The following is a 60948-nucleotide window of genomic DNA, read 5'->3' as shown; positions in this document are numbered from 1 at the left end:
CAAGGGGACTTCGTTTCTAGCAAATACAAACTAAACTGCTGGAACACAGTAAATGGAAATTTTATTTTAAGTACAGATTGGGTACAAAAGAATAATGCAGAAAATGGAAAGAAGGTAGAAGTAATAAAGGTTAGGAGAATGATGTGAACACTTTCTGAGAAAGAGATAAGTAAAGACTTTCTATTCAGGGATAAAAAGTTCCATTTAGAAGAGCAAGCATTGGCCTGAGTTGTTTAAATCTTGGCATTGACCTGGGATAGCAGTATATCACTTTAAAAAAAAAAAAGTTATAGTTTTGGGGCTGAGGCTGTAGCTCAATGGTAAAGCACCTGCTTTGCATGTGTGAAGCCCTGGGTTTGATCCTCAGCACCACATAGAAATAAATAAATATACTGTGTGTCAATCACAACTAAAAAAATTTTTTTAAGTTATGGTTTTAAAAAAGGAACACATGGTAAATTATCAATTTAACAGATATAAATTTCAATTAAAATATTTAAATTATGCTTCCAGGGTCAGCTAGAATTAACAAGCAGAAAACCTTCCTAGCAGGTTACTGATAAAAAGCTTTACATCAACTACCCATCTCCACTTCAGCTCTTTTGTTTTCACTTCAGATTTTTAACACTGGAAAATTATGTGATATTTTATTTGAAAAGAAAACTTTGTGATGGGAAGAAAGAACTGCAATAATATTCAAATATACATCACAATATTTATACTGGACAAAACTGTGTACCCTATTGCAAGAGTTACCATGATACAGAGAATAGAATTGTCTTCTTACAAAAGACTCTTCTTAGGGCTCCCTTCATGTCTCTGTTCCTCAGGCTATAGATGAAGGGGTTCAGCATGGGAGTCACCACTGTGTACATCAGAGCCATGACAGTGTCTTTCACAGTAGAATTATTAGCTGATGGACATAAATAGAGACCAATAATTGTCCCATAGAACAGTGACACCACAGAGAGATGGGAGCCACAAGTGGAGAAGGCCTTGTGGATACCACGAGCAGAAGGGACTTTGAGGATGGAGGAAAAAATTTGTACATAGGACCCAAGGATGAGTAGAAATGGGGTGACAATAACAAGTCCTCCCATGATAAATATCACCAGTTCATTGACATGAGTGTTGGAGCAGGCCAGCTTCAGTAAAGCAGATATTTCACAGAAAAAGTGGGGGATCACATTGCCCGAACAGAAAGACAATCTGACCACAAGCAGGGTGTGCAATAGGGCATGGAGCATGGTCAGCACCCAGGATAGCACCACCAGGGAGAGACAGAGCTTGGGGCTCATGATGGTGGTGTAGTGCAGGGGGAAGCAGATGGCCACATAGCGGTCATAAGCCATGGCCACAAGGAGGAAGCTCTCTAGGTCTGCAAAGCACAGGAAGAAGTACATTTGAGTCATGCAGCCTGCATAGGGGATGGAGGGAACTTGACTCTGCATGTTCTGCAACAGTTTAGGAATGGTCACAGAGGAAAAGCAGAGGTCAGAGAAGGACAAATTGCCGAGAAACAAATACATGGGTGTGTGCAGATGGGAGTCCAGGTGAATGAGGATGATGATGAGGAGGTTCCCCAGGACGGTGGTAAGATACATGGCCAGGAACAGGGCATAGAACAGGTTCTGGTGCTCTGGTTGGATGGGCAGGCCCAGGAGGAGGAACTCTGAGACGGGAGTTTGGTTCCTTCCTGTCATGCTTTGTCTACTGTATCTTTTTTAAAAAAAGAAAGACTTGGGTCCCTTAACAATTCAAATAAATGAACATTTTTCTCTTATATGTGATCTGGTACTCATTCTACAATAACTGATCCCACCTTGATTACAATAATTATTATCTTTAAAATCCAATTGTCCATCATCTTTATAATCATTAATGCCTTTTTCTTAACTTCTTTGTAACATGTTTGAATATTCCATCCTTTCCTAAACACTTACCTATTGGTTTCTGAGACAAAAAGCATTACTTTTTTACATACATGCCTGTCTGGTAATCCTAGGGAACCATAATTGGCTCCTGTTCTATCAGTAACTTGTATGTTGATATTCCTCATGGATTTTGCTAAACCCTATCTTATCATAACTCTATATGGAACTCTCCTAATAAACCTGACGTGCTCTAATGGCTTATATCAGTATTTAAAACTCAGACATGAAAGCTGGGGATATAGCACAGTGGTGAAATGCTCATCCAACATGCACAGGGCCCTAATGCAATCTTCAGCACCTCAAAAAAAATAATCAATTAAATAAAAATAATAATCAGTAAATAAAACTCAGGTATAGACGTCCCTAACCTATAAATTTCTATATTCCATAACAATTGTCTTCCATTCAATGAATCATAGGCTCCTTAAGCTCAACAGGTCCCTAATGAAATTCATCAGATTGTACTTCCTCTGTACCTCTCTCTTCCTCCTCTACTCTCATATTTTAAAAAAGGAATGCAGCATCAGATCAGAAGTCGTGAATTGTTTCATTCATCTTTTCTCTTACCGTCAACTCAAACACACCACGTCATGTATATTCTACACTTTGTTCTCCTGCTACTTCATCCACTTCTTATCACAAGGCCAAGTTCCTCATCTACAATGGCATCTCATCTCACCTGGATTATGGAAGCAGTTTCTCAAGTCTTGTCCCTCATAGGGAAAATTGTGCACCTGGTTTCTCAGAATGCTGAGTCCCTTCTGAGTGAGTAGGATGATCTCTTGAGTCAGGAGTACATGCTGGGATCACAAATTGGAGACATCACCTGGTAGTGTCACTGCTGACCCATCAAGTCTGATCTTCTCCTGTGGTAAAATCCATCATTCACATCCTGCACTGACATAAGAATCACATATGGCAGTGCTTATAAACCTTAATAGATGTGCAAATACCTGGGGATTTCTTTTAAAAAAATTCATTCTGGTTCTATAGCTCAATTTCTACATATTAAATGAGCATCCAGGTAATGGCAATTCTGTGGTCAATAAACTGCATGTAAGTAGCAAGTACATACACTGCCATGAAAATACATATTACTGCCAAGTTCAGATAAAGTTAAATAATTATCTCTAAGAAGGGCTTGTGAAAAGATTTTTAAATCTCTGAAAGAAAATACAAAGAAGAAAGAGAAGAAGGAGGAGGAGAAGGGGCAGAAGGAGAATCAAAAATTACAACTTTCAACCCAAAATTTAAAAGCTGTTATTATTTTGAACTGACAGAATTGTCGATATTATTGCACAATAAATTATACCAATGAACATTATTATTAATAACACATAAAAATGTTGAACATTAGTCAAAGTATTAAAACCATGTGAGAAAGTCTTGGGAGGCAGAAAGATGGAAACTTAACAGACCTGAAAAATTATTCTGCAGAACACCACACAACCTGGGAGTTCAAGACAATCACGTTTGAAAGACAAGAATTCATTCACTCTGCTACCAATTCATCCAGGGTGGCTGAGGGTGACTCCAGAGCCCAACTCAGGATCCTTTCCCCTTTATTCACCAGAGACACAGGAAGTAACAGTCTCCATAGTCTTCACCTAACTGCACCATCCCTTCTCATTCTTCCCCTTCTACTCACAGAAGTCAGAGGAGCTCTGCATCCCATAGGAGTACCAAGGCTAGAACTCATTAAAGACAAAATAATTAGCCAGGACCTCTCAGAAACTAATTCTCCCAGAGTCCTGTAGTGGTGACTCATGACAGCCTCTATTCACACCAGACCATCCTTTGGGGAAAAGTGAAGATGCTGAGCAGCTCAGGACAGATGCTTTCTCATTGCCTGTGTGGGGAAGGGGCAGGAGACTTGTGTGACTGCAGCCTACAATTCAGGAGGTGAAGGTGGATGGCTGCAGAAACTATGAAGTAATCAGGGACCACATTATGAATTAATCTTAGGAGTTTAAGAGTTTAGGTTTTATCCTATGAATAACAGGGATCCATACACCATATAGTGGTCTTTGAGTAGAGTACTGCCATGAAACTCGTGTTTCAGAAACATTGCAAGGATGGCAGAACCTGTTATTTCTCCACAGTCCCTAGGATAGAAAGAAATGGATTTAACAAGGATCAGACTTCTATGATTAAAGAACATGCAGATATAAAGAAATCACAAGAGTAAGAAAAAATAAACTTACCTGAACATGTTCAATCCTTCCTCATGCAGATTTGAAAAATGGACCTTTGCATCACATTTGGCTCATTTTTATGAAAATCTTTAAGAAGCCCCAGCATGACCATCATCCCTTCCTCCATCTATGCCATGTCACTTCCCACTGCCAAGATTATTCTGGCCCTGTATTTGAATGTGAAGCCAGGTTTGGCATATATAATTCACTTTCCCACCATCCACTAGTTTTTAGCCATCATTTGCTGCAGGATCTTTACATAGTGGCACATTGCAACTTTCCATTGTAGGGACCTGAATCTTTATTGGTGCTCCTTTATTGGGATTTATACTTTTCATTAACATTTGTCATGAACTTTGAATTATAAAGTGGTACCCAAACAATTCTGCAAGATTTCAGATGTCACCTTCTCTATTCCAGTTGTGTAGAGTAACAAAGTTTCCCCTTGGTGACCAATATCAACTACCCCACGAACAATAGCAACCCGCTGTTTGCACATTAGCTCACACCTGAAACAGAAAATAGTCAAATGATAGTCTAAAGGATGTTATGTCCCTTGGCAGAACATCATGTCCCTTCTACAAACTTCTAATGCACTGTTCTAAGTTTTCTCAGCCACTTATTTCAGTCAGTGTTGCAATGATCTCAACTGACTTCAGTGGCTACCATGTGAAAGCACTGCACATCTATCCTGCTCCATCTTACCACAACCTTTGCTTTGAGACATCTCTGGCTCCACAGAGCAGGATGTCATGGGGAATCTCCTCAGAACTCATATAAACATTAAAAATCTACCATCCATTTTCTGTAAGCTGTTGTACAGAATGTGAGGTGTAGATTAAAATTAATTTTTTAAATATGGAAATCCAATTTTTCCAGCACCAAATATTAAAAAGACTCCCGTACCAGCTTTCCACCAGTACAATGAAATATCTAGCATAGTCAACTTATAAACAGGTTCATTTAGCTCACAGTTTGAGGAGTTAGAATGGCAAATGGCCTAGTGCAGCCTTGGTCAGGACAACCTTTGCATGATCACCTCATGGGATAGGGATGGAAGAGCACATGCAGCCGAAGAATAGCATCTCAAACTAGAATGGAGATTCCATGATCCATTTCAAATCATCCACAATGACCTGAGAACTTTTCACAAGTTCCTTCCACTTAACCACAGCAACTCCTAAACTGCAATACTGAGTCTAGGCCTTTATGTATGAGCCTTTGGCAGACAGCCAACATTAAAACATGGTAAATTAGCAAAGAAAAGGATTAACAACAATATCTAATCGTAATTTAGAACAATTAAAACAATATACTGTAACAAAACTTTCTTAGTGATCTCTCTCTCTATCCCTATCTCCCTAAAATATTTTTTTTTACTTTTAGTTGCATATTGACACAATAACTTTATTTTATTTCTTTATTATTTTTTTATGTGGTTCTGAGGATCGAACCCAGTGCCTCACATGTGATAGGCAAGCACTCTACCAATGAGACACAACCCCAGTCTCTCCCCCTAAAATTTTATTGTACTATATTTATTCTTCTTCTACCTGTCACACTGTATCATGATAAAGTGCCTACAGGGTAAGATAAAGTGAGGTTAATGACCTAGACTTTGTTCTGTAGCATTAGCTCCATAATATAATGCTCACCTGAAGGTTCACTTGAACCTTATCAAGTAAGTTTCATTATGTGAGGTTTACTTATTGCACAACAATGCAAAAAAGGGCAATCAGATGCCACTTGTATAAACTGCTATGCTCCTAAGATATTTCAAATCATTCACAGTCTAGTACTTGATTTATTTTTATGGATTATCCAACTATTTTTCTTCAAGTCCCCAATGTAGGCTCCAACAGCACAGGATTCAGGATTCCTATCCATTCCCTAAATGGGCAATGACTGATCATACATCCCTGGGCTCTCTATCCCCACCTTTCCCCAAAGTACAGTAGGGTGTGATCACTGGCTTTAATCAGTCACCATACAGGACTCTGAGGATTTGTCTTGAAGAGGTCCTGGATAATTACTTTGTGCCTAATGAGTTAGGCCTGAATCTGGACTCCCCTGGGATGTAGAGCCTTCGGGCCCGTGGATGGCTAGAAGGTGAGAAATGAGAAGGGATGGCAGAGAAGAGATGGCAGACACGTGATGACTACAGAGGACGTTACTTCATATGCTTGTAATGATTAAAGGGGAGCAAGATCTTGGGTCAGGGCCCCAGAGTCACCCTCAGACACCCTGGGTAAGTTGTCAATATGCCAGGTTGTATGATGTTCTGCCAGGTAAGTTTTCAGGTGTGACAACTTCCCTCTTTTCCATCAAGCTGCCTTCCAAGACTTTGCCACAGTATAAAAATATTTTGACTAAAGTTCATCACTTATAACACTTTTTATTAATAACACTGCTCATTAATGTTACTTACTGTGCAGTGAATCCTCAAAGATCACAGCATTTTGACATACCAGGCCTGTAAGACAGGGTTCAGTGCAGTAACAGTTCTTAAACTTTCTTTTATTTTATATTCACCTAAGGTGCTTTAAAAAGCTTTGCACAAGCCACTTCACAGAGATTCCAATTAAGTTATCTGAAGGTGCTCAGTAATCTGAGTTAAACGGCAATGTGTGTATTTGCTACTCAAGTGCAGTCCGGTGATCACAGTATTGACACCACTACTTGGGTGTTCATTTAAAATGTAGAGTCTGAGCTATAGCACCAGAACGAATGTCTTAATGATAGGCAATTTGCATGTGTGTTGAGTTTAGAAATACTGCCCTACATGATTCTTGTGTGCATCCCAGAGTGAGGATATTGTATTTAATGACCGAAGAAGAGGAAGCTCAGTGGATCATCTAAGAAAACGTCTGCAGCTGCTATCTCTGGTTTTGTGATCCCTGCACAGGTTCTTGACACAAAGATAGTCCCACAAACTCAAAAGGTAAGCAAAAGTCTGAGAAACCAGGTACATGATTTTCTCTTCATGTTTCTTCCCTTTATGATGCCAACACATGGTGTCCAAAGTCCAAAGGTACAAACTGTTAATGCAGTTCTGTTAAACACCATCAGCAGTGGGCTGGACTTCCCAGCAGTAGGACTCATTTATATCATTTAGTGAATGAGTTTCCCAGATCTTTTAATGTTCCTCCTCTGCATTTTTGATGACTTGGAGACAGATTGGGTTTTTGTTTGTTTGTTTGGTACTGGGGATTGAACCCAGAGGAGCTCAACCACTGAATCACATCTCCAGCCCATTTTTTATGTTTTAGTAGAGACAGGGTCTCACTGGGTTGCTTAGTGCCTTGCCAAGTTGCAGAGGCTGGCTTTGAACTTGTGATCCTCCTGCCTCACCTCCCAAGCTGATGAATTACAGAGACATGCCATCATGCCCCCAAATACTGAGCTTTATCCAAGGTTACCCCCCAAAAAGTGGCGTGTGATGTGTGTGTGTGTGTGTGTGTGTGTGTGTGTGTGTGAGAGAGAGAGAGAGAGAGAGAGAGAGAGAGAGAGAGAGAGAAAGAGAGAGAGAGAGAGAGAGAGAGAGAGAGAGAGAGAGAGACACCAATTACAGTTGCTAAGAATGACCACTCAGGCAGGGAAGAGAAAATTCAACACTCCTTTTGTGACAGAAGCAAACAGATAAGTATTTAGGAAAGAATGGGCTACTGAAACATGTTGAAAAGAAGATGAGAAAAAGTAATAAATGATCATAGAGATTAAAGACACTTGTAAGGTTATACTTATTGTGATGGTGGTGGGATCAACTATTGGAGGACATGCAAACACTGTATATGAGAAAAAAATGATCATTTTCACTTGGGTTTTTAAAGGGTCTTATTATTTCTCTTAAAGGTATTGGAGACAAATAATAATGGGAAAAAACCAAACTCTCATCTCAGAGTTCCTCCTCCTGGGCCTGCCCTTCCAGCCAGAGCACCAGAACCTCTTCTATGCCCTGTTCCTGGCCATGTATCTTACCACCGTCCTGGGGAACCTCCTCATCATCACCCTCATTTGCCTGGACTCCCATCTTCACACTCCCATGTATTTGTTTCTCAGCAACTTGTCCTTCTCTGACCTCTGCTTTTCCTCTGTCACCATGCCCAAATTGCTACAGAACATGCAAAGTCAAGTCCCATCCATCCCCTATGCAGGCTGCCTGACACAAATATACTTTTTCCTGTTTTTTGGAGACCTTGGGAACTTCATCCTTGTGGCCATGGCCTATGACCGCTATGTGGCCATCTGCTTCCCCCTGCACTACACCACCATCATGAGCCCCAAGCTCTGTCTCTCCCTGGTGGTGCTGTCCTGGGTGCTGACCACATTCCATGCCCTGTTGCACACCCTGCTCATGGCAAAAGTCTCTTTTTGTGTGGACAACGTAATCCCGCATTTTTTCTGTGACATGTCTGCTATGCTGAAGCTGGCTTGCTCTGACACTCATGTCAATGAGTTGGTGATATTTATTGTGGTAGGACTCTTTCTTGTCTTCCCATTCCTACTCATTCTTGTGTCCTATGCAAAGATAGTGTCCTCCATTTTCAAGGTCCCTTCTGCTCGAGGTATCCGTAAGGCCTTCTCCACCTGTGGCTCCCACCTCTCTGTGGTGTCACTGTTCTATGGGCCAGTCATAATTCTATACTTATGTCCATCAGCTAGTAATTCTACTGTGAAAGATACTGTCATGTCTCTGATGTACACGGTGGTGACTCCCATGCTGAACCCCTTCATCTACAGCCTGAGGAACAGAGACATGAAGGGAGCCCTAGGAAGAGTCTTTTGTCAGAAGAAAATTCCCACCTATGTATGATAGAAATAACTGGGGTTTTATATCATTTTATCCAGTAAATCTGTTGATATTAATATTGGAATATTATTCTAGATTGTTTCCTACATCATGCTAACTTCTGATGAAATAGCATATCACATAATTGTTCAACAGGTAAAAGAGAGGAAGTTTAGCTGATTAGTTGGAAGGAGGTCTTGTTAACCTGGCTATGCCTTCCTGTTTGTCTTTTCTTGGTGATGCTGGGAAAGCACAGGGTAAGGACTACTGTTTTATGAGAACTCCATTCTTTACATTCTTAAGATACCCCTGTATTTTGTTATCTTGTCTCAAACACGCTTTGACTATGGCATAATTTTTAAATAGTGCTTCATAATCTTAGGTTGTTGCCCTGATAACATTTAAATATCTCAAAATCCAGGCTCCTTCTAATATCTCCTACATAATTTTTCTGCACAAATTTTGACATCATTCTATCACTTAACTTTCCTACATCCCTGATTTATTTTCATGTCTATGCTAATTTTTCTGCCCTTCCCTGACCCTAAATACATTTTCTAACCCTTTTTGTAATGCTGATAATTGCATAATTCTGTCTTTACCTGTAATTACATAAGGCAGGAACCCTATAAATTATTTCTCCAGGACTGGGCAAGGAAGTTTGAGATTGGTTCAGTTTTAAAGAATGCCTTTTTGCTTGGTATTTTGACTTCGCAAAATTTCCTGACATGTATGTTTTTATTATACATTCATGACAGTTCAAAGGAAGTAGAAAAGATACTCATTGTTTAGAATTGCAAAATAGGAAATTCATTGACTTTCCATGTCATCCAGAAAATCAGTTGTTCAGCCTGTGCAAGATCAGAGAATGATTCTGAGGTTTCTTTTGATTTTCTCCCACTTCCAAAAGAGGGGAGTAGCCATTCTTTTTTTTTTTTTTAACTCAGCTCTCTATAGCATGGGTTGATTCCATTCTTCATTTATTTGTTTCCTTAGTTGTACTCTGTAGGTGATGGCATTCAAACCCATTTCTTTCCTCCGTTCAAATATCTGCTGACCCCACAACTATCTGAATGCCAGAACTTTCTCAAAAGCTCCCAGCAATTCTTTTACTTCCTAGGTATTCCTTTTATTCGAAACAATCTAGAATTGTTTTATCTAGTTATGTGAAGAATGTCATGGGTATTTTTGTAGAAATTGCATTGATGGAATGTATTGACATTTTAATTGGGACTGAACTGAATCCATATATCACTTTGGGTATTATGGACTTCTATTTTAAAATATTTTTTAAATGTATGTATTGTAATTACAAACTGTTTGGACCACTTAAAATATTGATTTTTCAATCCATGAATATGGGATGCTTTTTTCCTTCCTTTCTTTCTTTCTTTCTTTCTTTCTTTCCTTCCTTCCTTCCTTCCTTCCTTCCTTCCTTCCTTCCTTCCTTCCTTCTTTCTTTCTTTCTTTCTTTCTTTCTTTCTTTCTTTCTTTTTTTCCTTCCTTCCTTCCTTCCTTCCTTCCTTCTTTCTTTCTTTCGCATGTGTGTCCTCTTCAGTTTCTTTCAACAATATTTTATAATTTTCATAGTAGAGATCTTTTTTCCTCTTTGGTTAAATTTATAGGTATTTTAGTTAACGTTTTAGCTACTGTCATTTGGATTGTTTTCTTGATTTCCAATTCATATAATTCAGTTTTGGTATAAAATTGTATGCTTATTTTGTACCGTGAAAAATTGCTAAACTCATTTGTTAATTTTAATGTTTTTATGGAACTTGGGGGGTTTCAAGATGTAAGATCATGTCATTCAAACAAACAATTTGACTTCTCTTTTGTATTTTGGATGCCCTTTGTTTCTTTCTCTTGCCTGTTACTCTGGACAGAATTTCCAACACTATGTTGGATAAAATTTGTAAAAGTGAACATCCTTTTCTTCCAGAGCTTAGAGCAAAAGCTTTCAGCTGTACCTATTTTAGTATAATTTTAGCTGTTGGCTTATTGTAAGTGACCTTTATTATATTGAGGTACATTCCCTCTATGAAGGATTTCTTGAGGGTTTTTTGGAGGTGTTAAATTTTATCAAATACATTTTCCATATCTATTGAGATAATCATGGATTGTGTCTTTCATTCTATTGATGTCATGTATCATGTTTATTGATTTGTATTTTGACCATTCTTGCATCTCAGGGATTAATCCCACTTTATCATGATTAAAATCTTTATAATGTGGTTTTGGATTCAGCAAAGTATTATTCTACTGAGAAGTTTTTGCATATATGTTCATAAAAATATTAGCATGAAATTTTCTTTCCTTACTGATTTTGGCATCAGGTTAATGCTGGGGCTGTGTTTGGAAGAATTACTTTTGAAAAATTTTTTGAATAACACAAGGAAAATTGGAATTAATCATTCTCAACTATTTTGTAGAACCCAACAGTTAAGTCACCTATGTTCTAGGTTTTTCTTTGATGGGAGGCTTTTCATTATTGATTCTAATTTGCTACTTGTTATTGGTAAGTTCTGGTTTTTATTTCTTCATGATTCAATAGTATTAAGGTATCTGTGTCTAAGAACTTCTCATCAGAAGAATAGTCATTTTAAACAGCTTTTGCAGATGAATTTTTATATAATAAAGCCAATCAATTCAAAATTCTACAATTTACACTTGCCTAGCCTACATGAGACCCTGGGTTTCATAATCAGCCTGATCAAAACTATCTACAATTTGATGAGATTTGAACAACTTCAGTTCTCCTCAAGGACACTTGATGAAATTCATGCCAAATGCCAACCAGAATTATTTTTATGGAAATGAAAAAGCTTAAACTTAAATTTACATGAAAGAGAAAATAAGTAAAATTTCTAAGAACTATTTGAAAACCTGGAAATGTAAGTTGGTTCCATGCCTAGCAATATCAATATATATCTTTAAAAAAAAACTCCTATACAAGTATACACTTGTATAGGAATTGAAAAAAAGTTACAAGAAATGAGGAAGTATCTGAAGAAACAGTCCTATGGGGGAATTGTTTTATGATGAATATGGTATTTAAATTAAATTTAGTGAAGAATGCAGTACCTAAAAATGGTACTGGAATAATTGAAATGGTAAAATACTAAATGAATTCTTTACTCTCATAATGAAAGTCATGAGACTTTAGATGGCTAAAGCACTAAATATAAACTACAAACTTTAAAAATATTTTATACAAGAAAATATTTAAATTTATGCAAAACTCAGAAGCTACATTTTTTTAAATTTCATATATATGACCATGCAAACTAAGAGCTTAACTTAATTATATTTTCAACTTGCCACATCATTGATGTCTTTTTCTTAACTTCTAGGGAACATGTTTGAATATTTTATCCTTTCCTAAACATTCTTATCTATTGGCCTCTGAGACAAAATGCTTTGTTATTTTTTATACCTGTCTGACTGCTAATCCCAAGGAAACATAACTGACTCCTGTTCCATCTGTGTCTTATATGTTGATGTTCCTCAAGGATTTTTAATATGCTATTATTATAAATCTATATACACCCCCAAGAAAAACTCATCTACTCCAGTGTCTTAGATTACCATTTTAAATTCAGACGTAGGGTCTGGGGATGTAGCACGGTGATTCAGTGCTTCTCTAGTATGCTCAAGACTCTGGGTTTGATCCCCAGTGGTCCAAAAAATAAATTACAAAATAAAATAAAAATCAGTAAGTAATCAATAAATCTCTGTGTCCCATAACCATTATCTTCCCTTCAGTGTATCATAGGCACCTTAAGCTGAAGATGTCCCTAATGACTCTCATCAGATTGCACTGCCTCTGTACCACCCTCCTATTCATCTACTCTCTCATATTTCAGAAAAGGAATGCAGCATCAGATCTGAAGTCTGTGAGCTGTTTCGTTCATTCTTTTCTCTTACCACCAACTCCAACATACCACATCACATATATTTCACTCCTGATCACAAGGCCACATTCCTAGTCCATGATGTCATCTTATCTCACCTGGACTATTCAAGCAGTTTCTCAAGTCATGTCCCTGCTTCTATGCCTCAGTACCCTTCCCCTTCAATATGCTTCAATTACACAGTAGCATTCTAAGTAGAAATTGATCAACTCTGTCCTGATTAGTGCTTCAAAGGATTGGCATTGCTCTTAAGATAATGTTCCTTTTGAAGGCATAAATGTTGCTTTATTACCTTACCTGCATCTACCTCCACTGTCTCACCTGTCCACACAGTGATAATTGCACTCTACTCTGCAGCAATTATGGAATTAATAGCATCTCATACACACTGTTTCTCCTGCTAATCAATTTGTCCCTCTGCTCTCTCTTCACCTGGCTTACCCACACTTACTTTCAGGCATATTACATGACACTTGCTAAGCTAAAACTCCCTTGTGTCCACATGCTAGGGGAGTCCTGCAGCACTTTCCAAAATATCCTCTTTTCTTGTCATATCACTTGCATCTGGATCACAGGTTGATAGCTGACTTCCCACCAGGTTGTGAACTCTACACAGAAAAGGCCATGTCTGCCTCACAACCTGCAGCAGGGCAGCCCCTGGCATGGTGTTCGATGTGGCCAATGCTTCATCTATATTTGTTGCCTGTCCTTCAGAATGAGACATGTCTCTTCAACTTTAAGGAAGTCAACTCTCCTTAAGTAGAATAATCGCTACTTTCATCCACCCAGAATACAAACTCTCTAGACTTCACCACCTAGCACTACATTTTGTCACTGCATTACCAACTTCTCTGATGTAGCTTTCTATTCATGGAAAATATTAGGGTCCATCAGATGCCCTGTCCTTTTCAGCAATACTGATGTGAATGAAACATTCTTCCACTTTAATACAGAAGATGCCATCAAATTGATGTTGGTAAAATAAATCTGAGAGCATTATGTAAATTATTATTAAAGGAGAGGAAAGAAACATATTTTTTAAAGCTCTCCTTTGAGTTCTTCCTTAGAGGAATTAGCCATATATGATGACTGATTTTATGTGTCAGCTTTGCTCGGTCCTGAGGCCAAGTTTTCATCAAATATCACTTTTTCATTGCCATGAAGATATTCTGTTATATGATTAACATTTAAATCAGTAGACTTTAACCAAAGCAGATTATCCTCTATATAATGACCCTTGTATCGTCAGTTGAAAAGCTTAGAGGAACAAAAGACTTTATTCTCCTTATCAAGAATTCTGCCCCCAAAAGATTTTTCTCCCCTAAGGAAGAATTCTGCCTCCAGAGTGCTCTGGATTCAAAAGTATAACATTAGGGGCACAGCCGACCGCCTGCGCGGTAGACAGACCACCCCAGCTGGAGGAGGGGCCCAGCCACACGCCCGTGTGGTCACCCGACCGAGCTCTGGACAAACATAAGGTTTCCCCAACACCCCCCACCTCATCAAACACCTTATGAGAAAAATTGATGGAACTCATCTTGGAAAATCCCACCAACCCTTAAAACCCACCAACCGGTGGGCGTGGCTACCAGCTTGGTTCTGCAGCTGATCAGGCACCTGGTTTACATCTCAGAGAATAAGAGTAGAGAGGCCACAGTGGAAGCTCAAGTCCTCTCACACTGACTACCACCACCACCCTGAACTCAGAGACTCAAGCTAGGAATAGATAACGCCACCAACTGGAAGAAAAGAAAACAGTTCTGAGAGATATTTTTTTTCTTTCTTTTTTTCTCTTCTCTCTCTCTTTTCATCCATTCATCCAGTCTCCTCTACCCTTCCCCCTCTAGTCCTCGCAACCTCAACATATGTGAAACCAAGAATTGTGCATGAAAAAGGTCTTTAACAACTGAATCACCAGAATAATACAATATAGAGGAATTACATATGCCCCTCCTCCCTCCCCCCTTTTTAGTTCTTTTTTTTCTCTTATTTTCTTTTTCCCACTCTCTTTTTTCTCTTTCTCTCCTTGTTATTTGTTATTCTCCTTTTTACTCCCTCTATCCCACTTGCAACCCCCTAAATTTTACTATTTATAAGTAGGGTAATACAGATAGGAATTTGAATCTATACATTCTTCCATAAATTACCCATCTGTTGGTTAGAGCTTTCCAAAGTTACTAAGTTAGATTAACCCCATACCCTCACTCCTTTCCCCCTAAACATAACATCCTACACCTGAAATTCAGTTTTCTTCAAGCTACCAGAAATGGTATGCCTTTCATGAAACTAATGACTATATTTGTAAATGATAATTGAAACCAACATTTGGAGACATAGAGTCTAGCTATAAATGTAGTAACAAGGAAAATGTGTGCTTAGATGATGTTCTATTGATATTGAGAACTGTTAACATTGTCTTTCTCCACAAAAGGAAGACTTTGCAACTACACAAGAGCAATATAAATATATAGGGGGAAAATCAATAACACAACAGTTTCACCAAGCAGAAAGAAAGGTGAGCAGTATGAAAAGACAAGGAAAGAAAGGACCACAAGCAATGCAGGTCAACTCAACTTCAGAAGAGGTAATATCTGAAGCAGATGGAATGTCAGATAAAGAATTCAGGATACACATGCTTCAGATGATCTGGAGTCTCAAGGAAGACATTAGACAGCAAAATCAGACAATGAAAGATCACTTTGACAATGAATTACATAAACAAACCCAAGAAGCAAAAAATCAACTATACAGGGAGATAGAGGTTATAAAAAACAAACAAACAGAAATCCTAGAAATGCAGGAAGCAATAAACCAAATTAAAAACTTAAAGTACTATCAGCAGAGTAGAACACTTAGAAGATAGAACATCAGACAATGAAGACAAAGTATTTCAACTTGAAAAGAACATAGACAGCTCAGCGAGACTGTTAAGAAACCATGAGTAGAACATTGAAGAAATATGGGATAACATAAAGAGACCAAACTTAAGAGTTATTGGGATACAGGAAGGTATAGAGGTCCAAACCAAAGGAATGAGCAATCTGTTCAATGAAATAATACGAGAAAACTTCCCAGACTTGAAGAATGAAACAGAATCCCAAATCCTAGAAGCCTATAGGATGCCAAATGTGCAAAATCGTAAGAGATCCACACCTAGACACATTATAATGAAGATGCCCAACATACAGAATAAGGAGAGAATTTTAAAAGCTACAAGAGAAAGGAAGCAGATTACATTTAGGGGTAAATCAATCAGGATAACAGCTGATCTTTCCACACAGACTCTGAAAGCTAGAAGATCCTGGAACAACATATTTCCAACGCTGAAAGAAAATGGGTTCCAACTAAAAATCGTGTATCCAATGAAATTAAGCTTCAGGATGGAAGATGAAATTAAAACCTTCCACGATAAACAAAAGTATAACATTCACTCTTCCCTGGTCTGCAATCTTCTGTTTTTCACTGCAGACTGTGAATTTTGAAATATTCAAATTATATGGATTATGTTCTTAAATTCACACACAAAATCATAGATATATGCATCATATTAATTCTTATACTCAGATCTAATAAACCCCAGTATGTCACAAAGCTGTAAAAGAAAGCAAAAGAAGAACTTTAACACATGTGGGAAGCTCATTTTGCTAAAATGAAATGAATGAGTATAACTGCTGGTAATTTCACCCTGCTGATGGTGTTTAACACTGCCTGCCGCATTAGCAATATGTACCCCTAAATATTAGGTGTTGGCATTATATTGAAAAGAAATATGTAGACCATGCATCAGAATTTTTCATTCACTGGGGTGTGAGTAGAATGATCTCATGTGTTAGGAATATATACAGGGACAACAAACCACAGACATCACCTGCTGATGTCATCACTGATGACCCAGTGAACTTCTACAGCTTAAAATCCATAGTTTTCAACCTGACCCGAACATAAGATAAGAATCAGCTAGGGCAGTGTTTCTAAAATTTAACATGCATGCAAGTCACTTAGGGATTCTGTTAAAAACCTAATCTGATTCTGTAACTCAACTTCTACATTTTAAATGGACACTAAGATGATATCAGTACTGCTGTCACTGAAATGCACTTCAGTAGTAAACACATACATTGTCACTAAAGGCAGGTTATCGAGCCCTTTCAGATAAATTTAATCATAATCCATGATAGGAGGCCCATGTCCATGCCTTCCTAATGCCAAGTTTTTTAGAGCTCTATAGGGGAATGTAAAGTAAAGAATGCTCAAGAATTATTATAGCACTGAACTCGTATTCACAAGACTATTTTTAAGGGCAAATGATGCAATCATTGCAAGCACATTGCACAATAAGTTATAGCAATGAATATCATTATCAACAAAACATAAAAATGTTAAAAAACATTAATCAAAGTATTAAAACCATGTGAGAAATTCTTGGGAGGCAGAAAGATGGAAAAGAAGAAACTTAACAATCTAAACAATTATTCTGCTGAACATCATACAATCTGGGAATTAAAGACAATCACATTTGAAAGACAGACAAGAGCTCATTCACTCTGCTACCAACTCATCCAGGGTGGCTGAGGGTGACTCCAGGGCCCTGACCCAAGATCCTTTTCCCCTTATTCATTAGAGACACAGGAAGTAACAGTCTCCATAGTCTTCACCTAACTGCACCATCCCTTCTCATTCTTCCCCTTCTGCTCAGAGAAGTCTGAGGAGCTCTGCATCCCAGAGGAATACCAAGGCTGGAGGAACTCATTACAGACAAAATAATTAGCCAGGACCTCTCAGAGACTAATTCTCCCAGAGTCCTGTACTGGTGACTCATGACAGCCTCTGTTCACACCAGACCATCCTTTGGGGAGGTGAAGATGCTAAGCAGCTCAGGACAGGTGTTTTCTCATTGCCTGTTGGGGAAGGGGCAGGAGACCTGTGTGGCTGCAGCCTACATTTCAGGAGGTGAAAGTGGATGGCTGCAGAAACCATGAAGTAATCAGGGACCACATTGTGAATGTCCCAACCTATCTTAGGAGTTTAAGAGTTTAGGCTTTATTCTGTGGATAACAGTGATCCATCAGTGGTCTTTGAGTAGAGTACTGCCATGAAACTCATGTTTCAGAAACATTGCAAGGATGGCAGAACCTGTTATTTCTCCCCGTCTTGCTGCTCATGGTCAGTAGGAGAGGAAGAAATGCATTTAACAAGGATTAGCGTTCTATGATTAAAACATATGCAGATATAAAGAAATCAGAAGAATAAGAAAAAATTAACTCCCCAGACCATGTCCAATTCTTCTTCATGTAATGATTAGATATTATTGTTAGCCTTTTGAAAAACTAATTGACTTCTGTACCATATTTAGCTCATTTTCTGTGGAAATTCTTGAGCACCCAGGAAAATAATCATCCCTTCCTCTATGTCATGTCTCTTCCTAGTGCCAAGAATATTCTTTCCCCACATTTGATTGGGAAGCCAGGTTTCGTGTATATAATTCACCTTCTAACCATTCATCCCTCTTCACCATCATCAGCTTCAGGATCTTACATAGTGACACATTGCAAATTTCCTTCCTAGGGACCACATCCTGATGGGTGTCACTTTTATTGGTTCTATATTTTAATAAGGTCTGTTAAAGGACTTGGAAATATAAAGTGCCACACAAACTATTCCCAGGATCTCAGATGCCACCTTCTCTATTCCAGTTGTGTGGAGTAACAAAGTTTCCCCTTGGTGATCAATGTCAACTACCCCATGCACAGTAGCAACTCTGCTGTTTGCACATTAGCTAACACATGAATCATAAAATGGTCAAACGAAGGATGGTTATATCCCTTGGCAGAAAAGCATGTCCCTTCAGAACTATACACTTCTAATGCACCGTCCTAAGTTTTCTCAGCCACTTATTTCAGTCAGTGTTGCAATGATCTCAACTGACTTCAGTGGCTACCACGTGAAAGCACTGCACATTCATCCTGCTCCATCTCACCTTGGCTTTTGCTTTAAGACATCTCTGGATCCACAGAGCAGAATGTCATGGGGAATCTCCTCAGCACTCAGACAAACATTAAAATCTACCATCCATTTTCTATGAGCTGTTGTACAGAATGTGAAAGTGGAAATCCAGTTTTTCCAGCACCAAATCTTAAAGAGACTACTGTACCAGTTTCCACCAGTACAATGAAATATCTAGCACAGTCAACTTATAAACAGGTTCATTTATTCACAGTTTGAGGAGTTAGAATGGCAAATGGCCTAGTGCAGCCTTGGCCAGGTCAGCCCTGGCATGATCATCTCATGGTGTGGGATAGGGATGGCAGAGGACAGATCACATTTCAAACTAGAATAGAGATTCCATGATCCTTTTCAAATCATCCACAATGACCTAAGGACTTTCTACAATTTTCTGCCACTTAACCATAGCAACTCCTATACTGCAATACTTAGTCTAGGCCTTTATGTATGAGCCCTTGATAGACAGCCAACATTAAAACATGGTAAATTGGCACAGGAAAAGATCAACAACAATATCTAATCATAAGTTAGAACACTTAAAGCATATACTATAATAAATTGTCTTAGTGATCTCTCTTGCTAATATCTTTAGTTTTTAGTTGTATATGGACAAAATACCTCTATTTTATCTATCTTTTTATGTGTGCCTCACATGTACTAAGGCAAGCGCCCCATCACTGAGACACAACCTCAGTCCCTCCCCCTAAAATCTTACTATACTATATTCATTCTTCTTCTTCCTGTCACACTGTATCATGATAAAATTCCTACAGGGTAAGATAAAGTGAGGTTAATGACCTAGACTTTGTTATGTAGCATTTGCTACATAATATAATGCTCACTTGAAGGTTCACTTGAACCTTACCAAGTAAATTTCATTATGTGAGGTTTACTTATTCCACAGCAATGCAAAAAAGGGCAATCAGATGCCACTTGTATAAATTGCTATGCTCCTAAGATTTTTCAAATCATTCTCAGTCTAATACTTGATTTATTTTTATGGATTATCCAACTATTTTTCCAAAACTCCCCAATGTAGGCTCCAATAGCAGAGGATTCCTGTCCATTCCCTAAATGGGCAATGACTGATCATTCATCCCTGAGCTCTCCATCCCCACCTTTCCCCAAAGTACAGTAGGGTGTGATCAGTGACTTTAATCAGTCACCATCCAGGACTCTGATAATTTGCCTTGAAGAGGTCCTGGATAATTACTTTGTGCCTAATGAGTTAGGCCCGAATCTGGACTCCCCTGAGATGCAGAGCCTCTCAGGCCCGTGGATGGCTAGAAGGTGAGACATGAGAAGGGATGGCAGAGACACGTGATGACTACAGAGGATGTTACTTCATATGCTTGTAATGAATAAAGGGGAGCAAGATCTTGGATCAGGGCCCAGAGTTACCCTCAGACACCCTGGGTAAGTTGTCAATATGCCAGGTTGTATGATGTTCTGCCAGGTAAGTTTTCAGGTGTGACAACTTACCTCTTTTCCATCTAGCTGCCTTCCAAGACTTTGCCACAGAATAGAAATATTTTGACTAAAGTTCATCACTTATAACACTTTTTATTAATAAAACTGTTCATTAATGTTACTTACTGTGCAGTGAATCCTCAAAGGTCACAGCATTTTGACATACCAGGCCTGTAAGACAGGGTTCAGTGCAGTAACAGTTCTTAACCTTTCTTTATTTTACATTCACCTAAGGAGCTTTAAAAAGCTTTGCACAAGCCACTTCACAGAGATTCCAGTTAAGTTATCTGAAGGTGCTCAGTAATCTAAGTTAAACGGCAGTGTGTATATTTGCTACTCAAGTGCTGCCCAGTGATCACAGAATTGACACCACTACTTGGGTATTCATTTAAAGTGTATGGTCTGAGCTACAGCACCAGAATGAATATCTTAAGGGCAGGTAATTTCCATGTGTGTTGAGTTTAGAAACACTGCCCTACATGATTCTTGTGTGCATCCCAGAGTGAGGATATTGGATTTAATGGCTGAAGAAGAGGAAGCTCAGTGGATAAAATGTCTGCAGCTGCTATCTCTGGTTTTGTGATCCCTGCACAGCTTCTTGACACAAAGATAGTCCTGCAAACTCAAAATGTAAGCAAAAGTCTGAGAAAAGAGGTACATGATTTTCTCCTCATGTTTCTTCCCTTTATGATGCCAACACATGTTGTCCAAAGGTACAAACTGTTAATGCAGTTCTGTTAAACATCAGCAGTGGGGTGGACTTCCCAGCAGTAGGACTCATTTATATCATTTAGTGAATGAGTTTCCTACATCTCTTAATGTTCCTCCTCTGCATTTTTGATGACCTGGAGACAGACTGGGTTTTCGTTTGTTTGTTTGGTACTGGGGATTGAACCCAGAGGAGCTCAACCATTGAACCACATCTCCAGACCATTTTTTATGTTTTAGTAGAGACAGGGTCTCTCTGGGTTGCTTAGAGCCTTGCCAAGTTGCAGAGGATGGCTTTGAACCCATGATCCTTCTGACTCAGCCTCCCAAGCCACGGGAATTGCAGAGATGTGCAACCCTGCTCAACCATACTGAGCTTTATCAACCAAGGTTACCCAAAGAAAGCAGTGTGTGTGTGTGTGTGTGTGTGTGTGTGTGTGAGAGAGAGAGAGAGAGAGAGAGAGAGAGAGAGAGAGAGAGAGAGAGAGATTTTAAGGGTATAGCCCACATAGTACTGAGGATTCTTAATTCAGAAATCTGCAGGGCAGTCCTGCCTACTGGAGTCCCTGGAAGAATAGATGGTACATCATTGAGATCACAGCATTTTGGAGGCAGAATTCTTTCTCTTCAGAAGAGTGAAGTCTTTTCTCTTATGACCTTCTACTGGCAGTAGCAAGGCTCATCACATTTTGGGGGGCAATCTACTTCACTCAAAGTCCACTAATTTAAACTTCTATATATTATAAAATACCTTCATACCAACATTCAGAACTGGTATTTTACAACAGTCTGATAACAGAACCTACCCATGTTGACACATGAAACTAATCATCACATGTGATATTGACATCTGAGGAGGAACTCAAGTGAGAACTTAAAAAAATGCAAATTTCTTCTGCTTTCCCACACTTTATAAAATGCTCATCATATCAATGAATTTGTGTGGATCAATGCCTAAAGATGTTTTAAGTCATTGGTGTGACTGAAAAGTACAGTGCTTCCGACATACCCTAATATTTTTTTTTTTTATAAATACAAAACTACATGTGTGAAGTTGGTGATAGAGTGTCAAAATTTAGTGCTAAATGGTGAAATCTAGTAAGTTTGTATTCTGGGAGGATTTAAGAACTGTGATTGTTTTACCTAATGGGAGTTTTCTGCCTTTGAAGAAGGAATTTTTCTCATCCTGAAGGACAGCCAACAAATATGGATGAAGCATTGGCCACATCAGTCACCCTGCCAGGAGCTGCCCTGCTACAGGCAAGAGGCAGACATGGCCTGGGAAGTCAGCCATCTACCTGTGATCAGGACATTCACTGCTATGGGATGAGAACAGGAGGCAGTGCAGACAGCAACCGAACTCAACGAGGGTGGGGACACAGGGAGGTTTAGTTTCGCAAGTGTCATAAACATCCCTGAATGATAAATCAAAATAAGACAACTGAAAGAGGAAGCAGAGGGGAGAAAGTGATAGATTGGAGGAACACCAAGTATGAAATTTTAGAGGCAATAAATTTAGATTTACAGTCCAGCAGCACTGGAGAATGGAAGGCTTGTGTCACTTGGGCGCAAGATGAGACCATGGAGGGAGACACAGCTCAGGTAACGAAGCACAATTTGTGCCCTTCAAAGAAACTTTACCTTTATCTTAAGAGCAATGAGAATATCCTGAAGCATGAATCAGGAGAGATGACCTGATTTCCATCTCAGAATGACACAATGTGAATGAATCATATTGAATGAGAAGGTATTTAAGGTGTGAGAAACAGGGGACTGACTTGAGTCTCACCTGGACTACTAGGAATGTGGTTTTTGTGATGAGGAGTGGATGAAGTAGCAGAGGAATGAAATGTAGAATATATGGAATGTGATAGATATGACTGGATTTGATGGTGCCAGAGAAGAATGGAAGAAAAAAAGTTCATACGTTGTCAATTGGATCTTGCATTCCTTTATTGAAATGTGATACAGCAGAAGAGGAGGAGAGTAGTATGGATGCAACACACCATGCTGAATTTCATTAGGAACCTTTGAGCTGAAGACACCTGTGATACATCCAAGAGAAGAGGACCGTCAAGCAGTGGCATGCAGAGTTCTGTGGGTGAGAGAGACGTCTCTGCCCAAGTTTAAATATTAATCTAAGTAGTTGGCATATGGTGAGATTTTTCTTGTGGTTCTATATAGAATTATAAAAGAATGGGATTTACAAAAATATTTGAGGAACATCATCCTATAAGATATTATAAAGCAGAAACCAATTACAGTTGCTAAGAATGACCAGTCAGGAAGGGAAGAGAAAATCCAACACTCCTTTTGTGACAGAAGCAAACAGATAAGTATTTAGGAAAGAATGGGCTACTGAAACATGTTGAAAAGAAGATGAGAAAAAGTAATAAATGATCATAGAGATTAAAGACACTTGAAGGTTATGCTTATTGTGATGGTGGTGGGATCAACTATTGTAGAACATGTAAACACTGTGTATGAGAAAAACATGATCATTTTCACTTGGGTTTTTAAAGGGCCTTTTTATTTCTCTTAAAGGTATTGGAGAGAGATAATAATGGGGAAAAACCAAACTCTCATCTCAGAGTTCCTCCTCCTGGGCCTGCCCATCCAGCCAGAGCACCAGAACCTCTTCTATGTCCTGTTCCTGGCCATGTATCTTACCACCGTCCTGGGGAACCTCCTCATCATCACCCTCATTTGCCTGGACTCCCATCTGCACACTCCCATGTATTTGTTTCTCAGCAACTTGTCCTTCTCTGACCTCTGCTTTTCCTCTGTCACCATGCCCAAATTGCTACAGAACATGCAGAGTGAAGTCCCTTCCATCCCCTATGCAGGCTGCCTGACACAAATATACTTCGTCCTATTTTTTGGAGACCTTGGGAACTTCATCCTCATGGCCATGGCCTATGACCGCTATGTGGCCATCTGCTTCCCCCTGCACTACACCACCATCATGAGCCCCAAGCTCTGTCTCTCCCTGGTGGTGCTGTCCTGGGTGCAGACCACGTTCTATTCCTTGTTGCACACCCTGCTAGTTAACAGATTGTCCTTCTGTGCAGACAATGTGATCCCGCACTTTTTCTGTGAAATATCCGCCCTGCTAAAGCTGGCCTGCTCTGACACTCAAGTAAATGAGTGGGTGCTATTTATTATAGGAGGAATTGTTGTTGTCATCCCATTCCTACTCATTCTTGTGTCCTATGCAAAGATAGTGTCCTCCATTCTCAAGGTCCCTTCTGCTCGAGGTATCCGTAAGACCTTCTCCACCTGTGGCTCCCACCTCTCTGTGGTGTCACTGTTCTATGGGACAGTCATTGGTCTGTACTTATGTCCAACAGCTAATAAATCTACTGTGAAAGACACTGTCATGGCTCTGATGTACATGGTGGTCACTCCCATGCTGAACCCCTTCATCTACAGCCTAAGGAACAGAGACATAAAGGGAGCCCTAGGAAGGGCTCTTTTTAGAAAGAAATTTTTCTTCTGTGTGTGTGAAGGGCTTTTAACATAATTATTAAATTAATATTCTTAGTGATATTAATATTGGAATATTTTCTCAGAATTTTCCCTCACCATGAGAACTTTGGTTGAAGTAGCATAGAATATAACTGTTCAATAGGCAAAAGAAAGGAATTTTAGCAGATCAGTGGACTAGGGAAGGTGGTCTTGTGGGTCTAGCTTTGCTTTCCTCTCTGTCTTTCCCAGTTGATGCTGGAAAAGCCTAGGTAAAACTACATTTTGTGCTCTCCAATTCTTACATTCTGAAGTTATCCCTAGATCTTTCAATTTTATCTCAAGTCAGCTTTGACTATGGTATCATTTTAAAATAGTGCTCCATAATCTGAGATTAATACTCAAGAACTTCCCAATAACTCAATCTCCCAGCAAACCTCCAGCGACTCTTACATAATATTCCTGCACAAATTCTGTCATCATTCCACCTCCTAACTTTTATACGCCCCTTTTTTATTTTTATGTCTACATTGTCTTTTATTCTCTATCATGTCAATAAATTTTTCTAACCTTCTGTTCAATAGTGTCATTGAACAATTTTGTGTTCACTTGTAATTAACTAATCAAGGAACCCTAGAATTTATTGACCCAGCATGGGGCAAAAAAAGTTAAAGATCATGGGAAATTTTCTGTTTTTACAGTTGCCTCTCTTTTGTGTAATATTTTGACTTTGCAGAAGGTCCTTGTATGTTTTTTATTGTACCCCCATGACAATTGGAAGGAAGTAGAGAAGCTATTATGACTTATTTTCAGACTAAAGTCTAGGAAGTTCAACAACTTTTCATGCCATCCAGTGGGTCAGTTGTTAAGTCTGTGTAAGATCAGAGACTGAAAAGTCTTTTCATTTTCTCCCACTTACAAATGAAGGGGAGTAACTATTCTTTTCTAAAATTTTAGCACCACCAAGACATGGACTGTTTCTGACCTTGGTCCATTCATTTATTTAATCATCCTCTCTAACTGATGATATTCAGATCCATTCCTTTCATATAGTCTACTGATCTCACTACTTTATCTGAAGGCCAGATCTTTCTTCGAAGCTCTCAGCTCTCCTTTTTTTTTTTAAAGCTTTACGAGCTATATTTTTATTTATTCATTTTTTAATTTATTCTTTTTAGATATACATGACAGTACTGTGTGTTTTTATATATAAACTTTTTAAAAGCTTATTTATTTATTTTTGAGAGAGAGAGAGAGAGAGAGAGAGAGAGAGAGAGAGAGAGAGAATATGAATCTTTTTTGTAGATGGACACAGCACAATGCCTTTATTTTTATGTAGTGCTGAGAATCGAACCCGGGTCCTGCCCATGCTAGGCGAGTGCTCTACCACTGAGCCACAATCCCAGCCCAGTATTGTGTATTTTGACATATTGTACATTCATGGAGCATATCTTAGTCTAATTAGGATCCCATTCCTGTGGTTGTACCTGATATAGAGTTTCACTTGAGTATTCATATATGAACATAGGAAAGATATGTCCAGTTCATTCCACTGTCTTTCCTGATGCTATTTCCACTCCTTTCCCTTCATTCCCCTTTGTCTAATCCACTAAACTGCTATTTTCTCTCTCCTTATTGTGTGCTAGCATCCACATATCAGAGAGAATATTCGACTTCTGGTTTTGGGGGGATTGGCTTATTTCTCTTAGCATGATAATCTCCAGATCCATTCATTTACTGCCAAATGTCTTAAAGTCTCCTGGGCTCTGGCTCTGGAGACCACCTGACTCACAGAAGCAACTATATTTGCAGGTGCTGTTGGGCACCCAGATGTCTCTAGCTCCACTGATGCTTGATAACAGCTGCAGAAAAACTTGAGATAAAAGGTCTTAGGTGAAGTTTCTTAATTAGACTAAGATATGCTCCATGAATGTATAATATGTCAAAATACACAGTACTGTCATGTATATCTAAAAAGAATAAATTTTAAAATGAATAAATAAAACAATATAGCACATAAAGCTTAAAATGTCAAATGGTGTTTTTATTATTATTATTTTAATTGTTGATAGCTCTTTATTTAATTTATTTATTTATATGTGGTGCTGAGAATCAAACCCAGTGCCTCACACATGCCAGGCAAGTGCACTACCACTGAGCCACAGCCACAAATGGTGGCTGTTAGAAAATATATGGTTCCGTTTTTTGGACATAATCTTGATGCCCAAGCTTTCTCTCCTCTTCTAGCATCTCATACAACCATGTCATGACCCACATGTGAAACCTTAGCCCCAGTGAACCCATAGCCAGCTAGTAGCAAAGCTGAGTCTAGAACTCGCAGCCCAGGGTTCTGTCCTCTGCACCAGCTGTGTGACTGATAGAGAAAGTGGCTGGACCTTCCAGGTTTGGGGGAAGCCATGTTGGGAGGTGCAGCACCTGGTGGGTCCTTGGTCTCTGCTATTTTTCTTCAGGAGGCCTCTTCTCTTGGATTGGTCAGTGAGGACCCCGGGATTTGAGATAAAGCTTGAGCAAAGAGAATGGAGAGGAAAAGGGATTCCAGGGAACTGCTCCTCAGTGACCTCTGCTCTTCAGCTCCAGTCTATAAGGTGGCGGAGACCAGGGCACAGATGCAGTTCACCACCCTCAGCCTCCTTGCTGCAAATTAAGACAGAAGGTGGTAAGAGAAAACTCTCTCATTTCTCTCTTCATAGAGCCAGTCCTCCCCTTGTGTTGCCTGGGGAATGAGGGGGAAGTGTTGGTTTCATTGCTGGTCCTGATCCAATGGTGCCTCTCTGCACATCTGCAGGGGCTCTGTGGCTGGTTCCAGAGACTCTGATGGTTCTCTGAATTTAGATTGTGAATTTGGTGGGTCATGGTTATGGTGTCTCCCCTCAATAATTTAATGGTTCACTTTGACATGCCCTGTTTATGGGAACCAGAGTAAAGTTCCAAAGAGAAAATACAAGACAGTGATAGCACCTAAGAGCAATGATCAGAGAAGGGGACTTTCAGTCTCCATTTCTCCAGGTAGAGATGATGCCTCCTGGGAGTCAGGGTCTGGAGAAATTTGTGGAAGTTGTCTTTAATTTTAGACCAGACCCATGGCTGAGTCATTCTCAGAACTGATACTGTTCCTTGCATGAGTACCATGCAGGGAAGCCTTCTTCTCTAACAGTTCAGCTTTAGGGTGGATAAAAATTACCCAGAAATATTGTTTAAAAAAATGCAGATTTCACGAAATTTTTTAGAGGTTATAATTCAACTGATCTGGGTGGTGTTCAGGAATCTGTATTTTAAACAAGCACAGGGGGATTCTGCTGCAGTCTTTCACTGACCCCGGTCACAGGCTCTATATAAGCATCTCCTATCACAGTAGCCTCAGTTTCTAGTCTGTCTTGACTAGTTTGAGGAAATGAAGATACAGTGGTGAGCAAGCCAGAAAGGGAGCTTATTTCCAGAGGGCGGGTGAAGGCAGTGGAGAAAATAAACATCAACAAGATAACCTTAGCAAGTAGAGAGTGCCACGAAACTAATAAGCACACAATATGATGGAGAATAACTCGTAGGTGAGGGTGGCTTTCTTATGTTACTTATTTAGTTAATTTTTTGGTGCTGAGGATTGAACCCAGAGGTGGGATCTCACTAATTTGCTCAGAATCTTGCAAAATTCTTGAGGCTGGCCTTGAACTTGGGATCTTCCTGCCTCAGCCTGCCGAGTTGCTGGGATTACAATGTGCACCATCATTCCTGGTGAGGTAGACTTCTTTAAATGAAAAAGTCAAGAAAGACTTCTCTAGAAGACATTGGAACTGACTTTAAAGTTGAGACTTATTAATAATTTAATTGGAACTGAATTATATTTATATTTTTTAATATTGTTTTAGTTGTCAGTGAACCTTTATTTATTTGTATGTGGTGCTGAGAATCGAACCCAGTGTCTCACACATGCTAGGAAAGTGCCTTACCACTGAGACACAACCCAGGCCCTTGTATTTATATTCTGATTTAGAGAGAGTAAGAATTTTCGTGATAATCAATTTTCTCAGCCTGGAACATGGCATATTTTTCCATTTTTTATATCTTATGAATTTTCTTCATAAATTTCTTTTTTAGCTTTCTTTCTATAGGTGTTATGCTTTACTTGTACTTGTTTGGAAGTATTTCACAGTTTTTATTCTTGGTGCTTTGCTGCTGTATTCAAATGTTTCCCCCATCTCTAGTTTGAGGTTGCTAAAATTGAGAAAATCTATTTCATATATATTTCTTGTATCCAGGTTCCTTTGAGCAAATAATCTACAGATACTTACATAGCCCACCCTCAGTAAATATCAGTTGAATAAGTGAATGTCTTACTGCTTGTATGGGAAACATGATCTGTTCCTGCCTCATGGAAGAGTTCCCGTTTGTGGGGAGAGAGGCATATGAGTTCATGGAGAAAATGGGAGGGAGAGGTCGATCTGATACAGACAAAGAGAAGAGCTCAAGTTTAGAGTTTGAGAAAATAGGGTTTGAATCTTTATCCTACCACTACAAAGCTGTGTGGATTCTGCAAGATCTCTGAACATTAATTTCTTCACCTGTCGTTGGAGACAATAAATGGTTTCTTCTTGATACAAAATGAAGGCTAAGCAAAATAAGACAGAGCACTTTGGGTATTGCATCCTGACAGTAAGCTTTCAATAGGTGCTATTTAGTATTTAATAGAGTTTGATGACTGTTTATCTTTGAAATTTAAAAAAATCCCAGGATGTGTAAATGTATGAGTCTTTTTATCCTTCAGAAATTATGTGCAGAGTGCATAGAACCATTTAGGTTTACAAATGTGTGACCCTTCCATTTTAGTAAAAATTGCTTCTGGCTCTAATAATTTGCTTCCTTTGGGGTTTCTCAAATTCTCGGATTGGATCTTGGGTCTCTATTCCCTTTAACTATGATTTATTTTCTCATTATTTTAATTTGTCTCCTTCATCTGAATTTTTGGGAGGAGTCTTACATTTGTATTTTACTGCTAGTATGGGAAACATCATCTGTTCCTGCCTCATGGAAGAGTTACTGTTTGTGGGGAGAGAGGGCATATGAGTTCATGGAGAAAATGGGAGGGAGGGGTCCATTTGATACAAAAAATAGACCGTCCTTTCTCAAAGTGTCAATACAGATATCATCTGCACTCCATGCAAGTTTTCAAAATTCACATTTTTATGCTAAAATATTTTAAAGTAAATAATAATTATTGTAGTATCAGTCCCCTAAACATTTATACTACATCTTTAAAAATGAAGAAAAAAACCCCTCAAACCTTTTATATCCCAAATAACATTTTTACAACCAATTAATGAATAATTAATCAACAACTCTTTATTATTATCTATCTCTAGTCCACATTCAACTTTCTCCAGTTATCCCCAAAATTGTTCTTTCCGGTTGGTTTGTCAAAATAGGAATCCTATCCAGGACTATGCATTGTGGCTGGTTGATAAGATCCCTGCTGTGGATATTTTTAGTCTGTGACAATTTATTTTTCACAGCAGTGACTACATGAAGAGATAGACCCTCTCTCCTCTTTTTCTTAGTCAAGTTCACTGACTGCAGCATCAGCATCACCTGGAACTTGTTTTCTCAAATTTGCAGGTCCCAGCCCAGGCCACTTAACACAAAGCCATGTTGACCTCCGTGTCCATGGTGACAGGGCAGTCAGATCCTTCTGATCATTTCTTCCTAGCTTGTTTCTTGGGATCCTGTATTCCTGCAACCAGGAGTTATTGATAGAAGTCTGATTACATTTAAGTTACACATTTTGGGCTAAAATTCATCATAAGATGTTGTGTGCCATGATTGACTAATGCTAAGAACTCCTACTGGATTTGGGGAATACATCTCTGTTTTCCTCTGTGACCAGTTGGGTATTTGATGTGATGTTAGTTTGGTATCCTACAATAACTATGTCTCCATCAGCCATTCATTGAATAGTGTTAGCATCATTTTATAATCTCATTTATCTTTCTTGAACTGATCCTTTAATTAGAGTTTGAGAGTTTTCTCTCATAGGTCTTGAATGCCTGTTTTGAAGTTTTCCCCCCTAGGTATTTTGCGGCCCCCCCACTTTGGTTCTTATTTGATATGAGTTCTTCTCTTTCATCACATCTTCTATCTGGGTGTTGTTTGTAATGTGAAGAGGATTATTTTGTATACGTTGATTCTATAACTTGTGACTGTTATCAATGTTCTTTGTTCTTCAGGTTTTTTGTGTGTATTATTTAGAAAATCTTTTCATCTGTAGATAGAGATAATTGTACCTTTCTTTCTTTCTTTTTGTGGCAGTAATGGGGATCCAACCCAGGAATACTTAACCACTGGGAAACACTACCAGCCCTTTTTATTTTTTATTTTGAGACAAGGCCTTGCCAAGCTGCATAGGCTGGCCTCAAATTCTCAGTCCTCTTGCCTCAGCCTGCCCAGTCATTGGGATTAAAGGCATGCACCTGTCTTTGCCTTGCCTTTCCATTCTTATCATTTTAATTGATTTTTCCTATATAATTGTCTTATAAGTTCTCTAATACAATGTGAAATAGGAATTTTATCCTCATATTATTCTTGACTTTAGTATAAATGTCTCCTTTGTTTCACTACTGAGAATTTTGCTTTTTCATCATTTTTTTTTTTTTGGTCCTGAGGATTGAACCCAAGGGCACTTAACCACTGAGCCTCACCCCCAGCCCTTTCTAATATTTTATTTAGAGACAGGGTCTCCCTGAATTGCTTAGAGCCTCGATAAGTTGCTGAAGCTAGCTTTGAACTCACCATCCCCCGCCTCAGCCTCCCAAGATATTGAGATTACAGCCTCCCCTACTGCCACCCGGCCCCAATAATTTTTTTAAAACAAAGATTAAATGAGTTAGAATATATTAAATATTTAAAATATTTATGTAGTATTCTCTCAATAAATATATGAATACACAACCAATGTAACTGCATATCATGTATAACTACAAGAACGGGATCCCTAATTAGAATAAGTTATATTCCATGTATATGTCAAAATATACTCTATTGTCATTTATATCTAAAAAGAACAAATAAAAAAAATATAAATAACAGACAAAAATTTTTTTAAAATAAAAGAAGTTGACTTTTTAACAAAGATAAGCATATTTTTATCATGTTGATGAAATATTCACTGATTTTTTTTAAGTCAGAAGTGTGTTGCATTGTGATGTATTCACATGTGCACATAGCATAGTTTGATCAATTTCATATCACATTGCATTCCACTTTTATGTATAACTATAATGCATGAATTTAATGCATGAATCTGGGGGAGGGAGAGTCGGGCAGGAAAGAGGAAGTTTGGGGGACTGAGGTGAAGCATTATATTTCATGAATGTAGGATTGTGTCAAAATGAACCCCAATATTATTAATAACTATAATGCACTAATACAAATATTAAAAATTAAAATATTTTAAAAGGAAAATGATTGTTCAGCTTGCTTGAAGCCCTAATCATAAAAGCAACATTTGACTAACCTTTCTCCCCAAGAAGTACATGGGTGTTGAATGGTGTTAAATGTCTTTTCACCATTCCCAAGGATAAGAATATTATTTTTTCTATATATAACCAGCTCTGCATTCCTGGATTTATCTCCTCTGTGGTGAAGATGCAGTATTTTTTAAATGTTCAGTTGGACCTTGCTTTTATTTTTCTGAGACTGTGTGTGTGAATACTTAAAATTAAGATTCTTCCGTGATATATTTTTTGTATAGTTCTTATTGATATTATACTTTGTTTATTACTCTTTTTTTGTACTGGTGATTGAACCCAGGGTGCTAACCATAGAGCTACCTCACCAACCCTTTTATTTATTTTGTTTTTGAAACAGGGTCTCACTAAGTTGCTTAGAGACTTGATAAGTTGCTGAGGCTGGCCTTGAACTTGTGATCCTCCTGCCTCAGCCTCCAGAGCTGCTGGGATTATAGGCGTCATCATGCCTGACCAGACTATATTTTTGTCATCAGTTGTTTTCTTCCCCACCTGAAAGAGGATTATAACCTTCCATTCTTTGCCTGAATATGATATGTGCCCTTTCCAGGCAAAAGTTGTTGTATTTCTATTAAGTTCTCTTGCTCTTTTCTTCTTTTACCAAAGAAAGGCATCCCAAAGATTCTTCAGCTTGGGTCCCTGAATGAAGAGGGCACATGAAACAATTAATCAAAGTACACATAACTTCAGTTCATATGTAATGTAAGTGAGCAAGAAAATCTTTCTCTTTTTAAGCTCCTAAAATTTCTGATCATTTTCTATCACAGTTTTAATAAAAGAAAAAAATGATAAAATACAATCACTTATTTTCCATTGCAGCATGTAGTTGGCTTAGATTTCCCATCCCTTTCAGGGTTATTTTTTGTGTATTGCCTTCTTCATAGATTGTTTATTTCATCTAGTGTTATACATTTATTTGCATGGACTTAAGCAAAGTAATCTTATGATTGTACAAAACATTTATAGCCCCCTGCCATTTTTTTCTTTTTCCTTTCTTTCTTCTTGTTGTTTGTTTGTTTGTTTGGTTTGTTTTGTTTTATTTTTAATGCAGACAGAGGCTTATTTAGGAAAGTAAAGGCACATTCAAGGGAGAATGTGGGCCATCTTCAGAGGGAGAAACAGCTCCCCACCCCATCATTTCTTAGTTTGTCTTCTCGTGTTCTCTTTCTCTCTTCCTTTGATTAATAAATGGCTTCTCTCTTTTTTTCTTCAAAAAAATTAATAAATGTTCAAATAAATGTTAGGAGTTAAATTAGCATAGCCATCACTGCAAATATTTATCATTTCTCTGTGGTGAGAACATTTAAAAATCCTCTATTACAAAATGCTTTTATTAGTGCATTATAGTTATACATAAAAGCCAGGTTCATTTTGACATAATCCTACATGCATGGAATATAATTTGCTCTACCTCGATCCCCAGTCCTTCCTCTTTCCCTCCTCTCCTCCCTCCCTGGTTCCTCTTCTTCTACTCTATGGTCTTTCTGCTGTTTATTCATTATTTTTTTAATTGATGCTTCATAGACATACATAAGGTGAAATTCCCCATGGTCTATTTATTTATGCACATAGCATAATTTGGTCAATTTCAATGCACAGTTCCTCTCTTTTCATGTCCCTTCTCCCTCCCCACTTACCAAATCCCCTCTTTTAGCTATTGTGAAATATGTAGGACATTAATAACTATAGATCCCTAGAATTTATTCCTCCTACCTAATTGTAACTTTCATTCTATGATGTATATATGTATGGAGACATCACATTATACCCCATAAATATGTACACGTATTATTTGTCACTTAAAAATAATTGAAACTAAAAAAATTTAAAATGATGAAATTAAATGATAAAAAAATATTAACAGCTTTATTGAGATTTAACCCCCATAATACCCATAAAACAAAATCCCCCTATTCCAATATAAAGCCAATGGCTTTTAGTGTATTTATGGAGTTGCAGAACAATCACCATAACTGAATGCAGAGAATTTTCATCACCCCAAAGAAACCCCTCACTCTTCAGCCATCTCCCTCACTTGCCCACCTTTCCAAGGCCCTGGCAATCAGTCTACTTTCTGTCTGTAGATTCACCTGTTCTGGACACTCATGTAATGCAGACATACAGTATGGCCCTTGGTGACTGGCTTCTTTCACGTGGCATAATGTTTTCAAGGTCCACACATGATGTAACATGCATCATTCCTCTCTGTTGCCAAATATTATTCCATTGTATGGATAGGCTACATTTTTTTTCAGCCATTCACCAGTTGGTGGGCATTTGGGTTGTCTTCAGGTTTTGTCTATTATGAAAAATGGGGTTAGTAACATTATGGCAAGTTTTGTGTAGATGTACATTTTCATGTCCCTGGGATACTCCTTGGGGTAGAATTGCTGGGTCACAAGGTAACCCTACACTTAGCCTTCTGAGGAACTGCTAAACTATTTTCCAAAGATGTTGAGCTGTTTTATAGTCCCCCCAGCAGTGTATGAGAGTTCCGATTTCTCCACATCCTTGGTAACATTATCCAACTGGCCATCCTGGAGGGTGTGGAGTATTATCTCACTGTGGATATGTCTGCCTTTTTTCTCCCTTCTTTTTTGTTTGTATGTGAGACAATTTTATTTCATAGTTGTCTACAAAACCACAGACATTATTTTCTTCACACAAAAACATTAGTTCAAGTACCTATAAAAGATAATTATATAGACTCACTTAAATAAAAATGCACCATCCCATTATATGGGATCAGAGAGATTGCTCAGAAAAACTTGTATCCAGACCAATTTCTTAAATGTATCATTGTTAGTTGCCTTTTTATTATTGAATTGTAATTGCCATTTGTATAGTCTAGATTGAAATCCCTCATCAGATAAATGATTGGCAAATATTTTCTCCCACAATCTATAAGTTGCTTTTCCCCCTTTCTTGATAGGGTTTTTTGAAGCACAAATGTTTTAGAATTGATGATATGCAACTTATCTTCTTTTTATTTTGTGGTGTGTGCTTTTGGTGTCATAGCTAAGAAACCATTGCCTTATTTGAGGTCATGAAAATCTATGCCTCTATTTTCTCCTATTACTTTCACAGTTTTAGTTCTTATACCCAGGCTTTTGATCCATTTTTAATTAATTTTGTATATAATCTGAGGCAGGGGTTCAAATCTATTGTTTTGAAAGTGAATATTCAGTTACCCCAAAATGATTTGGTGGTGGGTGACACCCGATCCATCTGTAGTTTCCCATTTTATCCACCTATCACCCTACAATATGGGGCCTCTATTTGTTATTAAAGTGAATTCAACCTCAGTCCTTTCCAAATAGTGTGGTAATACATCCAATAATTAAGAATTCCCTTCAAGGTGGTGAACAGTTATGAGTTGGAAAGATTTGAGTAGAAATGTAGTGAAACAAAATACAGTCCCCAATACTGTAGGTTGTCCCAAGGATGTAATTTAAGGTCATCATCTCCACTCTCCACTACCCATTCTAAATTTCCCTTACCTAGGCCGTCACTTTGGTAGATCTGCTATAATGTCTTTGGTCTTCATCCATACAGGCCTGAGTTCTTAGCTATCCTGCTCTTTTTGTGTTATAATGACTAAACTTTCTTATTAACATTTATTACTCTTCATGGAAATACTAAGAGATATCCAAGTGAATGCTCGAAGTTTAAGACATATCACTTCCTGTCCTAACTGTGTAGTAGCAACCACAGATCTTCATGAAAATCAATATCAATTACACTGAGTAGAAGAAAAGTAACACCTATCTCTTCCTGTAGTTCTACTTCATGAGGAGGACAAAATGATCAGAGGGTAATTGCAGTTTCTATTTTAATGGATTCCTTAAAGGAAAGTAATATTTTTAGATTTTGTTTGAACTGCTAAAATGATGAAAACATTAAAATGTGATAAGTTTTGTATAGTGTAAATGCCCATAGAAACCACTTAACAAGCTATATAAAAGGTACACTCAAAAACACTAAAGATAAATCAAACATTTGAGTAACTCACAAGAAGGCAGGAAGAAGAAATCAGAAAAGAAAAATAGAGAAGACAAATTCAAACAAAAAATACATTGGTAAATGTTAAGTCTGAATATTCTAACAACTATGTTAAATATAAATGGTCTAAATACACAAAGTAAAAGACAAAGATTGGCATAGTGAGTCTGAAATGAACATCATCCAACTATACGCTGTCCACAAGAAGCTCTCTTCAAATATTAAAATGCAATAGCTTATCAGTTGTAGTAGGATTGAAAAATACCTGCAAATGTTCATGAGAAAAAAAAGAAGTGGACAAATCAATTTCATATAAGGTAGATTTTTGGAACAAAGGAAATTACCAGAGACAGAGAGGGATATTTCATAATAATAAAAAGGTGAATCTATTACAAAGACATACCAATCTGAAATGTGTAATCATTCAACTGAGAAGCAAAATATGTGGGGAAAAAAACTGAGAGAACTGAAGGGATACATAGACAAATCCACAAATAGAGTTTCAGAATTCAAGATCCCCCCTTTCAACAGTTGATTGAACAACTAGACAGCAGTGAGCAACAGGATCTATTTGGCATTTATCAACCACTCCCTTTGATAATAACAGAACAAGTACTATCTTCAAGAGCCCATAGAACATACACCAAAATAGACCATATCCTGGGCTATAAATCAAGCCTCAACAGATTTAACATAATTGAAATCATACACAAGGTGTTCTCTAAACACAATAAAATCCAACAAGAAACCAATAACACAAAGATAAGGGGAAAATTTCTAGGCACTTGAAAGCCAAATATAATACTCCTAAATAATCCACAAAGAAGTTACACGTGTAATAAAACTGAATTGAACTGAATTAAAAGGAAAATACAATATACCGAAATTTGTAGAACATAACTAAAATGCTGATGAGAGAAAAATTCATGGCTCTAAATAAATGCATTAGAGAAGAAGAAAGTCCTCATCAGTAATTTCTAGTTTTCTACCATTTTCAACAAAGCTGAAATGACTTTTTCTTATGCATTTTTCTTCAGGTACGTGAATGAAGACTTTCCAGGGTACATAGCTAAGAATAGAATGTTGGGAGGAAGACCATTTGTACCTCACCCCTTACTGATGGATGCTGTTGGCGCCTTTCACTGGCTAGTTGCAGAAAGCCATCCATGAATCACTTGAATATCTTCTTTTGGCATGGAGGCCAGGGAGGTTTAGGTTTGGCCTTGGAGGTTTAGATGTGGCTCTCCCATTGCAATAGATTGCCCAATGAACATGACCTTTAACTCTGCTCTGCTAGGAAGAGCCCTCATCATAGCTCCAGAAATAGGCATAACCTGTTGGGAAATGGACAGCCCAACTTTAACATTTTTTGGTGAACAACATTCTATGGAAGGCCTTCGATGTATCCCAATATAAATAAAGCAGGCACGGGCTCCATTTTGGCCATAGTCTAGAAGTTCTATCCATCTGATCAGCATGCCTGTCCTGCCCCTTTTTTTGAAACTATATTTCTGTGGTTCTGTGTTTTTTTCCTCCATTCTATTTTTCTTAGCTTTTATTTCTCAGCCATCCCATTTCACTGAGAGGAACCCCATTTCCACCATCTGCTCAGGACTTGGGCAAGAGCTGGTTCACCCATCTCCCCACATCCCCAGCTGCTGTAATTGTTGGCTGCTAACGCTCATAATTTCTCCTTTTGGTCAGAGAGACCTCCCCAGCTCTCATTGCTCTGGGAGGTAGGAGGCAGGCATCCAGTGGCCAAGAACTGACTGATACAGGTGTCCAAGGCTGGTTTCTTGACTCTAAGTAGGACTGGCTCTATGGGAGCAATTCGTGTTCCAGAGGCCCACTCAAGACCAGGGTAAAGTTGATATACTGAACCTGCAACCTCCTTATTTCCATATTGTTCTGAAAGGGCTCTTCAATGCCTGCTTTTTCCATTCCCATGAGTTTCTCTGCTTCTAGGGAATCCTGACCCAAGATGACTAGTATTTTGGTTGCACCAATATGCATATTTGAGCTGAAGCTCAAAGGCTGAGAAACAGAAAGCCATTTAGTGTTGAGAGAGGAGCTTCCTGGCAAGGGGATAAGCAAAACCCCAAGATGATTTAGAACTTTGTGAATCCAGAGGACTGAAATAAATCCAATATGGCTGAAGTACTGGGAACAAAGAAAATAGAATGATAATGGTTGATATAGTAGATATGTGTAGGAGCAAATCCAGGTAAAGTCTTGTAAGCTGTTTTCATTTTTTGCCTAAGTGTGATATTAAGTGTTAAGTCATGATTTAAGCAGTGAAGTGAGAAGTTCAATTTAAACTTTAAGAAAATTACTGTGTGCGTAAAGAGTGGATTTAAAAGAGATAAGAAACAAGGAGAAGGATAATAAAAATTAGTATTCATGCAAAAAGTAAAAAACTTAATTAGATATATAGCACAATACTATTTATGTAAATAAAACACACAAATGCTCAGTGATACATTTTCTTCAAGGATATGTGCATATATTGAAATGGCCGACATATATTAGAGAGAAAGTTTGGACAAATAAAAGACAATAAAACCAGAGGTGTAAGAATAGATAATGTGCCATGAGCCGAGATATAGAATTTATTCTACTTTGTACCTAAGAAAACAAAAAGCAAAACAGCAGCAACCACTCATCTCCCCACCCATGTATTTACTCTCCTCATGGAGACCCACGTCTGTGGAAAAAAAGTAGAGAGAGACAGTAATAGCACCTTGCTGTTGAGGGACTGCAGGACCAGGTTCTCCAAGAGACATTTAAAATAATCCAAACTTTTACTCACCAAGTGGGTTTTACTGGGTTGCATAGACTTTCCCTAGGGATTAACCCAGCATCTGAATCAAGAAACCTGGAGGAAGCAGAACCTCCCTGGAGCCTCATTAGGGAGGAAACAGATAGGAGCACTGAGGCAGGCTGATGACTGACGGTGATGGGATGTTCCTAATGCAATGTCTCAGCCTCATTTCTTCTTTCCCTGAATGATTCCATGGAGTATGGTCCCAAGACATCTTGTTATTTCCCCTTTGCTCAAGTTTATATCCCAGTCTCACTAGACCTGGAAACCAAGTTTTCACCATATCTGATTAAAGCTCTGTGCTTGCAGCACACAGGGCAGGGATAAACCCTGTTGGGTGTCAGTAAAAGTCTATGGATAGAAAGCAATTGCTTCAGTGCTTGGTGAGGATGAGAACTATTTAAATATTATTTCCCTTTCTGTCCACAGAAGCATATGTCATATTCCTCCAAAGCATTTGTCAAATGTATTTGTTATTTTATAATTTATGTTGGCTCTTTTGTTTCTCTGTCTAGCCTTTAGAGAGAGTCCTGGTGTCTGGAAAGTATGTTTGGGGAGGAGAGCATGTCAGCTCTGTTCAATGACATGCTGCTCTGAGGGGCTGTAGGCCGTCTTCTCAGACATCATACAAAACTCTCCAGAACCCAAATATATTTATTGAGCAAAATTCCTTGGACTGTGTGTAGTTTTTTTTGTGTGTGATTAACCTCTGAGCTGAGCAGCATAGAGAAGTGAACCCTTGCTGGAATCTTAAGCAAGGAATCTCTCAATAGATACACTAATGTCTGGGGGGTCCCAATTCCTGAGCTGAGCCCTGGGGACATTGGAAGGAATTAAAGGGTCTTGCCCAAGAGAAGTCCCAGATCTTGGTTCATTGGGAAATAGACAAATAAAAATCATGTCTAATCTCAACAACAGAGATAACTGCATGCAACATATTGGTATATTTACTTTAAATATTTTTCTGACCCTGAAGAAAGTTTTGCTTTTTGTCAACATCTCATAAGAAATTTCTTATGCCCAAACATGCTACATTATATCTCACCTGTTATGGTATCACCAGGAGGCTGAAGCATTGCCCCATTGGTGAGCATTTGGCCTCTTCATTTTAAAAAATTACAAATAATTCTGTATTGGACATCTTCAGTTATAAAGCTAATTCCATTTTGGATGATTTAATAGGTTATCTATCCCTGGGAGTATAAATGATAGAGTCAAATTATACACATAGTAAAATTTTTAATATCTTAGTTTTTAAATACTAAATAATAACCAATCTTGGTGGTTTGATACATACACTTGCAAGTTTTTCTAATAATGTACAAGTGCATGCATATCAACTTCACAAATAAGATCACACGAACATGTATTTTTTTATTTGAAACTTCATGGAAAAAAATTTCACATCCCCATCTTAAGATATATCTCATTCTATTTTTGTATGCATGTACAATATTTTATTCAATCACCTATTGATAGATATTTGATTAACTACAAATTTTTATAATTAGAAGCAAAGTTGTCATAAACTTACTAATACTTACATTTTTTTATTCTTTATACTGCTGATAGAGTAAGTCTGGTAAATGGATTTAACGGAATGAAACTTTTAATTTTTATAGGTGTTCTAAATTGCTAATAAGTTTATATAAATAATATTTTTCTCTAAAGTTGACGAGTGCCCATTGTTTTTACATTCTTTCTAGTACTCAATCTTTTTCTATAACTCAGCTTCAGCAGCTCTTTTTCCTGAATTCAGAAGGAAGATGTTAGCAATAGATTTCCTAACTTTGCCATCTAAGACTTCCCTATTTTGTTTTGATGGAGTATTCAAATATGCAGACACATTTTCTGAGCTCTCCTAGCTCTATTTCTCTTCCACAATTACACCTGGAACGTGCCTTTGTTTATCTTTTTCCTCATGTACTACTCTATTTAGGGTCTATTCTCAGCAACTCCTCTTTACTGTGGGGGTGATTTGTCCTGGAGGAAGACAATGGCTAAAGTGGAAGGTTCCTGGGTCGTGGCTGCTTCAGACCTCCAACCAGAGGCTTGCTCAGCCTCCAGTTCCATCCCATCTGCAAGACTGTAGGACGGGGTGTGTTTTCTTCTATCATGAGGCAAATAATATTTGATCAGCTCTTTTTCTGTGATGTTTATAGTACCGATGCCCACTGCCTGAGTCCATTCATACATATAGTAAAATTTTTAATGTCTTATTTTTTAAATAATAAAATTAATATCTGATCTTGGTGGTTTGATATATTCACTTGCAGGTTTTTCTAATAATATACAAGTGCATGTATATCAATTTTACAAAAAGACACCTGTGGCACAAGAATTAAAATAAAGAATCAATAAATGGAATGGATTCAAACTAAAAAGCTTCTTTTCAGCAAAAGAACCAATCTGTGAGGTGAATAGAGAGCCTACATCTTGGGAGCAAATCTTTACCCTTCACACATCAGAGCACTAATCTCTAGGGTATATAAAGAACTCAAAAAGCTAAGCACCAAAAAACCAAATAACCCAATCAATAAGTGGGCCAAGGACATAAACATATACTTCTCAGAAGAAGATATACAATCAATCAATAAATACATGAAAAAATGTTCATCATCACTAGCAATTAGAGAAATGCAAATCAAAACCACTCTAAGATTTCGTCTCACTCCAGTCAGAATGGCAGCTATTATGCATACAAAAATAAGTGTTGGCGAGGATGTGGGGGAAAAGGTACACTCTTACATTGCTGGTGGGACTGCAAATTGGTGCAGCCAATATAGAAAGCAGTATGGAGATTTCTTGGAAAATTGGGAATGGAATCTCAATTTGACCCAGCTATCCCTTTCTTCTGTCTATACCCAAAGGACTTAAAAACAGCATATTATAGGGGCACAGCCACATCAATGTTTATAGCAGCACAATTCACAATAGCTAAACTGTGGAACCAACTTAGATGTCCTTCAATACATGAATGCATAAAAAATGTGGCATATATACACAATGGAATATTACTCAGCAATAAAAGAGAATAAAATCCTAGCATTTGCAGGTAAATGGATGGAATTAGAGAAGATAATGCTAAGTGAAGTCAGCCAATCCCCCAAAAAACAAATGCCAAATGTTTTCTTTGATATAAGGAGGCTTATTCATAGTGGAATAGGGAGGGGGAGCGTGGGAGGAATAGACGAACTCTAGATAGGGTAGAGGGGTTGGAGGGGAAGGGAGAGGGCTTGGGGTATTTACAATGGTTGAATGTGATGATCATTATTATCCAAAATACAGGTATGATGACACGAACTGGTGTGAATGTACTGGGTACACAACCAGAGAGATGAAAAATTGTGCTCTATATGTGTAATAAGAATTGTAATGCATTCTGCTGTCATATATAAATAAAAAAAATAGGATCACACAAACTTGTATACCCATTAGGGTAGCCTAACAGAAATATTCTATCATTTCATTTGCTCTTACTGAAGGAAAATAATAATAATAATAATAATAATAATAATAATAATAATAATTAACAAAAGATAAAATAAGGCAAAGAACACAGAATGCAAAGAAGAGCTGAAGACTACCCACCAGAAAAGCTTTACTACAGAGCAGATGAAAATCAACATCCACTGCTCCTGATAGTTTCCCGCCAAAATTTTTGGGATTTACCTGATCTCTGAATACACAGTCTATTTCCCTGTTTAAAGTACTTTAGTGACTTCTCATGGTAATCAGAATAAAAACAGAGTAACTCCCCTGGCTTAATCTCCTTAACCACTTACATTTTGCATCACTCACTGCTTTGCTTACAAAACCCAGGGCTGCCTTCCCACCAGTCCTCCACACACAGGGTTCATTTCCCACTTGAGCAACTTCACAAATGTTATTCCCCCTCCCTAGAAGGATCTTCTCCCGGATTACATGTCTCCTTCTCAGAGTCCTTTTTGCTTGTTTGTTTGGTGCTGGGGACTGAACCCAGGGCTTCTGGCATGCTAAGCAGTATGTTCTACCATTGAGCTGCCACCCTCTCAGTCTTTCTGACTCGCCAACGTAAGAACTTGCCTGCTCCTCTCCCCCACTACTCTCTCTCTCAGGTTACTGTTTTCTCGGGGCCCTCATCTATTTGCTTTTAGAAGGCCTCTCTCATCCTGGTCTGCAAGCTCTCAGGGGAGGCACTATGTTCACCTTCTTCATGGTGGTATCTCAAGTGCTTAGGCCAATGTCTCCCATCAGTAAACAATACACAAATAAATCAGGAGGAGGGAGAAGGGTGGGAAGACAGACTCTCAGGCATGAGTAGGACTGAGGTTGTTTTGGTGAGAGGTGTTTGGACTCAGGGCAACCCCCAGAAGGTGGGTGTTTATGGTGAAGACCAAATCTAAGAACCTCAGAAGCAGGAGGGAGGCCAAGAGCCATGGTGTCCACTTATCCATGGTTTTGCCTTCTGTAGTTTGTTAGCCATAGTCAGCTAGGGTCCAAAAATATTAAATGAAAAATTCCAGAAATCAACAATTTATAACTTTTAAATAACTTTTCTATTTTTAATTTTTATGACTTTTAAACAATATTATTATAATTGTTTTATTGTGAGGATTGTTACTCTCTTGCTGTGCTTGACTTATAAATTAGACTTTTCATAAGTAGGAAAAGCAGAGGAAAAAGCATAGCATACACAGGGTTTGGATCTACGTGCAGTTTTAGGCACTCACTGGAGGTCTTGTAACATATCCCCCCATGGATGAGGGGTGACTGCTATATGCAAACAACTCTGTGGGATGTCTGGGTGGTGGCACCAATGACAATCTGCCCATCTTATAATGCGGCCAGCAGAAGGTTTGTTACTGCTAGCACTGAAAAGTGGGAGCAGCCCAGATGTTTAACAATAATCATGGCCCGTCTACTAGTGGACCTAGGCCCAGCCTGAGACCATTCGTCCTCCCCTGTAGCATGAAGGATTCCCAACTGAGACACTGCTTGACAGCTACCGCGCATGAGACTGGAGGCTCTTTGCTTAAGGTCCCATTAAAGAGGAGGTAGAAAGGAGAGGTGGCAGGCGTTGTCTGGACAGGAATGCTGAGGCCAGCTCCTCTATGGAGGGGGTATGGGGTGGATGGTTTGAACCTAGAATCCTCTCTGCTCTGAGACAGTGGTTAGGGCAGAGAGAGGGTGGGCTGAGGGCTCTGTGGTTTGGGAGACTCAAACTCATCCTACCACCAGAAAAAGGGAAAGGGAAGGAGACAGAGGGGGAGGAGGAGAAAGAATCTGGCGAACTCCTTGTAAACAAGGTTCCTTTCCCAAGGCTCTGGCTCATAGAAATTAACATCGGGGCAATCATGTTCATCTGAAGAAGCTGTCTTGGGATTGCTTCCCGAGGCCTCCCCAAAATTGACTAATAGGCCTGGCACAGTCCTGACTCAGCCCCTTCCTTCCTGAACTGGGGCTCAAGCCTCAGCTCTCAGGTCCCCAGCCCTGTGGGGGGCACCCACAGTCTGTCTTCTGTCTCCTCCTGTATGGGCACCAAAGGTCCAGGTGCCAGTGTCCCTGCTTTTCACCTTTACCCTAGGAAGCCCTGAGTCCCCAGCCCTGCTTCAGGTTTCCTATGTCCTGACTGTGACCTTCACTGGATGGAGGAGGAAGGTGGAGGCAGCAGAGCCAGGGGAGTCTGAGAGCAGCGCAGTGCCACAGGTAAGGCTGGAGGTCTCAGGTGTCCCCTCTCTCTCTTCCCCTTTTTATCTTCCCTTGTCTCCGGTCTTTCACAAACATACTCACATACTTCAAAACATCTCCTTATAATCTGAACCCTTGTATTCAAAGGCAATATAACGATCTCTCTGATCATCCTAACACTCTACAGTTTCCATAGTGCAGTCACGCATCCTGTTGCTTGTGGTTCTCAAACCCATAAGAAAGCATTATGGGTGCAAGGAGGCAGCTCAGAGAGGTTGTGTAACCCCTTAAGATCACCCCAGAGGCAGAGAATGCAGTGTGGGTGAGGCATCCTGGGTCCTTGGCCATCTGCCAGTAACTTGGGGTCTCCTGGAGGAAATGGAGAGATTGGCTTTGAAGGCAGAGATATGTGACAGATTGGTTATTTGCAAAGCACATCAGGTGCAGCATGGATGACGTGCACCTTGAATGTCTTGCTTCCATTTTCATAGTGACACGCAGGGCAGGTATCATCAGCAACACACAAGGGCAAGCTGCAAGTTTTCCTATTGTGTGTCTGTGTGTGTGTGTGTGTGTGTGTGTGTGTGTGTGTAAGAGTAATCTGGAGTTTTAACATAACAGTTATTGTGACCACCTTTCCATACACACAAGTGAAAAAATTTACATAATCATTTATGATAGTTCCAGAGTGTTCCGTTGACTTATTCGACTATGTAATGCTAAAACAGTCCTATACAAACATAAGTAATAACATAAAATTTACTGATATAAGGCTATGAGTCAAAGGTCTTAACATATAATTTTTGCAACTATCATTCAGAATCTCTTTTTTGAGAATTTTCATCATTCCCAAAAGAAACTCTCCTCCCACAGCAATCACTCCTCTCCCCTCCCCCCAGCTGCTAGCAGACATTAGTTTCAGACTCTATGAATTGGACTTTCATAATCTTTTTAACCAGATCAATTATGTTAAATGTTTATGCTATTTCTACATATTCACTATTATTCACAAGGCTCTAATAATCATCAAATACATACATGTCTTACATATTATGATAAATGTCTGGAACTAGAATATGCTTGATCAAAAACATGTCCCTTTTCTGTTTATTTACAAAGTCACAGAATGACATTGCTGAGCATACATTTTTCTCATTTGTATGTGTGGAAAAATACTCAATAATTGATACTGGAAAAAATATTTTTCAAGGATAACGGTGTGTTTGTGTGTGTGTGTGTCTGCGTGTGCACATGTGTGTAAGTGGATTTTTAGCATACTTCTTTTCTTTTTTTTTTTGATTAGGGATTGAACTCAGGGGCACTCGACCACTGAGCTTCATCCCCAGCCCTGTTTTGTATTTATTTAGAGACAAGGTCTCACTGAGTTGCTTAGCACCTCACTTTTGCTGAAGCTGACTTTGAATTTGTGATTCTCCTGCCTCAGCGAGACCCTGAGACGGGGATGGGAAGATTTGAGTGAATGTACTTGAAAAGTTTCAACCTCATGATTCCTATAACCCTCTGGCTAGCATAAGTAGCCCCTTTCAGCTAGCTAGAGGGCAGAGCTTCCTGTGATCTGGAGAGCATGCAATGACCTCTACCTGTCCCCTTTGTTTTTAGACATCTTTAGGGTTTATTCTTAGTATGCTACAATGAGGAAACTTACCTATTCACCAAAAGAACAGCAAGCTATGGGAAGTACATATTCAAGAATGAAGAAAATACACTTCATGAGTGTATAGTGTGGGTCATGAGGGTGCAGTGGTGCAGGCCTGCCATACCAGCTATTAGGAAGGCTAAGGCAGAAGGATTGCAAGTTCAAAGCCAGCCTGGGCAACTTAGCAAAATATCATTTCAAAATAAAAAGGGTTGGGGGTGTGGCTCAATGTTAGAGTGCTTACCTAGCATGGATGAGGCTCTGGGTTCAATTCCCAGTACTGAAGAAAATAAATAACATTGCCAGAATTTCTTCTTGGAATTTAGAAAAACAGTGGTCTCCACTAAATGAAATGAAAGATCTCTGGGAAGAGAACTAAGGAAGAGAATAAGTTCAGAGAAGTGGGCATGTTGTAATTAATTTATTATGTTAAATTAGAGAAGCCCTCAGCTGACTCTGTTTCCTGGGGAAGCCTAGAAGATACTTCCTTCACGGTGTGGAATGTTTGAGAGGCACCAGCACCTTTAACAAGCTCAAGAGCAGCTGTCCTTTGTAGGCCAGGAATGGCATTGGAAGATGCTATGAAAGTAGGCCAGATTGGTTGCCACACTGATTTGATTTCCTCTAAATGTTTGCAAGCCATATTATGCTTCATTCAGCAAAAATACGCAAAGAACCAGGTATTTATTTTCCCTTAGAGTTTATAGGTACCAATTAATAATAATCTGGCTTTGCTTATTTTTCTATCATTCTTGTATTTTCATTTTTTAAATTTTGTACAAGCCTCCTTACCTAAGATTTTTCATTACTAAGAGTACTTATTTCCAAAACAGAATTTGAACCTGTATAGCCAATATTTTTTAGTGTTTAGTTTTATGGACAAAAGAGAAGAATCAAGGAAAGTTTTAAGATTTTCAGCCCAAACTATGGGAAGGATGGAGTTGCCGTTAGCCTTGACAGGGAGATTGAGGGAAGAAAAGTTTTCAGCAGAAAGATCAGAAGCACAGCTCCGTTTTGCTTAAGCCACTTAGGTGTTGCAAGTGAATAATCTAAAAGTGGCAGAATTTGTGCCAGTAATTAGGGTACTTCAAATAAGGATGGTAAACTGTGAGAACTCTGCTTTTCTGCATTAAACTTTACAAACTAAGAACCTATGCCTGAAGATGCTCTCACATTACAGAATTTGGTAGGAAAAAAAAATCATGGTGTCAGAGTATGTTGGTTACCTCACACAATCTTTGATAAAGACCTAAAAGAAAGAGACTAGCCTAGGATGAAGGCCTTGGTTTCAAATGAGAGGAGGAAAGAATAGGAATGGAAGTACCATATGTTTTAGTCAGCTTTTTCACTATGGTGACTAAATGACCTGACCAGCACAACTGTAGAGGAGGAAGAATTTATTTGAGGACTCACGGTTTCAGAGGTCTCAATCCATTGAAGGCTAGCTCCATTCTTCAGGGCTTGAATGAAGGAGAACATCATGGCGGAAGAGTGTGGCAGAGGGAAACAGCTCACCTGATGACCTGGAAGCAGAGAAAGAGAGAGACCCCTCTCCAAATTCAATGTATACCCCATAGCCATGGCCCCAATTAACCACTTCCTCCACCACACCCCACCTGCCTCCAATTACCACTCAGTTAATCCCAGCAGGGATTAATTCACTGATTAGGTTTCCCCTCTGAACCTTCTTGCATTGTCTCACACGTGAGCTTTTGGGGGACACTTCACATCCAAACCATAACACCATATGACCCAGCTATCCCACTCCTTTGTATTTACCCAAAAGATATAAAATCAGCATACTATAATGATACAGGCAAATCAATCTTCATGTTCATAGAAGCGTAATTCAAAATAATCTAGTTTATGAAACGAGCCCAGATGCCCATCAACAGATGAATGAATAAAGAAAACATGATACATATACACAATGGAGTGTATATGCATATACACTCAGCCATCAAGAAGAAATGGCATTTGCCCGTAAATGCATGGAACTGAATAGCAGCATGCTAAGAGAAATAAGCCAAACTCAAAAAGTCAGGAGTCAAATATTTTCTCTCACATGCAGAAACTAGAGCCAAGTAAGCATGGGGGATGGGGAGCAGAACTCACCAAAATAAAGAGGTGATCAATATTGTAGAGGAGAGAGATTGAGGGGCAGGAAGGAGGGATAAGGGAGGAAATGTGAAATAAATTTGACAAAATTATACTATGCATATATAGAAACATACCAAAAATGAACTCTACTTTTATTTATATCAATAAAGCACCAATTTAAAAATAAATGATCAGTAAAGAAGGTAAAACATGGATAAGAAGGAAGAGAAGGAGGGAGGAAGCATTGGGGACTGAGTAAATTCAATTCTGTGTATGTATGATTATGTCAAAATGAACTCCGGTATTTTGTATAATTATAATGCACTAATGAAAGCACTTAACATAAAGTTAGAGGGGGCATGGTTTTGTTAAGAGCAGCTCTTTCAGCGATAGGCTGCCACCTAAAAACAACAATGTCTGGTCCCCACTAGCAAAGGCAGGAAAGTCAGGACTCAACAGGAAGACAGACTGGGACACAGCAAGGTTTCTCAAGTCTCTCCCATAGAGCATTCTGCAGGACAGAAGAGCCCCAGACTCACTGTGAAGATGCTACTGGAATTGGCAACATTGGCTACAGGGCCTTTGTGAGACTTGGAAATAGGTGTCCAGGCCCTGGTAACCCCACAGTTGCCCCCTTGACAAGTAATCAGTGTTGATTTGCATATCACTAATTGTGCATGACAGCAGTGCTTGCTGTGGACCCCTGTTAGGCCTCTTGAATGAGCATGTAGTGATTGCTGAGGATCTAAAGAAACATCCTCATTGAAAAACTCTGTCCTGGTTTTCCCAGATCCTTCTTTTCCCTTCCTGGCCTTTCTAGCCCACAGGCCTATCAGGTCTTATGTGCGGTGCCTCAGCACCCTCTGCTGGCTCAAGTCTTCTCGCCAACAATAGCCTTTGTACCACAAGCTTTCTCACTTTTCCTTCCAATTTAGACACTTAAAGTTTAGTTGCTGGAAGTACTCCCTCTTTTTCTATTTCCTGAAGTAGACCCTCATCATTATACAAAATACATGTATGAAGATGTGAATTTGGTATCAACATGCCTTATATACAAACAGAGATACGATAAATTGTGGTATAAAGGTGTATTAGGAATTGTAATGCAGCAGAGTCCACCCATCACTTTCAAAATGCCAGCTGTGTGCACTGCAGGGCGCAGCCACAGGCCTGCCTGGGAAGTGAGCCTCCCTCCAGGCAGCAGGGAGGACCTGGAGAGGGTCTTCACACCTCTAGTGAAACACCTGCCAAAGATAGCCACCTCACCCTGCCACGCTGCAGGACCCGGGGCGGGCCGTTTGGGTCCTCTGTTGATGAAAATGGGTAGCTGGGGCCTGGTGTTGGGCCCAGGGATCTGCATCTCTGGGTAGACATGATCCAAGTACCACCTGAACGACTGATAGCCCAGCCTCTTCCTCAGCTCAACCCGCTCACTGATATTTCCATAGCTTTTGGTCTTCAAAAACAGGCCTTGAGGAGAAATACTGCTTCTGAATTAGAAAAAGAGAAAAAGAATGGAATTTTTTTTGTTAAAATAAATATCAGACAATTATATTTGAGGTTTGAAGAATGACTAAAAACAATGGTATTTTTCATTCCAGTGTTTCCTTCATGTTGCCAAATGTTACCAATGGAAATTTTCACACCATTTGAAAAATAGGACATACCTTAAACTGTAAGATATGCTGTCCCAATTTCAGAAATGGAAAAACATGTAAATGGTACATTTCTGCATCGATGAAACAGGCTATGCATGAGAGGAGTAGTTCTCAAGTTCTGTGGTCTTAGGACTCATTATTTTTAAAAGCTACTGAAGACCCTCAAGGAAGTTGTTTGCATGGGCTATACTATTGATATTTACTATATTAAAGATTAAAGCAAATATAAAAATATTTATTTTTTAAAATAAACCATTTTCAAATCAAAAAAAAGAATTGTAATGCAAAAAAAATATATGAGAGCTCATATATAATGGCATAATTTGGCGTTAATTTTATATACAGTTACGAAAAATTGTGCTGTGAATGGATAATTATGATTATAATGCATTCCACTATTGTCATGTCTGTAAGAAATAAAAATAAATAAATAAATAAATAAATAAATAAATAAGTTTATTTGCTAGACATTCACCTGTGAAGGGTAGAGTTCCAAGATCCTATTGATGTGTCACATTTCAGAAGACATTAGCTCTCTCACACTAGGAAGAATTATCAGACCAATTAAACATCTGAATATTATTGCTCTTCCCTTAGAGGACATTAACTCTTTGTTTAATAGCCTAATTCTCATACTAGTCTGGGTGACTATATATTCATTTTGTGTGACATGGGGGAGGGGGAATTACCTGGAACTTGTCACCCTCCTGCCTCAGCTTCCCAAGTAGCTGGGATTAATGTGTCCAGTTTATATTGACAAATGCTCGTGGTAAACTCAATCTGTAGAAGGATCAAACATAGCTACAAAATAAATCAAATAAGACTTACTTATCTCAAGGATGCTCATCAGCGACCACTACGGATAATAAAAACAGAGTGATATTACTCTTTCTGAAAACCCACTTATCCACCTCCACCTCCAGAGTGACACATGTATTCATTGTTTTGGTTCAGATATGGAATGTCCCCCAAAGGCTCATGTGTCGAAGGCACGGTCCCCAATGTGGCAACATTTAGAACTGGAGTTTTGGGGAAGTGACGGGATCATGTTTCAAAGAGCATGGCTTAGAAATAAAATATATATATATATATATATATATATATATATATATATATATATATATATATAGAGTTGTTGTTGTTGTTTGTTTGTTTGTTCTTCTTAGTTATACAGTACAGTGTATTTTGACATATCATACACACATGGAGCATAACTTCCCATTTTTGTGTTTGTACATGATATGGAGTTACCAGGTTGTATATTCATGTATAAACATAGGAAGTTATTTTGATTCATTCTACTATCTTTCCCATTCCCATCCCTCTTCCCTTCCCCCCATTTTCCCCTGTCTAATCCAATGAGTCTCTACTCCTACCTCCCCCTCCCCTCTTATTGTAAGTCAGCATCCACATATCAAAGAGAACATCTGGCCTTTGGTTTTTGGGGGATTGGTTTATTTCACTTAGCATGAGAGTATTCAGTTCTATCCGTTTACTGGAAACTGCCATAATTTCCTCCTCCTCCTCCTCCTCCTCCTCCTCCTGTGTGTGTTTGTGGTGCTGGGGATTGAACCCAGGGCCTTGTGCATGTGAGGCAAGTACTCTACCATCTGAGCTATATCCCCAGCCCTCATTCTTCTCTATGGCTGAATAATTTTCCATGTATATGTGTACATATACCATATTTTTTTTTATCCATTCATCTGTGAAAGAGCACCTAGGTTGGTTCCATAGCTTAGCTATTGTGAGTTGAGCTGCTATAAACATTGATGTGGCTGCATCACTATAGTATGCTAATTTTAAGTCCTTTGGGTATAAACCGAGGAGTGGGGTAACTGGGTCAAATGGTGGTTCCAATCCAAGTTTTCTGAGGAATTTCCATACTGCTTCCCAGAGTGGTTTCACCAATTTGCAGGTCCCACCAGCAATGTGTGAGTGAAACTTTTTCCCCACACCCTCAACAATATTTATTGTTACTTATATTCTTGATAATTGCCATTCTTACTGGAGATGAAATTGCAGTGTAGTTTTAATTTACATTTCTCTAATTGCTAGTGATGTTGAACATTTTTTCACATAGTTGTTGATCAAATGTATTTCTTCTTCTGTGAAGTGTCTGTTCAGTTCCTTTGGCCATTTATTGATTGTGTTCTTTGCGTTTTTTTGGGGGGTGAAAGGGATACTAAGTTTTTGAGTATTTTATATATTCTGGAGATTAATCCTCTATCTGGGATGCAGGTGGCAAAGTTTTTCTCCCATTCTGCAGGCTTTCTCTTCACATTCTTGATTGTTTGGGAAAAGTATTTCTTGTCCTTGGCCACTTCCTCTCTCATTCTAAACTGAACAGCTTTCCTCCACCACACCCTTCTGCCATGATATTCTGCCTCACCTCAGGCCCAAGCAATGGAGCCAGCCAACCACTAAAACTGTGAGCCTAAAGAAATCCCTCTTCCTTTAAGTTGTTTATGTCAAGTATTTTGCTCACAGAAAAAAAAAAAAAAAGTTGACTAATGCATTTTTCTTTTTCTTTTTCTTTTTTTTTTTTTTCTTTTTAAAGAGAGAGTGAGAGAGGAGAGAGAGAGAGAGAGAGAATTTTTTGATATTTATTTTTTGGTTATCGGCGGACACAACATCTTTGTACGTGGTGCTGAGAATCGAACCCGGGCCGCACGCATGCCAGGCGAGCGCGCTACCACTTGAGCCACATCCCCAGCCCACTAATGCATTTTTCTAAGGCCAGGTTTGGTCAGGTTCTCACCTTGCCTGGATACGTAACAGAAGCTCCTCACCCTGGCCAGAGGCACATCATTGAGCTCCAGATCATACCATGGACAACATGATCACAAGAAGATGGTATGCAGGACACTTTGGCCTCTACCATCATTACTCCCTCTAGGGCCAACAGAGTTTGGGCTGAGTCCCTGTCAGAATTGAGAGCTGTGTGGACCAAATATTGGTTAAGTCAGCAATGCCAGGGATCTTGATAACTAGACCAGCTATAGGGCCTGCCTATGAAGTCTTAAACACCTCACAGTGGGAGACCCAGCGCTGTGTCCTGGTCACCATATGGCTAAAGCTAAAGCTCTAAGTCACAGTCAGTGCAGGCTATGGCATTATCACACTTCACCAGATCCTCCTTTGGCTTCATTTTTGTACTTTAAATTTCTCCTTTTTTTGTTGCTAAATAAACAGCACATTTAAGTTTTAATTATTTAATAGAGCCATATTGGGTGCTTTGCATTGGATGAGTTTTCCAGGGAATCTAACTGTTGGAAACCCCTGGAGTCAAATATTTATTGTATCAGTATAGAGATCTGGTTTGTCCTTTGTTGTTGTTTTGTTTTGATTTGCATTTTGTGTTTTGATTTGCATTTTGTGTTTTGTTTTGTTTTTTGTCATACTGGGGATTGAACCCATGAGGAGCTCTACCATTGAGCCATACTCCCAGTGTTTTTTTATTTTTTATTTTGAGTCAGGGTCTCACTAAATTGTGATCCTGCTATTTCAGCCCCCCAAATAGCTGGGATTACAGGTGTGCATAACCATGCCTGGCCCAGACAGAAATTTCAATGATATGAGTGCGTGTACATATATGAGAGACAGAGACTCTTGAGAGAGAAGGGGTGTTGTAAGAAGGGACATTGCCAGTATTTCCTGGCAGTCAAAGTGTTGTCTTTCTTCACTGAAGAATTTTCTCAAAAGGAATTCCTCTCCAGGTTTGTAATGAAAGGAAACTGAAAATTAGACTTCATATACATAAATTCTTGCTAGCAATCAAGCCTTTCCAGGAACAGGTCCACTCAAGTGAAATTACCTTATTCCAAACAGTATGTAGTGGTGGGAGGTTAATGAGTTAAATAAGGAGCAGAAAGAAGTTAATGTGACCAGGGTAGACTTTCAGGGTTGGGGAGAGGTAGTTGTTTTGTTTTAGTTTGGTTTTTTTTGCGGGGGGAGGAATGTTTGTTTTGGTACAAGGGATCAATGGTGGGGGGGCTTTATCCCTGAGCCACATACCCAATTTGTTTGTTTTTTTCTTTTGATACAGGCTCTCACTAAGTTGCTGAGGCTGGTCTCACAGTTGCAATCCTCCTGCCTCAGCCTTCCAAGTTGCTGGAATTGCAGGCATGTGCTACCACACCTGGCACCAAGGGGAACATTTTGGCTTTGAGCTGGCTCTGCAAGCAGAGCAGGGCAAAGATTTGGGAAGATTTGCAGAGAAAGCGTTTCAGGTGGACAAAGTTTTCAGGAACTCTAAACATCTGTTCTGGGTTTAACACTGTTCAGTGTCCCCAAGTACATGTTTATGAGCATGCTCACTCAGTGTCCTTGAATCAAGAGATAATTGATTGCACCCAAATTTTATGAAGATTTGTGACTTGGGCAACCACCAGCATCAGAGACAAGATATTGAGATGTTTGGGGAGACCTTGAGCAACAGACACACTAGAGGGAGAGAAAAGACAAATTAACTCGTCAAACCCTCCCTTTTATCATAGCACAGATGAGCACAGTTGTGACAGATCTTTACACAGAGAAGTGTCTTCTCCGAATAGTGTCAAGTATCCACTTTCTTGCTTCTCTTTATGTTCCAGTTCATGGTTCAGAAGCACATGTGAATTAGTCCAATACTCATAAAAGGTGTACATGGCAACCAAGAACCATGTTTTAATATTAAATAACTTGCATTACCTTTAAAATTGTAACACAAATAGAACTTCTATGATACTTTAGAGATGTCAAACCAGTCACTGTGGCACGTGCCTATAATTCCAACTAATTGGGAGGCTGAAGTAGGAGGATCACAAGTTTGAGGGCAGCCTCAACAAAAGAAGTTGAAAAAAGGATGGGACCAAGGGATGTAGGTCAGAGGCAGAATGCTCCTGGGTTCAATTCCCAGTACCACAAAAAATAAAGAATAAAATTAAAATCAATTAAAAGAGATTAGGAAAATATCACAATTTTATTGAAACGAGGATTTGTAAGTTTTTCTGTAGTAATCGTTGCTATATGTAATATATACATATTAAGCTCATAGTTTATTTTCTAAACTTAGTTATCCCTTTAAGAATTGGCAATTTCAACAAGGATGTCCACTCTCACCACTACTATTTAATGTAGTACTAGAAATTCTAGGCAGAGCAATTAAGCAAGAAATGAAATAAAGGGGTTAAAAATAGGAAAGGAAGAAGTCAAATTAGCACTGTTTGAAGATAATATGATCCTATCTTAGAAAGTCCAAAGATAGGATCATATTATCTTAACAACAAAAAAAACATATTATCTTAACAACATTATCTTAACATATTATTTTAACAACAAAAAAACCAAAAAACCGTTAGAGCTAATAAACAAATTTAGCAAAGTAGCAGGTTACAAAATCAACACACAAAAATCCATAGCTGTCCTATATACCAACAAAGAATCTGCTGAGAAAAAAATCAAGAAAACAATCCCATTCATAATACCCTCAAAAAAATTAAATACCTAGGAATAAACATAACCAAGGAGATGAAAGGCCTCTATAATGAAACTATAGAATATTTTTTAAATTTGTTTTAATTAGTTATATATGACAGTAGAATACACTTATGCACTTTGATGTATCATACATAGATGGGATATAATTTCTCATTTTTCTGAGTGTACATGTTGCAGAATCGTATTGGTCATATAGTCACATATATACATACAGGAATAATGTCTGTTTCACTCTACTATCTTTCCTATCCCCACATCCCCTCCCCTCTCCTCCCATCACTTCCCTCTACGTAATCTATGGTAATGCTATTCTTCCCTAGGGCCTCCCACCTTATCAAGAATTAACATCCATATATTGAAACTATAGATTATTGAAGAAAGAAATTGAAGAAGACACAAGATGGAAAGACCTCCCATGTTCGTGGGCAGGCAGAATTTATATTGTTTAAATAGCTTTACTACCAAAAGTAATATGCAGATTAAATGCCATCCCCATCAAAATACCAATGGCATTCTTCACAGAACTAGATAAAATAGTCCTAAAATTCATTAAGAAGAATAAACGACCCAAAATAGTCAAAGCATTCCTAAGTCAAAAGTAATACTGGAGCCATCACAATATCTGGCTTCAAATTAGACTACAGAGCTATAGTGACAAAAGCTGCACGGTACTGGCATAAAAACAGACACACAGAACAATGGTACAGAATAGAAGACACAGAGACAAACCCACACATCTATAGTCATCTGATACTTGATAAAGGTGCTAAAAACATACATTGGAGAAAAGACAGTCTTTTGAACAAATGGTGCAAAGAAAAGTGGTTATCCACAGGTAGAAGAATAAGACTAGACCGTTATCTCTCAGTCTGCACAAAAATAAATTCAAAATGGATTAAAGACATAGGAATTAGACCAGAAACAATGTGACTGCTAGAAGAAAATTTAGAGTCAGCACTTCAGCATATAAGACAGGCAACAACTTTCTCAATAGGATCTCCAAAGCTCATGAAATAATGCCAAGAGTTAATATGTGGGATGGCATCAAATTAAAAAGCTTTTGCAAAGGAAACGAGTTGGAATGTGAAGAGAGAGCCTACAAAACGGGAGAAAATCTTTGCTAGCTACTCTTCTGACAGAGGATTAATATCTAGAATATATTTTTAAAAACTTCAAAAACTTAACAACAAAAAATCAAACTAACCAATTAATAAATGGGAAGATGAATTAAACAGAAAATTCTCAAAAGAAGAAATAATAATGGGCAACCAATATATGAAAATTTTTCAAAATCATTAGCAATGAGAGAAATGCAAATCAAGACCATACTTTGATTTCACCTCACACCAGTCAAAATGGCAGTCATCAAGAACACAAATAATAATGAATGCTGCAGAGAGGGTGAGAAAAAAGGAACACACTTTTACACTGTTGGTGGGATTATAAATTAGTACAACCTCATGAAAGTCAGTATGGAGGTTTCTCAAAAGACCAGACATGGAACCACTATATAATCTAGTTATACCTCAGTAGTGTATAAAAAAAATTCAGTCATCATATCACAGTGACACATGCAGACCCATGTTTATGATAATACAATTCACAATAGCCAAACTGTGAAACCAAACTAGGTGTCCACCAACAAATGAAGGGATAAAGAAAATGTGGTATATATACACACAATGGATTTTCATTTGGCCATAAAAAAAAGTAAAAATGATGGAACTTGAAGACAGTATGTCAAGCAAAAGAAGCCAAACTCAGAAGGTCAAGGGTCATGTTTTCTCTCATTTGTGGAAGATAGGAAAAGGGAAAAGAAAGTGGGGCAAATCTCATGAAAAGGGAGATCAGTAGAAGAGTGGAAAGGAACAGGACACTTATCCAAACCATAACTCTGCTGTCTGTCTGTCTGTCTTTCTTTCTGTCCTATTATTTCTTGATTTTTCTCAATTATTTTACAAAGCTTCTTAAGTAATATAGGGATTTCATTCCTTTACACTATATACACACACAAACACCAACTTCCCCCATCCTTTCTCTCCTATGTTCTTCTTTCAGGATCACAAGTTCAAGGCCAGCCTAAGCAACTTGGTAAGACTGTCTCAAAATAAAAAATAAGGGGTTGAAAATATAGCTCAGTTGGTACAGTGCTTGCCTCACATTCACAAGGCCCTGGGTTTGATCCCCAGCACCACAAAAATAAATAAATAAATAAATAACCAAAGGGCTGGGGGTGCCACTCATTGGTTAAGCACCCTGGGTTAACCCTGGTACCCCCGCCCCCCCAAAAATGTATAGATTTGCTTAAGTTGGCAAGTTAGTATCTTTGCTTAAAAACACAGAATGCTACTAGTATAGATATTAATAACAAAGAGCTTGTTGTAAATAACAGACTCTCGGGGAAATCCAGAATATCTAGAGTTGAGATCTAATTCTGGCGTGCAACACTAGAAGTTCTTGGTATCTAGTGACAAAACAACTCAGTCACCTGGAAGCAAGCTTTATGGAGGCTGGGACTCTATTGAACAAGGGATTCCTTTTCTAAAACAACATAAGATGTATTAGGAATTCCAGGACTCTGATGCACATGCTAGTTCTTCTCATAATAAACTTAAAAACAAAAATAAAGGAGGGCTGGGGTTGTGGCTCAGCAGTAGAGTGCTTGCCTAGCACGTGCGAGGCCCTGGGTTGGATCCTTGGCACCAGATATATAACTAGATAGATAGATAGATAGATAGATAGATAGATAGATAGATAGATAGATAAAATAAAGGTATTGTGTCAAGTACAACTAAAAAATAAATATAAAAAAATAAAGGAAGTCATTTCAAACTCCTCATTTACTGTTTCAAGTATCAAAACTCAAGAGACTTTCTTTGGCCACATGAAAGAATCTCTTATCCGTTATAGACACCTGAATTGTGTTGCAAAAGAAGAAAGGAGGGGGAAAAGGAAGTAAGGAAAGAAACTGAACTTGATTCTGTGAATTGAAAAAAGTCATAAATGAGGACAGACTTGAATGCCGATCACTGTAATGGGATTTCAGGGAATATTGGGCAAGTGGTTTTCCCTTCTGAAATGTACCATACTGCGCTTTCTGATGGTAGATCCAATAAGGGGCATATATTCTGCTTGGATATGTAAGCACTGAGACAAAAGATCAACTGATCATTTCCCAAGTCACAGAAACAAACATATATACATTTGACAATAAGGTAACCAATGAGATATTAGAAAAGACATTCACCAGTAAACTTATTCAGTGGACCTTAATAACAGCAGCTTGCACAAAACTGGAAGTGTTAGTCAACTTTTCACCTCTGTGACCAAAATACTTGATGAGAACAACTTAGAGGAAGGAAAATTTATTTGGGCTCATAGTTTCAGAGATTTAGCCCACGGTCAGCCAACTCCGTTGCTCTGGGATCTGGGTGAGGCAGAATAACATAATAGAAGGGGGAGGCAGAGGAGTGCAGCTCCATTCACAGCAACCATAAAACAGAAAGAATGGGCCCAAGAAAGAATAATCCTTCAAGGGCATATTCCCGGTGACCCACCTCGTCCAGCTCTGCTTCATCTGCCTATAGTTATGATCTTCATCTTGTTACTCGATTCAAACTAGGATGAACTAAGGAGGTTAAAGCTCTCATAATCCAATCATTTCACCTTCAAGCATTCCTGAATTAATACAGGAGATTTAGGGGGACACCTCACACCCAAGCCATCACAATGGGTCCAGACCACCAAGTGTGAGAAGCCATTATTGTCATTCTATGGCACTTTTAAAGTTGACCTCTGCCTACAACAAGCTGCAGTCCAGGCTTCAAAAATTTTGCCTTTCTCAGTCACTAAAAACAGTTATATATCATGGCTTGTTTAGGCAGTTGGGATGTTGCCTGAAAAGAAAATTCAGAGGAACTTCTGATTAATCACATTAAGTGAAATTCCACAGTTGTGTGGACATCCAAGAGTAGGAGTCATGTTCTCACCATTCCATTAGGGATGAGCCCCTCACACCCTCTTCCCGAAGAGGCTGTGTTGACAAGCTGTTACTGCCTGCCTAGAGGGAGTCTAACCCTGTGCAAGAAAAAAAAAAATTAAAAGCAGTTAACTCCACTTCAGCCCTGCTCCTCAGATTCTAGAAAACAAAATTTATATGAGGAGAGAATTTCAGAATTTGCTCATCTATTTGTCATTAAAAATCCGAGGACTTTTTTTTGGCAATGGAATTTTGAGGGTAATCAAGATGAAAGAAACATTGTTTTACATTAGGTTAAATTTGTTTATGTGTATGGACTGACAGAGAGTGTGTGTTCTGAGAGTCACTCTGTTCATTAGAGAGTTTTGGCCTGTGCACACCTTGGGGGGTGGAATCTCACACTTGGCTGGGATGGCCAATAAGAAGTCAGAAGCAGCTCTGGATGATGCAAAAGAAGTTTAGATGTTATAAAAAACCCCTGACATATTGAAGAAGGAGAGACTTCAGGACATAAGAATATTAAATGTGTTCCATCACATCTGTGCTACTCATCCTGCTGCATGCAATGTCCTCTGAGGAGTCCCAGAAGATTCTTCCTCACCAGAACAGAAGCAGCAATATTTTAAGTGGTTTAGAAATTTGAGTTCACCAGTTTCCCTGCTTATAGACTTTGCAGTCTCAAAACAGGAAGATCTGCTTGTCTCAACTCTGATAAAATTTTAATCTGATCAATGTTGAAAGCTGGAAATACTCATTCCAAGGTCAGCACCTCCCCTGAACCAAATGCTGATAAATCACAGATGAGACTTACCTGTGACCCTAAATACATACTCAATGCCACTTGGCAAAAAGTTTCTAGATAAAAATGACAGTAATAATTACAAATTTTCTTCTTTTCCAATGTGTGACAGAGACTGCTTCAAAATCCAATTTCTCCTTCTTTGACATTACTGTAATTATAGCGTGTCACATTGCAGCCCAGTTACCCCACACTTCCCAGACTTCATTGGTATTAGATTTTATCATGACTTAGTTTTCTGAAGGATATAAGCAATACCCTCCTATTCCTGCTGACCACTGCTATAAATTCAAAAACAACCTCCTCTTTGATAAGTATAAACAAGTGGAAGGAACAATGGCCCTTGAATTGTGCAGCAGAACATCCAAATCTCCGTAAATACATTCCCTGAAGCATTATTTAGAAAGAAATAAATTTTCTGTTCCCCCTTTTTTTTTAATTGCTATACTTGGGTTCTCTTTGTTAAGCAGTGTACCCTGTACTAGTTAAAACACAATACAACTTTTCTCAGCAAATCAACTCTCCATCAGCACTGTTCCCAGTGAGTTAGAAGCAGCTATCAAAGGCTGACAGGCTCCTGCCTTTACCCAACATTTCTTTTATTTTCCTTTAGTTGTCCCACATTTTGCAACAGCGTGGTGTCTCTGTTTTCGGTGCACCATTTTCTGCTCAATGCAGACAACCCATATCACAACCCAATCTATTCAGTAAGTGAGGCAAACACTTTGCTTAAAGAGAAAATTTAGATTTATCTTTTTTTCTTTATTACTTCAT

General features: G+C 38.6%; 3 protein-coding genes across 3 annotated transcripts; 2 read left to right on the top strand and 1 right to left on the bottom strand.

Moving 5' to 3' along the window:
* Positions 1–752: 752 nt before the first annotated feature.
* Positions 753–4204, bottom strand: LOC143642224 (olfactory receptor-like protein DTMT). The gene is made up of 2 exons (XM_077110476.1): positions 4194–4204; positions 753–1710 (listed from the first exon to the last, which is right to left on the bottom strand). The coding sequence occupies exons 1-2, from the start codon at positions 4202–4204 to the stop codon at positions 753–755; spliced, it is 969 nt and encodes a 322-aa protein (XP_076966591.1).
* A 3796-nt stretch (positions 4205–8000) lies between these two features.
* LOC143642247 (olfactory receptor 1-like) lies at positions 8001–8942 on the top strand. The gene has a single exon (XM_077110518.1). It carries the CDS (start codon positions 8001–8003, stop codon positions 8940–8942), a length of 942 nt encoding a protein of 313 aa, XP_076966633.1.
* A 14631-nt stretch (positions 8943–23573) lies between these two features.
* On the top strand, positions 23574–24533 carry LOC143642309 (olfactory receptor 1E5-like). Its single transcript, XM_077110632.1, has one exon. It carries the CDS (start codon positions 23574–23576, stop codon positions 24531–24533), a length of 960 nt encoding a protein of 319 aa, XP_076966747.1.
* The last annotated feature ends 36415 nt before the right edge of the window (positions 24534–60948 follow it).

Source organism: Callospermophilus lateralis, chromosome 11, assembly GCF_048772815.1.
Source record: "Callospermophilus lateralis isolate mCalLat2 chromosome 11, mCalLat2.hap1, whole genome shotgun sequence".
Taxonomy (NCBI): domain Eukaryota; kingdom Metazoa; phylum Chordata; class Mammalia; order Rodentia; family Sciuridae; genus Callospermophilus; species Callospermophilus lateralis.
Note: the sequence above shows the minus strand (reverse complement) of the source record. Positions and strands in the feature narration are given on the sequence as shown.

Coding starts and splice junctions, on each gene's coding strand:
- LOC143642309 (XM_077110632.1), top strand. CDS start 23,574: ATGGGGAAAAACCAAACTCTCATCTCAGAGTTCCTCCTCCTGGGCCTG.
- LOC143642247 (XM_077110518.1), top strand. CDS start 8,001: ATGGGAAAAAACCAAACTCTCATCTCAGAGTTCCTCCTCCTGGGCCTG.